Genomic DNA, 72,089 nt, shown 5'->3' with positions numbered 1-72,089 from the left:
TAGAGGACAATATGCACACCAAAGTGTTTAAGTATGGTAATTCACGAATCCGTACCAAAAATAGCTAGACAAATCAATAAATAAACAGGAGAGAAGGAGGGCTCTTGCTTAAATAAAATGCTGATTACTGACTAGTAGATAAGGCTGATGAGCTGGAGTTGGAAAAATCATTATTTTTCAACCATTATAGCAAAGATTGGATCAGGCAAGAATCATCAAAGAATGCTAAATTAATGAAGAAATTTTGATGAGAAGATAGATAGTTGGAAGATCTTAAGTGTCTTTGACAGACTGTTTTATTAATTGAAAAGGAGACATCCTAACTATACTGTGCAGAAATTGAATAACCATTTGATGTGGAATAACTTGGACAACACTGACTGTATCATCAAAATCTATGTCACTAATGAGGGGCAGATAGACATTGTATGCCTCTGAATGTGATATCTTGACAAGGGCATTTTATCCCCCATGCAATATTCTAGATGAGAATGTACAACCTCAATCTAGTCCTGAGGGATTCTAAGGATTCCCTAAATGAGGCATATTTCATTATAAGGTGAGGGTTGTATTTAAAAATGTCAATGTTATAACTGAAAACAAAGGCTGAGGAATAGTTACAGATTAAAGAAAACTAAAGAGACACGGCAATTAAATGAAATGGTGTAATCCTAGACTGAATCATATACTGGAAGGAAAGTCGTTTTATAAATGTCCTGATATCTATAAGTGATTATGGTTATGTAAGAAAATATTCTTGGCCAGGCGTGGTGGCTCACACCTGTAATCCCAGCACTTTGGGAGGCCAAGGCGGGTGGATCACAAGGTCAGGAGGTCGAGACCATCCTGGCTAACTCGGTGAAACCCAGTCTCTACTAAAAACACAAAAAATTGGCCAGGCGTGGTGGCAGGCACCTGTAGTCCCGGCTATTCAGGAGGCTGAGGCAGGAGAATGGCGTGAACCCGGGAGGCGGAGCTTGAAGTGAGCCGAGATCACGCCACTGCACTTCAGCCTGGGCAACAGAGCAAGACTCTGTCTCAAAAAAGAGAAAATATTCTTTTCCTTAGGAAATACACACTTAAGAATCTAAAAGTAAAGAGCCATGATGTATGCAACCCACTCCCTAATGGTTTACAAAAGTTATATTTAGTGTACATGTTTATAAACAAATAGATCAGAATGCTAGCAATAGATAAATCTGGGTGTTCATTGTGCTCTTTCTATAGCATTTTTGTATATTTTCATATTAAAAGTTATTTACACCAGTGAAAGAAAAGCCCAGGACCAGATGACTTCATTGGTGAATTCTACCAAACACTTAAAGATGAATTAATGCCAATTATTTTCAAATTCTTCAAAAAATTGAAAAAGAGAGAATACTTTCAAACTCATTTTATGAGGCCACCGTCTCCTTTTACCAAAGCCAGAAAAAAATGCTATAATAAAATAAAACTAAAGGCCATAACTCTGTTGAATATGGACACAAAAATTCTCAACAAAATATTAGCAAACCAAATCCAACAGCACGTTAAAAAGATCATACCCCACAGCCAAATGAGACTTATCCTTGTAATGCAAAGATGTTTCAACAGATGAAAATCAGTTAATGAGATACACCACATTACAGAATAAAGGATTAAAAACACAGGATCATCTCAATAAACGTAAGAAAGCATTTGATGAAATATAACACAATTTCATGATAAAAATTCTCAACAAACTAGAAATAGAAGAGAAATATCTTAATATCATAATAACCAAAAATGAAAAGCCCACAATTCATGTCATATTAAATGGTGAAAAATTCAAAGATCAGGAGTAAGACAAGAATGCCCATGCTTATCACTTCTACTCAACAAAATACTAAAAATACTAGCCAGAGCAATTTGGCAAGAAAAAAAAAGATATCTAAATTTAAAAAGGAGTAAAGTTATCTCTGTTCATAGAAGACATTATCCTATATGTAGAAATCCCTACAAATCACACACACACACACACACACACACACACACCCCTATCAGAACTAATTTAAAAATTTAGTAAGGTCAGAGAATACAAAATCAGCAGATTTTAGATTATACATTTCTTTAGGGCAGTGGCCATGTTTATATTCATCTGAATTTCTTACAGGATACCTAGCAGAGTTCTATTGGCTTCTGTGCTCTAAATTTTGGTTAAACAATAATGATATTAATAATAGCTGTGGCTTACTGAGAACTTACTGAGTTCCTGACCCCATTCTAAGTACTTATGCATATTAAAACATTTAATCCTCACAATGATTGTATGAGGTAGATTCTATTACAAGCCCCATTTTCTAGATAAGAAAACTAAGACATGACAAGGCTAAATAATTTGCCAAGGTCAAGAAGTCAGTAAAGTGGCAGAGCCAAGATTAAAACCCAGACAGCTGGGCTCCAGAGCTTATTCTCTTAACCACTACACTATATTACTTATCTTTACATCATATTACAATCTTGAGGTCTGAAAGGCAGCACAATTTACCAGTGTGGCAGAAAAGAGAATTTCTGCAAATGGGGAAGATTGTCACCAGAAGTTTCAGTGCCAAAAGGGCAGCCACCCCACCTGGTCATCTGCCCAAAGCCATGTTCTTTTATTGTATGATGTCTTTCCAGTAAGAACACACTGGTTTCTTCCAGTGTTTTCCCTGCTTCCTCCCCCAAACCAGCAACTACTCTTTTATGATCAGTTTGTCTTTGAGGCCTCCCTATCCTGGATGTCGCACCACCGAACCTATTTTTTTGTAAGATTTTTACTGTGATAATTTTGTGTAACAATTTCCTTATCCCCAAATCTCAGTGTTTTTTCTCAAATGCTTATTTTTCTTACTCTATTCTAAAAATTAGTCATGGTTTGGCTAATATTGACTGGGCTTACCTGGGTCAGGTGGGCTATGATGGATTCTTAGCTGCTGATCACAGTCAAGTCTGCTCCACATGTTTTCATCATTTTGAGGCCAAATAAACACCAAAGGTAGATCCTTCTTAAGAGAATTGAGCAAAAGAGGCCAAACTATAAGCATAAGGCCCTTGCATAGGATACATGTGCTAATGCTCCATTGGCCAAAGGAAGTTACATGAGCCCAAAATGGACAGGATGAGGGTATGTACATATTCTGCCTGCTCTACTGTGAGGGAAAATCATATGGTAAAGGAGCACAGAAACATATAACCATATTTTAGGAATGAGTAAAGAATTAAGAATGATAATCCTATCTACAGATCTCTCCAAAGTTCCAGAGACAGCAATACAATGGGTTCTCAATACCATCAGGGACAGGAACAGCACAATGTATGGCTTACCCCTTGGCTCCAATAGGGACTCAGCCCAAGCAGTCATTTGGAAGTGGATAGATGAGACCACATCATCAGGGATGGCCAAAAAGCATATTGATATATACTCCACATGTCTCAGAAAAGTCACACTACCCCAGTTTGAATAAGTGGGGTACCATCAACCAACAAATAGCTACTGAGATCCCAGTCTGCAACATCAACTTGGTGTTATTGAGTTCAATAGAGAAAAGGTATGTCAAGGGCTACTTGACCTCTCTGGGAGGACATGACTGACATAATTCCAACATTTGTTGCATAAACCAGCATGTGATTAAGTTCTCAACCACATAGAGGAGCTCCTGGAGAAAAGGACAGTATTTTATAAAGTGATAATTGCACAACATAAAGCACATGCACAGAAAGTCTTGGGGAGCTGAGAGTTTTGAAAGAGGACCTTGAATGTCCTATAGATAGGAAGAACAGATAGAAAATGTTAGATATGCATTTCCAGAGAGGATAACTGCATGCGTCAGGAGAGGTGGGGGACAATAATAGAGTAAGATATTACAGGATTGCCATTCAATAGAGTTTTAGAAACTTAAATTCCAAGAGCAAGAGGGAATAAAGGAAAATAGCCTGGGCTGACAAATACCTTGGCTGCCCCGGTCTGAAATTTCTGAAATGTCTTTTTGAGTTAAAGTTCATTATTTTTTCCTATCTCAAAGCCATTTAGTTGCTGACTAAACTATGTGGAGGGAAAAAATTTTAAATGATTCAACATATGTCACATAGAACTCCTGAGCCCTGCCGTTCTTTTTAAAAGACAATCCCCATGAGAGTTCTATTTTTGGTTCGAGCAGATTTTCATTTCAGCCAAAGCTAGCTGGGATGATACTTTTCCCTTCTTTTCTATTCAGCGTGGGAGCCAGTTGGGATTCTTTAAAAGGCCTGCTGTGTTGCTGAGTGTCCTAGAAGAATGCAGCATTGCAGTGGTTCCGGCTGAACCAATAAATCATGACCTGAAAACACCAGCCATTGTGCCCTCCTGTTTATCACAAACAAAAGGAAATGCAGTTCTTTTTCTTTCCTCTTTTGTGGCAATGTAGCATCAAGGGATTATAATAAGAGAACGCAGAATTAAAAGCTGAAAACTAGATATTTTTCTAGCTTGAGTTACAATGTTACTTTGAGATTATAAACGTCATTACAGTCACGCCTAGTACTCACCCAAATCTGATTGCAGAAGCTTAAGGAGACTAAACACCCTTGCCCTTTTGCTGTGGTGGAGACTTTTGACTAGTTCTAGCCAAGGGACGGAGATGTGTACAACGTCAAGCTTAGCTGTGAAAAGCCCACACACATTTCTCCAGTTTTTCTTCCCTCACTTGATTGAATAGGAGCCCTCTTATTTCCAATAGTCCAGGTAATAGTTATAGCATCCTATTGACCTGGAATAACAAGTTGCTGTACAGAGGACAGTTGCCTTGTGGGGTGGGGGTGGACTTGACAATCAGTGGACATCACATAAGCAAGAAGTATACCTTTGCTATGTTCACACATTAAAATCTCAGGATAGTTTGCTTTCACAATTTAATCTACCTACCTTGACTAATAAATGCTAAGCAAGATTTACAAGGTCTTAAAATACAGTAACAAATTTAGGCTGCAATAATAATGACTAGATAAAGTAGAGTCTAAAAGAAAAAAGTGCTTGAGTGGCGTGCATTGATCCCCCAAGCTCCACTGTGAACTTTACTCATAGGTGAATCCCTGATATCGTTTGGCTGTGTCCCCACCCACATCTCATCCTAAATTGTGGTTCTTATAATCCCCACATGTTGTGGGAGGGACCCAGTGGGAGGTAGTTGAATCATGGAGGCTCATGCTGTTCTCGTCATAGTGAGTGAGTTGTCATGAGATCTGACGGCTTTATAAGGGGTTTTCACCCCTTTGCTCAGCACTTCTCCTTCCGCCACCATGAGAAGAAGGACATGTTTGTTTCCCCTTCCACCATGATTGTACGTTTCCTGAGATTTCCCCAGCTCTGTGGAACTGTTAATAGTTTAAACCTCTTTCCTTTATAAATTACCCAGTCTTGGGCAGTGTGAGAATGGACTAATAGTGGGCACTGCTGTAATAAAGATACACAGAAATGTGGAAGCAACTTTGGAACTAGGTAACAGGCAGAGGTTGGAACAGTTTGGAGTCCTCAGAAGAAGACAGGAAGATGTGGGAAAATTTGGAGCTTCCTAGAGACTTGTTGAATGGCTTTGACCAAAATGCTGATAGTCACATGAACAATGAAGTCCAGACTGAGGTGGTCTCAGATGGAGATGAGGAACTTGTTGGAAACTGGAATAAAGGTGATTCTTGCTATGCTTACCAAAGGGACTGGCAGCATTTTGTCCCCGCCCTAGAGATCTGTAGAACTTTGAAGTTGAGAGAGATGATTTAGGATATCTGGAGGAAGAAATTTCTAAGTGGCAAAGCATTCAAGAGGAAGCAGAGCATAAAAGTTTGGAAAGTTTGCAGCCTGACAATGCAATAGAAAATAAAAGCCCATTTTCTGAGGAGAAATTCAAGCCTGCTGCAGAAATTTATGTAAGTAACAAGGAGCCGAACGTTAATCAGAGACCTTTGCAGCAGCCCCTCAGGTTCAGAGGCCTAGGAGGAAAAAATGATTTCCTAGGCCAAACCCAGGGCTTGCTGCTTTGTGCAGCCTTGGGACTTGGTGCACTTCATCCCAGCCATGGCTCAGAGGGGCCAACGTAGAGCTCAGGCTATTGTTTCAGGCAGTGCAAGCTCCAAGCCTTGGTGGCTTATACATGGTGTTGAGCCTGTGGGTGCACAGAAGTTAAGAAATGGGGTTTGGGAACCTCCACCTAGATTTCAAAGGATGTCTAGACAGAAGTTTGCTGCAGAGGCAGAGCCCTCCTGGTGAACCTCTGCTAGGACAGTGCAGAAGGGAAATGTGGGGTGTGAGCCCAGACACAGAGTCTCCACTAGGGCACTCCCTAGTGGAGCTGCGAGAAGAGTGCCACTGTCCTCCAGACCCCATAATGGTAGATCCACCAACAGCTTGCACCATGCACCTGCAAAAGTCACAGACACTCAATGCCAGCCCATGAAAGCATCCGGGAGGGAAAATGTACCCTGCAAAGCCACAGGCTCAGAGCTGCCCAAGGCCATGGGAGCCTACCTCTTGCATCAGCATGACCTGGATGTGAGACATGAAGTCAAAGGAGATTATTTTGGAACTTTAAGTTTTAATAACTGCCCTATTGGATTCTGAACTTGCATGGGGCCTGTAGCCCCTTTGTTTTGGCCACTTTCCCCCATTTGAAATGGGTGTGTTTACTCAATGCCTTCACCCTCATTGTATCTAGGAAATAACTACTTGCTTTTGATTTTACAGGCTCATAGGTGGAAGGGACCTGCCTTGTCTCAGATGAGACTTTGGACTTGGACTTTTGGGTTAATACTGGAATGAATTAAGACTTTTGGGGACTGTTGGAAAGGCATGATTATACTTTGAAATGTAAGGACATGAAATTTGGGAAGGGCTGGGGTGGAATTATATGGTTTGGCTGTTTCCCCACCCAAATCTCATCTTGTATTGTAGTTCCCATAATCACTACATGTTGTGGGAGGGACCCAGTGGGAGGTAATTGAATCATGGGAGTGGTTACCCCCAGGCTGTTCTCATAATAGTGAGTTCTCACAACATCTGATGGTTTTATAAGGGGCTTTTTCCCCATCGTGTGGCACTTCTTCTTGTCACCATGTGAAGAGGGACTTGTTTGCTTCCCCGTCTGCCATGACTGTAAGTTTTCTGAGGCCTCCCCAACCCTGTGGAACATTGGGTCACTTAAACCTCTTTCCTTTTTAAATTACCTGGTCTTGGGCAGTTCTTTATAGCAGCATGAGAATGGACTAATATAACCCCTCAGAATATAATTTAGAACCTAATAGTCTCTACTTTAGATACAATTCAAATATAGTTTCTTCTAACTAGATCAAAGCAGAAAGTTAGAAAGGAGGGTATTCAGTGGCACAACTGCAGCAATAAACAAAGACAGATGACAATTCATCAGCTTAGATGTTTCTGCTGCAGTCTTGGTCCTGAATCAGTTGAATTTACAATTTTCCATTTTTAATGTCTGATTTTCTGAAATGTCATTTAGTTTGTATGTTGAAGATGCTTATTCAGTGTCTTCTCTGTGATCCAGACCACTTTGTAATACCAACCATTTACTATAGGTAATACCATGGGAAAAATATCAGAAGTGTGGCATTTTGACATGGGGCCAGCGTAAGTGCAATAGCTTGAACATACATGTCTTCCTTTTTGTTGTTTTGTTGTTGTTGTTGTTTTGAGACAAAGTCTTACTCTGTTGCCCTGGCTGGAGTGCAGTGGCACAATCTCAGCTCACTGCAAGCTCCGCCTCCCAGGTTCACACCATTCTCCTGCCTCAGCCTCCCGAGTAGCTGGGACTACAGGCGCCCACCACCATGCCCAGCTAATTTTTTGTATTTTTAGTAGGGACTGTGTCTCACTGGAACATACACATCTTCTTACCACTGGCTCACAGCACTGGATCTGAGCATAGTCACAAAATGCGTAAGAAGATGTAAGCCATCAAACCATCAGCTTTTTATTATCCAGAAACGGTGTGATTTACAGTAGGTACTTCATTATATACACAACTATACCCCTGTTTAGTATAACACACTTCAATCATATTTGCCACAATCTCTTTGGAGACTTTTATCTATGGCTAAGTCTCTTTGTAATTGGTAACATCAGGTTTATAGTATTACAGACCTTTGATTAGCATCTTCTCCTGCACTCTCGACTACTATTTATGAAAAGTAAAATTGAAAGGTGGTGCCTGAAGGAGATTTGATGAAGGCTAGCAGATCACTTTCTGTTATAACCATCAGATGTTTATAACCCACCTCTAAATACTCATAATCCATATCTCCCTACTAATCAAATCCTCTGGCTTACTATGCATCATCTGTCATTTTTTCACATCTGAAGCCAAGGAAGGAGAGAGTGACCAATAAGATCAGCTACAGTGAATGTAATTATCTAACCATATTTTCTTAATTTTCTTTCTTATGAAAAGTGCCTTGAAATTTAAGAAAATGAGTACCTTGTTTTCTTAGCTAGCCTATCTTCCAGAATTGCATCTGGGAATTCCTTGCCTATGAGCATTGGATAACGTTATGTTTAGCAACCAGGAGTTTGGAGTGATGCTGAAAAGAGGATAAATGAGGATGATCCATGCCAGGTAACTAAGTGTAACCTACAGGAGGTCCCTGTTTCTCCATGAGTTGTGATTAAGTGTCCTTGGTAAAGAGTTCATATTGAATGGGGAAACTTTTACAGAGAAATAATTCAATACCTTCACAAATTAGATAGAGTCAAGGACCCCTCATTTCACTTCTCACAGCCACAGGAACAATCAGCTCTGCAGCAGTCATTTACAAAGTGGACTGTCAGACACAGCCATTTGTAAACACAGTTAAGAATATGAATTTGTGGACAGGGTTCTTATCTCACTTGTACCCCTCTCTATCATTTCAAGCAAATGGTCAGGCTGAAATGATGGGACTCGCTGTAAGAGAGCTTTAAAATGGACCTGTGGGTATCACTGGAAACAATGCTTTAATGTTCCAGAGGAAGACTCATCTGGTTTAAGTACAAATAAAACTGTAGTTCAGGATTTGCCTTAACTACCTCCATTCAACTTCAAATAATGACTTGTAAAATAAAAAATAAATAAATAAAGCAAGTAAGATGCAATTCTGTATTACTTACTCATGTTTACCAAGGGAATTTTATGTTTTCTTTAGAAAATAGGGAGCTAAAACAAGACAAGCTTATCCTTCAGTAATTGAGGGCATAGTCATCTGTGTCTTGCAAGCTCAAGGATGCATATATTTGATTGAGGATTCAGCATTTGTTTACATTGGAAGAACTTTCTCCCAATATGCAACAGTTAACAGTTATTAAAAGTAATCACTATACCCCATATGAAAAAGTTATCCTTTTTCTTTCTGAACCCCATGAAATTCAATGTTTGCTTTTTTGTCTTTCAAAAGCTTTAAAAATAGTTATCTGCTCTTCCTGCCCCATAGGTATAATACTGAGCGTGTTATTTGCTGGTAAAAAAAAAATATATTAGGAACAAGAATGATAGATATTCTGGAAGAGGGCACTATTCCAACATGGTAGGCTTTTGTTAGGAAACCACAGCAATTAAGAGGCAGGTAAACAAAGAGAAGTAGTTGGTGTCTCAGTGATGGAATGCTGCTAAGGATCTATTAATTCTTTCCTGCTTAAGTGATTCCAATATGGAAGAAGTCTGACAGGGAGAGAGAAAGCGCGCAATAAAGGGGTAGGACAGAAGGCTTGAATAATTTGCAAAATCATTCTGTGCACATGACTATACAGGCCTACCAATTTAAAATTAATTCTTTCCCACACCTAGTTATTTACGTAACACTTTCAACACATACCACTGCAACCTGTATCAGCAAATTTTAGTATTTCCATGAGCCTCAAGAATATCCATTCAGAAAGGGGCTTCAAGATGCCTGAGTAGAGGCAAGTGGCACTTGCTTCCTCCACAAAGTAAAACCAAATTAGCAAATAGGTAATCACACTTTGAATAGATTATCTAAGAAAGAACACTGGAATTCAACTGAGAAATGACAGGAAACACCTGAGGCCAAGAAGGAGAGGGAAGCAAGGCAGCCTGCTCATCTGGAGCTGGCTTGGAGCCCAGGGAGGCTTCCCAATGCAGAAAACAGATAAGGGGGAGACCCCCAGTGACCCATGTTCTCAACAGGTATTCTGCAATCTTAGCCACTGCAGAGCCAGTTGACCTCCACTTGCCCTGAGACTAACATAGGGAGCTTCCTGGAGACTGTGAGACAGCATTGCTCACGGAGGGAGCTCACAGTAGGTCCCACACACTTCCCAAGTCCTAAGTAGCTACAGCACAGCACTATTTTGGAAGCCTGGCCTGCCTCAGATGGCATCTTACCCTGGGGCCAAACAGCACCTGCATCTCCATATGCCTGGGGTCCCATTAACATTCCCCACTCACAGCCACCACCACTGCTGGCTGCTGCCACAAAGGCTGAAGCATGAACTATTAGCAATGATCCTATACTCTCAGCAGAGGGGCTGCTGAGCATTTAGAAGCATCCTGAGGACAGGCTCCTATACCTACATCTACCACCCAGAGCCAAAGTGCGTGGTACCCAGCCCCCAACACACAGCTGCTGCCACTGAAAGCAGCCCTGCCCTCCCCAGTAGCAAGGCCATAGCACAGTCACTGCCATCCCCACTGAGCACTCTGCTGAGGTGGCTGGGATCACCCTACTCCTGCCTACCACAGCCAGTGCCCACATGCACAGCTTTGGTTGTGGGGGATGCTGAGACATTCTGATTTTATCTCTCCAGCACCCAAGCATACTATTGGCATCCTAGAGATTGCATTGCTCCATCCACCACTGGTTGGTCCTTAAGCACTCTTCTCAGGAGCCAGAGGATGAGTCCACTTAACCTGTTACTACTCCCACAGCTGGCATCCACCTCAAATCAAGTATATTTGTTTGAGGAATCAGTATTTGCTAACATTTAAAGAACCCCCTCTTACCTGAGGCACACAGCACCTGAAGCCTGGGAACTGGCCTGCCCAGCCCATTGCAGATACAACCAACATTCACATAAATTGCTTGGGAGCCAGAGGATTGTCCCACCACTGCCATTGTTTCCCAGGGGCCGAGGATCCACCCAAACCCCAGCCCTCTACTGCTACTGCCAACACCCAAGCAGGATGCCTGAATGCCTGAGATTTGGCCTTTCTGGACCCACTAACACTGGTGTCAGCATATGCTGCTCTGGGGCCCAAGGACAGGCATGCTTCGCCCACTGCTTCCACCACTGGGGCCCACGAACTGGCCCATATGGTATCCCCATCCCCGACAAAACTTCACTACAGCCTTTACTAGCAACCATACTCAAAGCCACTAAGGAAATCACAGATACCACTAATACTGTTTAGACTACAGTACTACAAGTACCCAGATTCAAAGCCGAAGTGACCTAACCAAACAACACCATAGAGAGATCTTCAGGGAAAAAAAATTATATGAAAGCAAATACAAAAATTTGGAAGAAGTGTCTGTTATACCAGAGGTACACATATCAAAGTAAGGGCACAAAAAACATGAAGAGGCAGGGAATTATGGCACCTCCCCCAAAACACAATAATTCTTCAACAACTGATGTTAATAAAACTTATGAAATGCCAGAAAAAAATCAAAACAACGACATTAAAGAAGCTTATTGAGATATAAGAGAACACAAATAAACAATACAAAGAAATCAGAAAAGCAATTCAAGATATGAATGAGAAATTCACCAAAGAGATATGTATGTAAAAGAACGAAACAGAAAAACTGGAATTGAAGAATTTATTGAATAAAATGAAAAGCACATGTGAGAACTTCAACAATAGACTAGATCAAGCAGAAGAAAGAATTTCAGAACTTGAAAATTTTGAAAAACACAGACAAAAATAAATAAAAAATAATTTAAAAAAAGAACAAAGCCTACATTATATATGGGACACCATAAAGAGACCAAATATTCACTATTTGGTGTCCTAGAAAGTGCAGAGAAAACCAAAGGGGGTAAAAATAAACCTGTATAACAAAATAATAGCTGAAAACTTCCCAAGTCTATCAAGAAATTTAGACATCCAGATATAGGAAAGCTCAGAGATCCCTAAATAGATAAAATTCAAAAAATCTCTATGATCCATTAAAGTCAACCTGTCAAAAGTCAAAGGCTAACACAGAATTCTAAAAACAGCAAGAGAAGAGCATCTAGTCATTACTGAGTGAACCCCCATCAGACTAACAGCTGATTTCTCAGAAGGAACTTTACAGGTCAGGAGACAATAAGATGATATATTTACAGTGCTGAAAGAAAAACAAAAAATGTCAATGAGGGATAGTATACCCAGCAAGGTTATTCTCTATAAATGAAGGAGAAATTAAGCCTTTCCCAAACAAGTAAAACCTGAGGAAATTCATGACAACTTGACTGGTCCTACAAGAAATGCTTAAGAAAGTTCTACACATGGAAGTGAAAGGAATAATATCTACCATAATATAAACACACAGAAGTATAAAACTCATTGGTAGAGTAAGTGCATAAATGAGGAAGAGAAATAACTTGAATATAACCACTGTACAGAAAACCACAAAACCACAATGATAAACCGTAAGAGAGAAAAAAGAAACAAGAATATAGAAAACAACTAGAAATCAATTAATAAAATGATGGAAATAAATGCTCAGATATCAATAATAACCTTGAATGTAAATTGATTAAACTTTCCATTTACAATATATAAACTGGCTGAATAAATTTAAACACAAAACAAGACACAACTATATGTTGCCTATAACAAACTCACCTTACCTATGAAGAGATACATAGACTGAAAGTAAAGAAATGGAAAAAGATATTTCATGCAAATGGAAACCAACAGCAAGCAGGACATAGCTACACTTATATAAGACAAAACAGACTTTACATTTAAAAAAATAAACAAAGAAGGTCATTATGTAATGATAGTAATATTGATTCAGCAAGAGGATATAACAATTCTAAACATATATGCACCCAACACTGGAGCACTCAGATATACAAAGCAAATATTATTAGATTAAAGGGAGAGATAGACTCCAATATGATAGCAGTTGTGGACTTTAATACTCTACACTCAGCAATAGACAGATCATCTAGACAGAAAATTAATAACAACAAAAAAATGGATTTAAATTGCGCTTGAGATTAAATGGCCCTAACAGACATTTACAGAACATCTCATGAAACGGCTACAGAACACACATTCTTCTCATATGGAACATTCTTCAGGATAGACCATATGTTAGCACACAAAAAAATCCCAACAATTTTTTTAAAAATTGAAATTATATCAGATATCTTATCAGAGTGCAATGGAATAAACGTAGACATCAATAACAAGAGGAACTTTAGAAACAATATAAATACACGGAAACTAATCACCATGTTCCTGAATGACATTGGGTCAAGGAAGAAATTAAGGAGAGAATCAAAAAGTTTCTTGAAACCAATGAAGATTGAAATACAACATACTACAACCAATGAGATACAGCAAAGGCAGTGTTAAGAAGGAAGTTTATAGCAAAAAATGCTCACATTTAAAAAGCAGAAAGATTTCAGATAAAAAATGTAACAATGTATCTCAAGGAACTAGAAAACTAAAAACACAAACAAATGAAATCATGTCATTTGCAACTACATGGATGGAATTGCAGGTCATTATGTTAAGTGAAAGAAGCCAGGTACAGAGAGACAAATATTGTATATTCTCATTCATATGTAGGAGCTAAAAAAGTTGATCTTATGGAGGTAGAGAACAGAATAGTAGATACTAGAGGCTGGGAAGGTTCAGGTAGCGGGGTGTGGGAATGAAGAGGGATTGGTTAATGAGCATATACATACAGTTAGATAAAAGGAATATGCTTTAATATTTAGTAGCAGAGTAGGGTGGCTATAACTAACAACAATGTATTGTATATTTCAAAATAGTTAGAAGAGAGGATTTGAAATGTTCCCAACACATAGAAATGATAAATACACAAGGTGATAGATACCCTAATACTGTAACTTGATCATTACACGTTTTACATATGTAACAAAACATGACATGTAGCCCATAAATATGTATAAATATTATGTATCAGTAAAAGCACAAAAATCTTCAATAAATGTCCACTTTTACCAAAAACTTCATACTCCCTATGAGATTGTTAGAAATGAGAGACCCAAGACCATTGTTCTTTGTAATGTAAAATCCCTGGCCATCCTAGTTCTGACCTTTAACTCTTCTACATGTTAGGCTGTTTCTCTGAAGTGGGAGTCTGTGAATGGACATCAAGGGACATGTGAACATCCCAAATTCCCTGAAACCATGTATGCACGTGTGTGTGTGTGTGTGTGTGTACGCACTTTTTTTTACAAGAAGGTCTGTAGCTTTCATCAGGATATCAGAGTAGATCTGTAACACTCATCCTTAAAAAGGTAAAGAAGACTGTGTATAGGAAGCATACTTCCTATAGTGTGCACCCAACTCCATGATACATTTACTCTTTTCATCCTCTCAAAGTCTGTAAAGACATTGTAGGCAAAGCTCATCTTGATTTCTTTCCATCTTCTATTTCTTTTCTTCACTTTCTCCTTCCCCTTGAAGCATCCTTGTCCTCTGAATTATGTCCAGGTACTCTCTGGTGAAATTATTGTCTCAAAGGTATTAATAGCAGGATGTAATGATATTTTATTTCTCACAACAATTCTTTTGTTCTACATTTAAAACACACACACAAAAAATAAGGCTTCAGCCAAAAACTAATTCTGTAAGAGTTTTGGACACTGTGGTCCCTGGATTTAAATCACTTAGGGGTCCCTCCCAGCACCTCTCTAATCCCACCAACAAGTGATGATCTGAGGCTGCCTACGGGTGTGGCTGATCCAGACAATCCTCTTCTTTAAACTACAGAAGTTTGCTAAAAGGACACAATTCTAATTCAATAGGAGAAAAACCAGCCAAACTTGTTGAGAGGTCAAATAAATTTTGGCTTATTCTCATGTCCATTTGTATTCTGCTCACATAGCCTTATCTCTAAGTTGCATAATTTTATCTCTTTAATAACTTCAGACCATACAAGAACCTGCATCAGTTACCCTCCCTACAAAGTGAAGGGGTAGGGTAAGGCCAGCATTGCTTATCTTGCATGTCCTATAAGTTAAAACAGCATCTTTTAAAAGAAAATGCAGGCAGAGGAATAATGGCCAGTTTACTAGCTCACACTGCACTTCTCCAGCACAGAGCAGCCTGCAGAGATTGTGTCTGTTCTTCCCACTGCCTGGAGAAGCCCGCTAAAAGAAGCCTCCACACTCTCTGCTTCTCCTCCTTCCTCTGGGCTGACCTACCTCTGTGTTCTCTCCTGGAAAAATCTGGAGTTCTTCTAGAACCCTCTCCACTCTCTTTTTTTTATAAATACACCCAGCATCCCAAAGGATATTAGGGTGTTCTCAAACATATATTGACTCAGCTTCTTCCTCCTGGAGAGCGGAATGTGGCCAATTATCTGTTGATGATTCTGAGGAAAAAAAAATTGGCTCTGTATAATGAAACTGCTTAAATAAGCTTGGAAAGATGAATCATTTTAGACAATCCCTGCAGCTTCCGTGAATCTCTTATGGCACTCCTAAAACCTAATCATCTCCTATATTTTGCCCACTTTTCTGAGCATCAGTGGGTGTATGTATCCTTGTTCCATTAGTATTAATGGGAATTTAGAGCACTTAAGAGGAGACAAGCCTTTCCCTAGAGATGTAATTTTGTGCATTAAGATATCAGAACATGAGAGGATACACATTGATATGTGGTGGATTCATATGATTGGCTCCATTAACACTAATGGGAATGAGGGCTATCTCTCCCTATCACACTGATGGGGCAGACGTATAAATGCTGGCGCCTCAGGAAGTCCAGGCTTTCTGACTGGCCTCACCCTTACATGTAGTTTGCTTTGGTTTTCAAATCCCGCTGGATAAATAGGGCAGAGAACCCCTGACTGAATATAGATACCAGGTCTTCACTCTGGCAGCAGTAGTTTATAGGGTATGGCTGTAAATGAATGCATGAAACTGATTCCATAAGCCACTTCTGTACAACTCATCTATGATTACATCTTTCAAAAAACAGACAAAGTAAATCAGAGATTCAATTTTTCTAGAAATAAGTTATAAAATCCTGAGGCCAAGGTAGGCGGATCATGAGGTCAGGAGATCTAGACCATCCTGGCTAACACAGTGAAACCCCATCTCTACTAAAAATACAAAAAAATTAGCCAGGCATCGTGGTGGGTGCCTGTAGTCCCAGCTACTTGGGAGGCTGAGGGGCGACAGAGCGAGACTCTGTCTCAAAAAAAAAAAAAAAAAAAAAAAAAATCCTGAACCACAAAGATCTATGGATGCATCATGCTCAAGCTACCTAGGAAACCAGCAATCCCCTTATGAGTTCACTGTGCACGTCACTCCACCCAAGCCTCACCTGTCTTCTCTCCCTTACGGTAAAAATATGTACTTAACTGTCTTTCCTTTAGTGTATTTTATCTGTCGCTCTTTCTGATATTTTCTCTCTACTTTATGTTCCATATCCTTAATATTTACTTAATTACAAAACTCCAGGCTCTGAAAACATAAAATTTAAACAAGATATAGCACTTTAAGGAGGAAGACAACATGATCAAATTATCCACTCAATGTCACTAGTCAATAAATAATAAATATCAAGGATCTAAGGAAAATTAAGCTGTAAATTTTAGCAATTAAAACCACGGAATTAGGTATCCCTGGGTTCCAATCAAATGTGTAATGTGATACGTTGGCCAAATCATTTAACCTTTCTGCTTCCATATTGGTTGACATTTAAACAAAAAAAGTCATGTCTACCCTGTAGGATTGTTGTTAAGATTTTGATTGGTAATCTATGGCCACAATAATACTGCTTAAAAACGTACAAAATCTTTGTGCCTTACAGTAATAAACATGCATTCTTATTTATGAATCTGTGGATTGGCTGGGAGGTCCTACACATCTGGCCTGGTCTTGGCTGACTCTGGCTAGCTTGCTTATGTATCTTATGTGAGTTCGTTGGTAAATCAGATCCGGCTGATTATCTTATTTATGCTACTATAACAAAATACCATTAACTGGGTGGCTTAAAACCATGGAAATTTATTTCTCATAGTTCTGCAGGCTAGGCCTGAGATCAGCATGCCAGTATGGTCAGTTTATGTTAAGGGATCATTTCCCATTTGCAGGCAGCCAGTTTCCTACTGTGTCCTCACATGGTGGAAGGGACAGGGAGTTTTGGGGGTCTCTTATGTGAGGGCACTAATCTCATTTATGAGGGTCCCACCTTCATGGCCTAATCACTTCCCGAAGGCCTCATCTCCTAAAACCATCACATTGAATGTTAGGATTTCAACATGTGAATTTGAGGGAGACACAAACTTTCAAATCATAGCATTGGTCAAGGATGGCCTCAGCTGGGATGGTTCATCTGTGCTCCATGTCATCTCTCAACCTTCAGCGGGCTTCTTCTTGCTTGTTCTCCTGGTGGCAGAAGGTCCAAGAAAGAGTGATGCCAACCTCTCCAGATTCTCAGTCCCATGCTCTTAGGTGCTGGGCAATGACCAACAGTGACTGGACCTGTGCAACTGGGCCACCAGTTGCTTCCTGTGGGAATGACAGGCTTACCACACAGCTTGAGTTTCTGGTTCATCCTACGAGATCTGACTAACGTAAATGCCATGCTTAGGAACCCAGTGTCTGTCTTTATAAGAGAAGCTGCTAAATACTAGATGATACAAAACTGGAATTGCTAGGAGTCAATCCACTAGGAGATCACCTTTGAGCAGTAGAAAATAGGACACAGGAGGGATCAGGCAAGTAAATAAATAAATGTCCTCATCATATTTCCTTTCATGGACTGCTCTATGGGCAATGTCTTTGCAACACCTGTCCAGAAATATCACATGGGGCTAAGCTCCTGCCAGACAACCTACAATTATCTATGCACAGATCATCATGAAACAATGACTAGTACAATATCCTGTGACCTTGTTTTCCACCATTCTCTGCCTCTCTTTCCTTTGTCTTCACCCTCTCTCGTACCTCTTGCAATCTTGGTCTCTGACTTTTTCTAGGCAACTCTAGCTGAAACAAATACTTTTATTGTTTATCTTGTGCATATATTGTGTATCTGTAAATTGTATAATGAATCAATGTAAGATAAACAATAATATATCACATTTGTCTAATGATTAAAGCTTATAGGAGCTACCTCCATACAAATAACATGTGTGTGTAGTCCACTCATAAAGAAAACTTGGATACTTTTATGATTAAATGGTAAAAAGTGATAAGACTGCTTCCTGCACAGTTTGGAAATAAAGCATTTAGGCAGGTATTGGGGAAAAAAAAAATTGCTTTGGTGCCACAGTTAGGTCAAGTTTTAGGTCATGCAACTGGAGATATTTTACAGAACAGATTGAGTCAGTGGAATGAATGCAACTGGCCTGCAAAGCTGTGCACCCCCTACAAACAAAGTCCAGAGTTCAGAGAACAAAGGGCTTTATTTCATAGTCTACATTTTCCAATAGCATCTAGTTGTCCTTTTATATCTGCCTTTAATCCATATCCCCCCCTTCTCAAATTGTGACTGTGTCTAAAGCATTTTCTCAAATTAAGAGATAAAAACTGATGAAAACAAAACTTCTCAGGCTACATCAATGTACTAGAAGGGGAGGGAAGTTTGCTTCCTGTCCTCTATATCTCAATATTGGAGAACCTCATATCTTCAACATCTGTGAAGAGATAGTTGTTCTTGAGTTAGAGGAGGCTGAGGGTGATGAGGTGGGCATGATCAGGGTCATGACACTATCAAGTTATCTATTGAATTATACCTTAGGTGCTGTGTCCTCTTCAGTCTAAGAAAGAAAGTATAAGGTGAGGTTTACAATATGACTTTGAGAAGGAGCCAGACCTGAGTTCAAATGTGGGCTCCCATCTTTACTAACCTTGTGATTTGGAACAAGTTGTATCATCGACCTTTCTTTAGTCCTATAATAAATAAGAACATCCTTCTGGACTAGTGTCTTAAGTAAGCTACCCCTGAGATGAAGATTCATGAGCAAATGATTTATTAAGGAATTGCTCTCAGGAATAGTGAGGGAAGCTAATAGAAAGAACCAAAGCAAGGAAGGAGAATGAATGTGAATTCCAATCTCAGCTTGATCCCAAAGGAAGCTCTAGAGTATAAATTATACCCACAGTTGGTCCTACCTCAAGGCAAATAAGCTGATCTTTCTTACTTCAGTACCGATCAGTTATTAGTTAAGGCTCGCATCTGCACTTGTAAATTAAGAATGATATCAATATTGCCGAGCTATTTGAATTATAAATTTTGTTTTTAAAACACTTAGCAAAATGTGCCTAGTGCAAAGTAAGAACGTAGCCTGTGCCAGGTTGTTTATAACAATGATTGTCACTACTATTGAAGAAACTGAGCAAGTTGCTTCACATATTTAGCCAAAGCAGACCCTTGAAACAGGAGACATGTGCTTGATTATTTTCCTTTAAAATTTCTGTCACAGAAGTGGCATGCTTATACTCCAGGTCATTTGGTACCTAAGTTCTTCTGGGTGACTCAAATTCTAAAATGAATTAGAAATAGAGTGAAGAAGCACACTACCCTTGAACCCTTGAACTTGAAACCAAGAAAGTATGAAAGGAGATCCTTTAGTATTTATTTCAAGAGGCATCCATTTCAACCTCTAGGTTAAAACAGTCCCAGGAAATTCTGTCTTTGTTTTCAGATTCTCTCCTAGGTCAACTCTGTAAATGTTTCTGGGTTTTACATTACATTCCATAGAGAAAAGCTTGAGCTGACTCTTTTGCATTTTTATGCTTGTGTGGCTTAGACCCTCTTATAGTTCCTGTTGATAGCTGCCCGTCATTCTCCCTTAGGGAGCGAGATTTAAAATATCATCAAGAATAAAGGCGCATCCACCAGAAATGTAATATCTCTAAAACTTGACCTTCTTGAAGTTCAAAAAACAGAATCACTAAATTGAAAGGAAATCCTTCTGTGTAGGGTTGACCTTATTGACTAAAATGAGGACCAGAGGTTCAATCTGCCTCCCAAGTGTGTTGTAAAGAGGAAGAACAGAAAGAAACACAAGGAAGTGGAGATGAGGCTCATTTGGTGGAATTTGGTACCACAAATGTATTGAAGGACTTCTGTGTTTACTCACTTTGTTGCCGTGAGGAAGTACCCCTGCCACCTCCCGTGTGAACCGCACTGTAACTCCTACAACCACATCCACAGGAACAATCCTCAGCAATGACTCTGAGGATAACACTCTCCTGGTATTTTTCCATATTTGTAAAATATATTTGGAACTAAAAAGTGAAGGGTCATAAAAAAGTCCAACAGTTTCATATTTAAAGAGCTAAGATCCAGGTACTTAGAAGCTTTCATCATGTTCTGATTCTTCCCCTCCTGCCATGTGTTAACTCAGAGAACGGTAGGCAAAGACAAAGTCACCTACTTTAGTGGGTGGGTTGTCACACATCTTGAGCCATGTCACAGATACCATACTAGGTGCAGGCATATTTCCTTCAAGAAGCTTGTAGTCCAGATGGGAGATAAGGCTTTCAAACTGGTTGATATAGTGCCAAATAAGTGAATTTTGTTATGGTTATATGGGTTTAGTGACTGAATAAATTATTGAGAACCAGGCTGGTCTTAATAATAATATTTGCAAGGCAAACATTATGGGGGAGGTTTATTTTGGAGAGCAGCTTTCTGTAGGCAGGCTGAGAGGAGCAGAGAAGGCATCCCATGCTTAGGAGCTGCATAAGCAATGGCACAGAAGAAGTGAGTTTATGAGACATATCTGATGCACAGTGGGCCTACCTGCAACAAAGAGTTTACAATAAAAACTTGAGATATTTTAACCAGGGCTAAATAATCTTTCAAATATTTTTGAAATGTCAATGTTTTCCCTTATTAAGCAATCACTGGTTGTTGCTTAAGTTACTATATTAATTATTTATTTCTGCGTAACCAACCACCACAGACTCAGTGATTGAAGACGATAACCATTTTATGTACTCATGATTCAGTGGAAAAACAATTTGAACTGTGTTTAACTAAGCGATTCTTCTGTTGGTCTAGTCTGGGGTCACTTATGCAGCTTGGGTCATCTGGCAGCTCAAATGGGGTGGGTGGCTTCAAATATATGCTTCTGTTTTAGAGACAATCTAAAGCAAGCTTGTCTATCCCGCAGTCCATGGGCCACATGCAGCCCAGGACAGCTTTGAATGTGGTCAATATAAATTCGTAAACTTTCCTAAAACATTATGAGATTTATACATGGACCTTATTTTAAAAAAATTAGCTCACCATGGATTATTGGTGTTAGTATATTTTATGTGTGGCCCGAGACAATTCTTCTTCCAACGAGACCCAGGGGAGCCAAACAATTGGACTCCCCTGGTCTAAACCCATAGATTCATTCATATTGGGGCACATCCTCCCCCACCCCGATTGCACTATCTCCATTTCTGAGTCTATACTCCTGCATTTCTTTTACTCTGCACTAGTGTTACTGAAAAGGGGTCCCAATTCAGATCCCAAGGGAAGGTTCTCGGATCTTGAGCAAGAAAGAATCCAAGGTGAATCCAGAATAAAGTGAAAACAAGTTTATTAAGAAAGTAAAGGAACACAAGAATGGTTACTCCATAGACAGAGAACAATGTTCCTGAAAGCAAGAGGAGGAACACATCCACCTTAGGTACAATGCTTGTTTACATATAAGATTACAAAGCAAAAAATCATGCGGAGATGTGCTCTACTACAAAGGCTCATGACAAAGGATTGTTAATCTTTGTGTAACTACTGTCTACTGCAAGAATCTATATTATTACTGTTAACATGAAACTTATTCTTAAACTAAGAATGCTTTTGTTCCTAAGATATAGGAACATCAATCAGGGCATTTCCTGGGTCTGTTAAGTCCTGGATCTAGAAAGTCCTGGGTCTGTTCAGTAAACATTATTAACCTGTTCCCTTAACCCAAACTTCTTGTGACTAAGAATGCCTAACTTTCTGGGAATGCAGCCCAGCAGGTCTCAGCTTCATTTTACTCAGCCCCTATTCAAAATGAAGTGGCTCTGGTTTGAAACTTTCTGACACTAGGTGGGATCTGGTTCACTGATTTTGCTTTTCCATGAGTGCCATGGGGAAGTCTCTGATGCCCTCAAATGGTATCAAGAGAGATAAGAGTAGTGGGTCTGAAGAAAAAACATATATCTTTTGCCACAATGAAGAAATTCTAAGTGAGATATTAAAATTAGAGATAAGTCTATCCCACTTACCCAACCTTAAAATAGATTATCCCAGCCGAGTGTGGTGGTTAGTACCTATAGTCCAACTACTTGGGAAACTGAGTTGGGAGGATCACTTGAACCTAGGAGGTCAAGGCCAGCCTGGGCAACATAGTAATACCCTGCCTCTTAAAAAATCCCTTAGCATCAGGAATGTTCTGGAATGTTTAGGTCAAGAAGAGATCAACACAGCTTGTTCAGTATGTTACAGTAAGACACAGAAAGAGTCCATAGTCTTAGGAGAACATCGCCATGATGAGCCTGAACAACAGTGGTGACATTTTTTATTCATTAGGGAGAAAACAAATCTACATGGTCCTGTTACACATCTGCAGGCTCTGGCACAGGTATGAAAAGGACAATTATCAGTATTTTGTCCACTTTTCTCCTTTTGGGCTTAAGCAGGAGATTCACAGCATACCAGCAGCACCTTTTCTTCTTTACACCTGCAATATAATTTGTCAATATCTGAAAGTAATATTTATTTTCATTTACTTTCAGTATGAAAATCTAATTCCTTAACCTCCCAATATTTGAAAAAGTTGCCACTTAGTGGTCTGAAACAGAATCTAAATAAAGGGTGCCCAAATAAGCTGAAATTGTTTATGTGCTGTCTAAAGGAATCCTAAAAAACCTTTTAAACAGAGAGAATACGTTTATCTCAGTACTCTGCCTACAGTCACTTACTCAAAGGTGCTGTGGAAGGGTCCTCAATGTGTTTCAGAAATGCTAATTCATTTACTTCTCAAATATCTTTATTAAATCTATAAGGAGAAAGAATGTACTGCCATTTTTTAAAAAGAACTGCATTGGCATCTGCTTATATCCCCTTTGGCCTCAACCCTGTGGTGCACTTTGGCCTGACATCTGAATGTCAACATTTGCATCTCATTGCCTGAGGGCTTCTCTTGCTACCATACTTCTCTGCCCTTGTGCACAGCAGGCAGAAAGGGCTGGAGAATTAAGTTTCCCAGGAGTAGTCATCAACCAATGACTGACAAAAATCAAAAATCAGTTTCCCACCTCCAGCTCCTTCTTGCCCCTGGCGGGATGACTCTGAGGCCCATATTCTCTACTGGCCCCCAGAGTTACCCAAAGCATTAAATTCCAGTGGCACACAGTGGCACCAATCTTGACGATCCACCCTATATCACCTGCTTTGATGTCCTGGTGCTTCTTGGGATTATCTCCTAAATAAACCACCTGCAAATCCTTGCCTATGATTCTTCTTCTGGGGGAAGCAAAACTAAGCCAAACCGTTTGTCTTTAAATCAGATCTATTCTGATATTGGAGTCCAGAACTGCTTCCATAAGAACATGATCTTTTTTCTATATTTAGAATTGTGGAGTTTATAAATTAGAAGAGAACGTAGAGAATTTTTTTCTAAACACTTCATTCTACAGATGAGAAAACAGGATCAGAGAGGTGTAGAATTTGCAGACATGAAGCTTCTTGGTAAAGTGAAGCATTATTTTGTTCCCAGAACAGCTCTGTCTATACACACTAAGCCATACCATATTGATTGTTTTGAGAGCATCTATACATTTTTTCTTATTGAATATGACATAATTAAAATAAAATATACTTTATACTTATTGGAGTATAAAATAATGTACTCCAATAAGGAGTATATTGGAGTATAAAATAATATACTCCAATAAGGGAGAGAGACAAACTTACACATAACAGGAAAAATGGGCCAGAAGAGAAGATAGGGAAGGAGTAGAAGAAGAGAAAAGCAGGTTAGGTAAGCAGAGGAAGGTTAAACTGAATGAAGTGGCCCTCAGTTTCAGACAACCACTGGAATCACTTCAGTACCTTTTAAAAATACTGAATTCTGGATCCATTCCACAGGGATCCTGATTTAATTAATTTGGTGTGCAGCCTTGACATAGGAACTTAATAAAAAAGTTGACTCTAATGGGTAGCCAAGATTGAGAACCACTGGTTTGGTGTAACAAACAATTCTTCCATTATTGAGATAAGAAATCATGTTGCTTCAAGGAAGACCTCTCAGAAGGCAAAAGAGCCTCCAAAAATATTTAAAAATTTGAAAAAGAACAAAAATTATAAAAATGTTTGAATTTTTTAAAGTTTACATTTAACCAGTGAACACTTATAAACGGCACCATGCAATATATTACAATTAACTTACAGTGCTTCTTGTAGGCCAAAAAATGGCTCCAAAGGAGTTCCATGTCCTAATTGCTGGGACCTGTGAGTACAGTACCTTACATGATAGGTGGGACTTTGCAGGCGTAATTAAATTAAGGATCCTGAGAGGAGGGGATATTATGCTGGATTATCTGAGTGAGCCCAGTGCAATCACAAAGATCCTTATAAAAAGGAGTCCCGAGTTTCAGAGTCAGAAAAGGAGATGTGAAGATAGGAGCAGAGGTTAGAGAAATGCCACTGTTGGAAGAGAGACGCATGCCTTTATAAGCTGGAAAAGGCAAGGAAGGGATTTTCCTCTAGAGCCTCCAAAAGGGATGCAGCCCTGTCAACACCTTGATTTAGCCCTCTAAGAAACATTTTCAAACTACTGACGGTCAGACTTGTAAGATAATACACTTGTGGTGTTTTAAGCCACAGAGTTTGTGGTAAATTGCTAGAGTGGCAGTAGTAAACTAATGCAAGGCTGGTGGTGTGGTCTATTAATCAGTTAATTTTAAAGTTGTTTGATAGACATTTCCTTTCATTTCTATATCCCAATGCCATCCCCATAAGTAATGTAAAAGGCAAAAGATTTATACGATTATGAAGAGAAACTAGAGCATAAGTAATGTAATCTACAGATAATTTTGAAAAATCTAAAATAAAAACCCTTTGAGACAGTATAGCCCAGGCCAAATGACCCTCTTGGCCCTCAGTCATAAGCTCTGATTCCAAGGGCAGAAGATGATGTTGCGGATGATATAAAAATAGGACATATGCTGACATCTGCCTAAATATTGTGCCCAAAAAAGAGACTTAGAGATTGTAAGCAAACATTTGTTTATTTATTTATCTATTCATCCATTCATTTATCCATTCAACCAATACTATTGGATCCTGCTATTGTGTTGTGTAGGGGGCATGATCTAGTACAGTTAGGGTTGCCAGGTAAAATACCAGATACCCAGTTAAACAAATTTTAGAAAAACAACAAACAATTTTTTGCATAAATGTGTTCCAAATATTGCATTATGTTTATGTTGAAATATTATTCGGCGTTTATCTAAAATTCAAGTATAACTAGGCATGTGGTATTTGTATTTGCTATATTTGGCAACCCCAGGCATAGTAGTTCTGAGCCACAGGATACACTGCTGTGCTCCTGGTAATTTCTTACTATTTTTTGTGAATAACCTATTTCAATAGAAATTAGGCTGGATTTTCTCTCATGCATTTTATTCTGATGTGTAGTTTTGCTCCAAAGAAAGACTAGACTGTAACAGGTCATTGAGTCAATCAACTAATATATTTTATGCCCACTATGGGCCAAGCATCATTCTAGCTGCTAGAAGTAAAATGTTGATTGAGCCAGGTAAAGTCCTTGTTCTCAAGGAGCATGTTTCTTTCTTATTATGATGGTTGAATAAATTATCATAGTGCTAGACGACACAGTAGGTGTTCAGTAAATGTTATAGAATGACTACTTTGAGTACTGGTGACTTAACGCTCTATCTTCAAGAGGCTCAACATCAAGTAAGCAGGTTAGTCCTACCTGCATTGTTCTGTCATACGCCCAGGAAGAGAGACCTCACTAGGTTCTATTCTTCTTCAGTGAGATAAGTTTCTAAGTGGCAGTTCAGGGAGTGAAGTATGGTGGACTCTGTGATGTTTGTTTGTAAGCCAAAAGCCCCTGATGAGACATTGCATTTTTTTTTTTTTTTTTTTTTTTACCTTTTTAACCCTTTATAGAGATGACCATAATTCCTTACAGGTGGGAGTCCTAGTCATTCAAATGTTGCCATTCACAAGTTCACTTATTGAAATACAATTTATTGAAGTACTTACCATGCATGAAGGAGATAAACTTGTTTTCACAGTTGATTGATTTTTATTTGTTGATCTTATATCCTGAATTCTTGCTGAATTTTATTTGCTTTGATACATCTTTGTAGATTCGTTTTTTTATTTTAATTTTTAATTTTTATGGGCATATTTTATGGTAAATTCTAACACATTTTAATTTATAATAGGTATATATATTTATGGGGTACATGAGATATTTTGATATAGGCATACAATGTGTAATAATCACGCCAGGATAAATGGGGTATCCATCAACCCAAGTGTTCATCATCTCACTGTGTTATGAACTTTCAAGTTGTACTCCCTTGGTTGTTTTAAAATGTACAACAAATTACTGCTGACTGTAGTCACTCTGTTTACTATCAAATACTATATATTATTCATTGTATCTAACTATATTTTTGTACTCATTAATCATCCCTACTCTTCTCCTTACCCGACTACCCTTCCTAACCTCTGTTAACCATGATTTTACTCTCTTTCTCCATGAGTTCAATTCTTTCAACTTTTAGTTCCCACAAATGAGTGACAACATGCAATGTTTGTCTTTCTGTGCCTGGCTTACTTCACTTAACATAATGTCTTCCAGTTCTTTCCATGTTGCAAATGACAGGATCTCTCTTTTTTTTTTTTTTTTGAATGGAGTCTTGCCCTGTCTTCCAGGCTGGAGTGCAGTGGCGCAATCTCAGCTCACTGCAACCTCCGTCTCCCGGGTTCAAGCAATTATCCTGCCTCAACCTCCCAAGTGGCGGGATTACAGGAACCCACCATCAGGCCCAGCTAATTTTTGCATTTTTAGTAGAGACAGGGCTTCACCATGATGGCCAGGCTGGTCTCCAACTCCTGACTTCAGGCGATCCACCTGCCTTGGCCTCCCAAAGTGCTGGGATTACAGGTGTGAGCCACGATGCCTGGCCTCATTTTTTTTTTTTTTTATGACAGAATTAGTACTCCATTGTGTATATTTACCACATTTTTTTATCCATTTCTCTGTTGATGGATACTTAGGTTGACTCCAAATCTCGACTATTGTGAATAGTGCTACAATAAGTGTGGGAGTGCAGATATCTCTTTCATATACTGATTTCCTTTCTTTTGAGTATATACCTAGAAGTGCAATTTCTGCATCACATAATAGCTCTATTTTTAGTGTTTTGAGGGACCTCCATACTATTCTCCATAGTGGCTGTAGTAATTTATATTTCCACCAACCGTGTACAAGGGTTTCTATTTCTTCACATCCTCACCAGTATTCGTTATTGCCTGTCTTTTGGATAAAAGCCATTTTAACTGCGACGACAGGATATCTCATTGTAGTTTTGATTTGCATTTCTCTGATCAGTGATGTTGAGCACTTTTCATATACCTTTTTGCAATTTGTCTGTCTTCTTTTGAGAAATGCCTATTTATATCTTTTGCCCATTTTAAATTGAATTATTAGATCTTTTTTCCTGTTGAGTTGTGTGAGCTCCTTACATATTCTGGTTTTTAATCCCTTATCAGATGGATAGTTTGCAAATCGTTGTCTCTCATTCTGTGAGTTGTCTCTTCATTTTGTTGACTGTTTTATGGTTTTCTTTTGTGTTTTTTGGATTTTTGGTGGGTTTTTTGTTTTGTTTTGTTTTTTACTGTGCAGAAGCTTTTTAACTTGATATGATTAATTTCATTTGTCCATTTTTTATTTGGTTGACTTTTTTGGGGGGCATTACTCAAGGAATTTTTCCCTAGACCAATGCCCTGGAGAGTTTCCCCAATGTTTTCTTTTAATAGTTTCATAGTTTGAAGTCTAAGATTTAAGTCTTTAATCCATTTTGATTTGATTTTTGTGTATGGTGGCAGATAGGGGTCTAGTTTCATTCTTCTGCATATGAATGTTCAGTTTTCCCAGCACCACTTATCGAAGAGACTGTCTTTTCCCCAATGCATGTTCTTGGCAACTTTGACACAAATGAGTTAACTGTAGATGTATGGATCTATTTCTGCATTCTCCACTTTGTTCTATTAGTCTGTGTGTCTGTTTATTTGCCAGTACATATGCTGCTTTGGTTACTATAGTGCTGTAGCATAATTTGATGTCAGGTAACATGATTCTTCTGGTTTTGTTCCTTTTCCTCAGGATGATTTTGGCTAGTCTAGGTCTTTTGTGGTTTCATGTACATTCTAGGATTATTTTTTCTATTTCTGTGAATAATGTAATTGGTATTTTGATAGGAATTGCATTGAATGTGTAGACTGCTTTGAGCAGTATGGACATTTACACAATATTGATTCTTCTAACCGATTAACATGAAATATTTTTCAAATTTGTGTTTTCTTCAATTGCTTGCATCAGTGTTTTATAATTTTCATTGTAGAGCTCTTCAACTTCTTTAAATAAGTTTGTACCTTGGTATCTTGTTTTATTTGTAGCTATTGTAAATGAAATCACTTGCTTAATTTCTTTTTCAGATTGTTTGCTGTTGGCATATAGAAATGCTACTGACTTTTGTATGTTGACTTTGTATCCTGCAACTTTATTAAATTTGTTTATCCATTCTAATAGTTTTTTCAGGTTTCTAAATATAAGATCATATTATCTGCAAAGCAGGAAAATTTGACTTCTTCCTTTTTAATTTGGATGCCCCTTATTTCTTTTTCTTGACTGATTACTTTAGTTAGAACATCTGGGACTATGTGGGATAACAATGGTGAAAGTGGACATCCTTGTCTTGTTTCTTAATCTTAGAGGAAAGGTTTCCATTATTTTTTCGCATTTAGTATGATGCTAGCTGTGGGTCTGTCATATACGGCTGTTGCTGTGTTGAGGTATGTTCCTTCTATATTCAGTTGTTTGAGGGTTTTTATAATGAAAGGATGTTAAATTTTATCAAATGCTTTTTCAGTATCAATTAAAATGATCACATGGTTTTTACCTTTTATTATGTTAATGTGACTTATCATGTTGATTGATTTGCATATATTGAATCATGCTTTTATCCCTGAAATAAATCCCACTTGGTCACGATAAATTATCATTTTAATGCACTATTGAATTCAGGTTGCTAGTATTTTGTTGAGGATTTTCGCATCAGGGTTCATCAGAGACATGGTCTTATTTTCTTTTTTCGATTTTGTCTTTGTCTCATTTTGACATCAGGGTAATATTGGCCTCATAGAAGTAGTTTGGAAGTATTTCTTCCTCCTCTATTTTTTGGAATAGCTGGAGTAGGGTTGAAATTACCTCTTTAAATATTTGGTAGAATTCAGCAGTGAAGATATAGGGTCCCGTGCTTTGCTTTGCTTGGATTCATTTGATTATGGCTTCAATCTCATCATTTGTTATTTGTCTATTCAGGCTTAGGATTTCTTCATGATTCAAGCTTGATAGATTGTATGTGTCTAGGAAATTATTCACTTCTTCTAGCTTTTCCAATTCATTGGCATACAGTTGCTCACAGTAGTCTCTAATTATCCTTTGAATTTCTGTGGTATCAGTTCTAATATCTCCTTTTCATGTCTGGTTTCATTTCTTTGGTCTTCTCTCTTTCTCTAGAGTGGCTAAAGGTTTGTCAATTTTGTTTATCCCTTCAAGAAACCAACTTTTCGTTTCATTGATCTTTTATATTTTTTAGTTTCAATTTCACTTATTTCTGCTCATATATTTATTATTCTCTTTCAATCAATAATTTCGAATTTGGTTTGCTCTTGCTTTTCTAGTTATTTAATATTTATTGTTATGTTGTTTAATTGAAGATTTTCTACATTTTTGATGTTGCTTATTGCTATAAACTTTCTACTTAGTCCTGTTTCTACTATAGCCTATAGATTTTGGTATGTTGTGTTTCCATTATCATTTGTTTCAAATAATTTTTAAATTTTCTGCTTAATTCTTCATTGACCCACTGGTAATTCAGGAGCATATTGTCTAATTTCCATGTATAGTTTCCAAAGTTCCTCTTGTTACTGATTTCTAGTTTTATTCCATTGTTGTCAGAGAAGATACTTGATATAATTTCTTTTAATTTTTAAAGACTTGTTTTGTGACCTAATGTATGGCCTATTCTTGAAGATGATCCATAAGTTGAAGAGAAGAATGTGTATTCTGCAACCAGGGGATGTAGTGTTCTGTGAATATCTATTAGGTCCATTTGGTCTATAGCCCAGATTAATTATGATGTTTCTTTGATTATTTTTTGTCTGGATGATCTGTCCAATGCTGAAAGTGGAGTGTTAAAGCCTCAAGCTATTTTTGTATTGGAGTCTACCTCTCTACTTCTCTTTAGCTTAATAATATTTGCTTTATATATCTGGGTGCTCCAGTGTTGGAAATATATATATATTATATACACACACACACACACACACACACACATATATAATTGTTACATCCTCTTGCTGAATTGATTCCTTTATCACTGTATAATGACCTTCCTTGTCTTTTTTTGTAGTTTTTTACAGAAATCTATTTTATCTGATCTCAGTATAGCTACTCCTGCTCTCTTTTGGTTTCCCTTTGCATGGAATATCTTTTTCCAGCCCTTTATTTTCAGTCTATGTGTGTCTTTATAGATGAAGCATGTTTATTGTAGGCAACAGACCAATGAATCTTCTAGGGTTTTTCTACCCATTCAACCACTATGTCTTTTGTTTAAATTGGTAAGTAAGAACTTACTCCTGCCATTTTGTTGTTTTCTGGTTGTTTTGTTTTCTTCCTCTCTCCCTTCCTTTCTTTCACCTTATCTTCCTTTTTGTAAAAGTTATTTTCTCTGGCATTATATTTTAATTTCTTGCTTTATATTTATCGTGTAGCAGTTTTAAGATATTTGACTTGAGGTTACCATGAGGCTTGTGAATAGCAAGTGAGTTTTTGCATATTCAGATGATATCTTATTGCTTGTTAATATCTTTTTCTTTCAGATTGAAGAACTCTCTTTAGCATTTCTTGAATGACAAGTCTGGTGTTGACAAAATCCCTCAGCTTTTGTTTGTCTAGGAAAGTCTTTGTATTTCCTTCATGTTTGAAGAATATTTTCACTAGAAACATTATTCTAGTATAAAAGTTTTTTTTCCCCCTTCAGCACTTTAAATATATCATGCCACTTTTTCCTGGCCTGTAAAGATCCACTAAGAAATCTGCTGCCAGGTGTATTGGCACTCCTTTATATGTTACATTATTTCTTTTGCTGCTTTTAGGATCCCTTCTTAATTCTTAACCTTTAAGAGTTTGACTATTAAATGTTTTGTGGCAGTCTTATTTGGGTTAAATCTGCTTGGTGTTATATAACCTTCTGTAACTGAATACTGATATCTTTCTCTAGGTTTGGAAAGTTCTTCGTTATTATACCTTGGAATAAACTTCCTACCCCTACCTCCAATAATTCTTAGATGTGCCCTTTTGAGGCTATTTTTTAGATCCTGTAGGTATGCTTCATTATTTTTTATTCTTTTTTCTGTTAACTCCTTTGTGTATTTTCAAATAGCCTGTCTTCAAGCTTACTAATCTTTTATTCTTCTTCATCAATTCTACTGTTGAGAGACTCTCATGCACCTTTCAGTTTGTGAATTAAATTTTTCACCCCCAGAATTTCTGCCTGATTCTTTTTAATTATTTCAGTCTCCATGTTAAATGTATTCAATAGGATTCCGAACTTCTTCTCTGTGTTATCTTGGATTTCATTAAGCTTCCTCAAAGCAACTATTTTGAATGATCTGAAATGTCACATATTTCTGTCACTCTAGAACTGGTCACTGGTATCTTATTTAGTTTGTATGGTGAGGTCATGTGTTTCTGGATAATGTTGATGATTGTGGATTTTTATCAATGTCTGGGCATTGAAGAGCTAGGTACTTACTCTGATATTCACTGTCTGACTTGCTTGTTCCTGTCCTTCTTAAGAAGACTTTCCAAGTATTCAAAGGGAATTTAGTGTTGAGATCTGTCTTTGTTCACTGAAGCTGCATGTGCACTTGAAGGCATGTCAAACACTGTGACTCTTGCAGTCTCACAGAGGTATTGCCTTGGTGGCCTTGGGTAAGATGTGAGAAATTTCCCTGGATTACCACCACAAATGGTGTCTGTCTCTGTGCTGAGCAGCCTGGAGGTGGGTGATGCAAACACTCCCATGGCCGCCACTGCTGGAACTGTAATGGGTCACACCTGAAGCCAGCATAGTACTGAATCTCACCTAAGGCCCACAGCAAGTACTGCCTGGATATTGCTGATTTTTATTCAAGGCCCAGGGGCTCTTTAGTCAGCAGTTGGTGAATCCTGTCATGAATGGGTCTTTCCCTTCAGTGCTGCAGGTTTTCTTCTGGTATATGGGGGGCCTAGAACTGCCACCCGGTAGCTAGGGCATAGGATTGAAGGCTTTATATATCTACTTGGTGCTTTGTTTTCCTAGGGGTGAGCTAATACTCAGGTTGCAAAACAAAGTATTGTTTACTTGTTCCTCTCCTTTCCTCAAGAAGAGGGAGTTTTTCCCCATGGCCACCACTGCCCCAGGCCCATGGTGACTACTGTCTGGCTACTGTTGATGATTATTCAAGGATCAAGGACTCTTTAGTCAACAGGTAGTGAGTCCTACCAGGCTTGGGCCTCCTTCCTTCATAGCAGTGGGTTTCCTTCTTTGAAACTCACTCAGGACTCAAGGCAGGTCTAGAAATGCCCTCTAGAACCTAAGGCCTGGAATGGGGACCTTTAGGAATCTGCTTCATGCATTTTTTACTGTGGATGAGCTGGCACCCAAATTGCAAGACAAAGTTCTTTTTACTCTTTTCTCCTCACTTCAAGCAGGAGTCTCTTCCCATGGCCACCACAGCTGGAAATGTGCTGGGTCACACCTGAAGCCAGCACAGTAGTGGGCCTTGCCTAAGGCCTGTGGCAACTGCTGCCTGGCTCCTGCTGATGATTACTCAAGGCCCAAGGGCTCCTTAGTCAGCAGGTGGTAAATTCTTCCAGGACTAGGTCCTTTCCTTCAGGGCAGTTGATTTCCTTCTGGCCCAGGACGGGCCTAGAAATGCCCTCTAGGAGTTATAACCTAGAACAGGGACATCAGGACCCTGCTTGGTGCTTTATTTCACTGTGGCTGAGCTGGTATCCAGGTTGCAGGACAAAGTCCTCTTCACTTTTTCCTTTCCTCTTAGAGCTGTGAGTTGTGCTACCTGAAGTTGGGGGGAGGGGCAAAAAAACCACTTCCTTGGTAGCCCCAGCTGTTGTCTCACTGGGTTGCATGCACCCCAAGTCCACTGGCTCTGAGCTCATCGCAGCACCAGGACTTGCCCAGGAATTGCAGTCCTTGTGGCCTTTCCTGCCTTTCTAGTTTAATTAGGACCCCAGAGCCTTTTAGCCCATGGTAGTGGGGCTAGCCAGAACTCAGGCTCTGACCTCTGGGGATGGGCAATTTTTCTCTGACTAGGGATGGTCTAAATGCTCCCTCCGAGGACACTAGCTGAATTCTGCCCTGTGTTGCTTTATGCTGGGACAGGGCAGCACTGAGTTCCAAAGCAAAGTCCTACAATAATTCTACTCTTCTTGCCCCAAACACACAGATTTTCTCTCCCACCACACAGTGCTGCTTGGGGATGTGGGAGGAATAATATAGGCAATTCAAGACAGTTTTTCCTATCCTCTTCAATGCTCCTTTTATTAATATAATTTTAAAAGAAGATACTGTGATCATTCACCTGGGTTTTTGTTCTTATGAAGGTGCTTTCTTGTGTGGAGAACTTTCTTTTATGCTTTTTTGTCTGTTTCAATTTTGTGTTCCTGAGTGGGGGAAGATCTCTTGAGGGTTCTGTTTGGTTATCTTGATCTGCCTCCTCTCCTTGATATTTTCTATGTAAAACATCATGCCATTTCTATGTAAAAGATCATGTAAAATAAAAATACAGACAGTTTTATTTGTTCTTTATACTCTATATGCCTTTTATTATTTCTTGTTCTTGCCTAATTGCTCAGCCTAGAATCTCCATTACTATGTTGAGTAGAAATGCCAAAACACATGCCTTTGTCATGTTCCTTATCTTAGAAGAAAAAGTTTCAGAATTTTATCATTAAATGTAAGGTTATCTGTGGGAATTTTTGTAAATACCTTTTATTAAAGTATTTTACATTCTTTATATGTTGAGTATTTTTTGTTATTATTTTTCTTTTTTATGAATATTTGCTTCTGTACATGTTGAATATTTTCATCATGACAGTGTGTTAGATTATGTCAAATGATTTTTCTGTGTGTATTGAGATGAGCATGTATTTTTGTTTTTTATTCTATGAATATGGTATGTTACATTGATTGATTTTTGTATGTTGAGCCAGTCTTACATTCTGGGACAAATCCTACTTGATTACAATGTGTAATTCTTTTTATATGTTGCTAGATTTGCTTTCTTAGTGTTTTGTTGAGAATTTTTGCATCTATATTCATAAAATATATTAATTGTAGGTATTTGTTCTTGTAATGGCTTTGTTTGGGGTTGGCATAAGGATAATACTAGCCTGAGCTAATGAGTTGGAAAGTTTTTCCTCTTCTACATTTTAGAAGAGTTTGTGAGAAATTATTGTTAATTCTACTTTAAACTTGGAAAGAATTCACCAGGGAAGCCATCTGATCTTCAGCATTTTTTTAAAAAAAAGGTTTTAAAAATCTTTTTTAAAAAGTTAAAAAAAGTTTTTTAAAAAAATTTTTAAAAGTTAAAAAAAGTTTTTAAAAATTTTTTTTAAAAGTTAAAAAAAGTTTTCTAAAATTTGTTTTAAAAAGTTAAAAAAAGCTTTAAGAAAAGCTTTTTTTAATTACTTATTCTTTTTACTTGTTATAGGTCTATTCAAAATTTCTATTAATTCTTAAATAAGTTTTCTACTTTATGCCTTTCTAGAAAGTTGTCAATTTTCTCCAGGTTGATAATTTATTGGCATAAAATCATTCATTTTGTTCCCTTTTGACCCTTTTTATTTTGGTTAGGTAAGTAGTAATATCATCTCTTTCATTTATAATTTTAATAATTTGAGCCTTCTCACTTTTTTCTTGGTTAGTCTTTCTAAAAGTATATCTATTTTATTGATTATTGTAAAGAACCAACATTTGGTGTCTTTAATTTTCTGTACCATTTTTCCATTTACTATTTCATTAATATATTTTGTAATGCTTATTATTTCTTTCTCTTCTACTTGCATTAGGTTTTGTTTTATCTTCTTTTTCTAGAAACTAGAAAGTTTCTTAAAGCTAAAGACTAGGTTACTGATATGGTTTGGCTGTGCCCCCACCCAAATCTCAACTTGAATTGTATCTTCCAGAATTCCCACATGTTGTGGGAGGGACCCAGGGGGAGGTAATTGAATCATGGGGGCTGGTCTTTCCAGTGCTATTCTCATGATAGGGATTAAGTCTCATGAGATCTAATGGGTTTATTAGAGGTTTCCGCTTTTGCTTCTTCCTCATTCTCTCTTGCTGCCTTCATGTAACAAGTGCCTTTCACCCTCAACCAAGATTATGAGACATCCCCAGCCATGTGGAACTGTAAGTCAAATTAAACCCTCCTTTTCTTCCCAGTCTCATGCATGTCTTCAGCAGCAGTGTAAAAATTGAGTAATACAGTAAATTAGTACAAGTAGAGTGGGGTGTTGCTGAAAAGATACCCAAAAATATGGAAGCGACTTTGGAACTGGGTAACAGGCAGAGGTTAGAACAGTTTGGAGGGCTCAGAAGAAGATAGGAAGATGTGGGAAAGTTTGAAACTTCCTAGAGGCTTGTTGAGTGGCTTTGACCAAAAGCCTGATAGCAATATGGACAATAAGGTCCAGGCTGAGGTGGTCTCAAATGGAGATGAGGAGTTTGTTGGGAACAGGTGCAAAGGTGACTTTTGTTATGTTTTAGCAGAGACTGGTGGCATCTTGCCTCTGCCCTAGACATTTGTGGAACTTTGAACCTGAGAGAGATGATTCAGGGTATCTGGCAGAAGAAATTTCTAAGCAGCAAAGCATTCAAAAGGTGACTTGGGTGCTGTTAAAAGCATTCTGTTTTAAAAGGGAAAAGAGCATAAAAGCTCAGAAAATTTGTAGCCTGATGAGGCAGTAGAAAAGAAAAACCCATTTTCTGGGGAGAAATTCAAGCTGGCTGCAGAAATTTGCATAAGTAGCAAGAAGCCTAATGTTAATCTCCAAGGCCATAGGGAAAATCTCTCCAGGCCATGTCAGAGACCTTCATAGCAGCCTCTCCCATCACAAGCCCAGAGGCCAAGAAGGAAAAGTGGTTTCATGGGCTGGGGACTCTGCCCTGCTGTGATGGGAACCTCCTCTGCCTCTAAAAGCCACAGGCTGGAATGGCTGAGTTGTCCAAACAACCAAGGTGACAGCCTGCCCCTCCTGTCAGACACTCCATCCCAGGGAAAGATCAGAGCTGTCTCCATAGAATATGGGTGAGTGAGGGTGGCTGGAGGCTCTGGCTGGGAGGTCCTACTTAGCGAGGAGGAATGTATTGAGGTCCCACTTAAATCAGTCTGGCCATGCCTTTGACAAAACAGCCATGCTATGCTGGGGAGCTGCCTCTGCCCCAGTCAGCTTGGACTCTCCAAAGCCTGCAGGCTGAAACGGCTGATCCCCCAAATGGGATCTAATTAAACAAAAGAGCTTCTGTACAGCAAAAACAACTATCAACAGAGTAACAGACAATCTACAGAATGAGAGAAAATGTTTTCAATCTATCTATCTGATAAAGGTCTATTATCCAGCATCTATAAGAAACTTAAACAAATTTTCAAGAAAAAAAACCTGCTAAAAAGTGGGCAAAAGACGCAAACAGACATATCTCAAAAGAAGACATACATGTAGCCAACAATCATATGAAAAAATGCTCAACATCATTGATCATTAGAGAAATGCAAATCAAAACCACAATGAGATACCATCTCACACCAGGCAGAATGGCTATTATTAAAAAGTCAAAAAACAAATGCTGGCAAGGTTATGGAGAAAAAGCAATGCTTTTACACTGTTGGTCAGAGTGTAAATTAGTTCAACTATTGTGGAAGACACTGTGATGATTCCTTAAAGGCCTACAGGCAGAAATACCATTTGACCTAGCAATCCTATTACTGGATATATAACTAAAGAAATACAAATTGTTCTATCATAAAGACACATGCACACATATATTCATTCCACCACTATTCACAATAGCAAAGACATGGGATCAACCTAAATGCCCATCAGTGATAATCTGGATAAAGAAAATGTGGTACATATACACCATGGAATACTATGCAACCATTAAAAGAAATGAGATCATGTCCTTTGCAGGGACTTGGGTGGAACTGGAGGCCATTATCCTTAGCAAACTGACACAGGAACAGAAAACCAAATACCACATATTCTCTCTTATTAAGTGGGAGCTAAATGATGAGAACACACGGAAACACTGGGGGAACAACACACTGGGGCCTGTCAGAGAGTGGAGGGTGGGAGGAGGGAGAGGATCAAGAAGGATAGCTAATAAATGTTGGGCTTAATACCTGGGTGATGGAATAATCTGTGCAGCAAAACACCATCATACACATTTGCCTATGTAACATACCTGCACATCCTGCACATGTACCCCTGAACCTAAAAGTTGGAAGTAAAAAAGTAAAAAAAAAAAAAAAAAAATTTGAATTACAGTAAAAATAGGCCTTAATTTAAATGGTTCATGTTGAAGATAAAGACTGGACCTTTGTGAGGCATTGAAAAACTAAGTAAAATTTCCAGTTATGAAGTGGTAGCTCCAAAGAACAAGAAAGGTAGAATACTATCAGAACTTTATTGTTATAAACCAGATTTCTCATGGTCTTGGTATGGACTGTGTTTATTTTTCTTTTGTTATCACTTAAGGTGATCGCCATTTCCAAAATCTAGGTGAAGATGTGTATTTAGGGGAAATCTAATCTCAGCCCAGTTCTTTCTAGAAAATTAATTGACCAAAAACCAGCCTGTGTTTTATTCTATACCACGTACAAGACCATTATATGTTCCTGGAGTAAGAGCTTATCATCATGGTCAAGGAGGTCAATTTGGCACAGTCAGAAAGGGCCTCAATGTTAGACTTTTGGTATGGTTTGCATATGGCTTGTCTGTCCCCAGCAAATCTCATGTTAAAATTTGATCCCCACTGTGTTGGTGTTAGAAGGTGGAGCCTAGTGGGAGTGGATCCCTCAGGAACAGATTAATGCCATCCCTTAGGGATAAGTGAGTTCTCACTCTATTAGTTTGGGTGAGACCTGGTTGTTAAAATGAGCCTAGCAACTCTCCACTCTCTTGCACCCTCTCTTACCAAAGGAAAGGGAGCACACACTGGCTCCCCTTCACCTTCCACCATTAGTGCAAGCAGCCTGAGGTTCTCACCAGATGCAGATACCCAATCGTGAACTTTCCAGCCATCAGAATCATGAAACAAATAATCTTTTTTTATTACAAATTACCCAGCCTCAGGTATTCTTTATAGTAATGGAAAACAAAAAAAGAAAACTTTAAATCTTATCTTTAGATTGCATTACCCATATAGTAACAGAAGAACAAAAAAAATACAAAAATATAAGACCTTGCTACTTAGAGTGAAATCTGTCTTGGGATCATCATCTTATAGGAGATTTTTCAGATAGGTACACTCTCAGCCACTACCCTAGTGACTGAATCAGAGTATATGCATTTAAGCAAGATCCCAGGGTGACTCCCCTGCACATTAAAGTCTGAGAAACACTGTCATAGATAATCTAGCCATGAATTGTTGAAATTTGACTGTATACACTCCATTAAACAAGGCCTTAGGGAATTTAAAAGGGTTGTTTTTGGTCTTTCTAGCTGTTCTGGTCCCTTCAATTGCAAAAGCAATAGGGCGGTTAAAATATTCTAACCTCAGAGTGGCCTCTTGTAAATTATTAGCTGAGCTATACTAAATATCATTGTACATGATGTGTCAGTAAAATTTCTATGGCCAGAAACAGAAAAAGCATGTTTTTTCTTCAAAGAAAGTTAATTTACGCTTTGCAAAGAAATTTTATGGCTTTCTTATTCCATGTGCTGAATGGAGTCTGTACCTTCTTTGGCTGCTTCTACAAAGAGATGCCAAATAGTATTCTTAGCCTTTCCGTAGGGAGAGATGGAAATGGTAATAAGTAGCAGCAGGTCTTACCTTTTTGCATGGGTGAAATTTCTGCAATATATTTGAATAAATGAATTGCCACATTATATGAGAAGTATAATAGTAGGTGGTCAAAGGGTCTTAACCTGGAGGTTAAGATCAATGCATAGCAGGAGGTGTCTTAAATCAGGTTCTCTACAATCAAACCCTGAGATAGGAATTCAGATCCATGTGATATATTGAGAGAGGGCTCTCAGGGAAAGGGGAGTGAGGAAAACATGAAAAGGGAGGGAAAGGAGTTGAGCAACATGAGATGAACTGATGTGATATCAGCTAGATTCTAGCTTCAGCCTGATCCCACAGGAGCTCTGTATCATGAATTTTACTGCAGAACCCCCTTCAGGTGAAGGGAATCGCCTTTAATGACCCCATACCAGTCAGTCTTTGGCTGCCTCCGGAGGGTGGATGTGACCTCCTGAATGAAGTCACTCTGCTTGGCTTAGGGCAATTCTCTAACAGCCAACTCAGCAGCTGGGGAATGGGTGCACTAGCCAGGAAGGAAGAGGTTGCCAGGGCAAAAAGAGGTCTATAATAGGAGCATGATAGGAGTAAACAGAAGCTCTGATGCATCCATATTACTAATCATGAATTCGGAACTTCGTACAATCTGACAGCTTCAGAGGAGACCAAAAAAAAAAAAAAAAACACCAAACATATTTTGATATAGGGCATATTTTTTACTTAGTTTCCATTCATCCACTTATTTAATCTGTATAATTTTAGCTTATATAACGTGCATTGCTCTACACTAGGCACTTTGTGGTTTTCTAAGTCTTTTAATATATGGTGTCTTACTTTGAGTTTCTTTAAATGCAAGCCTTGAAACAAAGACTAAGGTGCAAGTAGTATATCTATGAGGTGGCCCCAGGAAGCGCAAATGAGGGTGTAGGGAAAGTGAGATGGGGAGGGAGAAAAAGGTTCACTCAAAATAAATTGTGAACTGTATGTAGTAAAACCCCTTGTACAGCAGGTCACCACTTTGGGCAAATGGGACTCAATGCCATCGGTGACTTTTTGAAGAATGAACCCAGAACTGCGCCACTGGTTCCCATTACCTTACTGTATGAGGATGACTCCTGAAGGTGTTAATTTCACAGCACATTCTGGCTGTCCTGATTGTGGGCTGTACATAATGTGCTTTCAGAGAAAGATGAGATAAATTTAGGCTAATCAAAGAAGGTTTCACACAAGAGGCAAGATTTTCATATACAGCTAGGAAGATTGTCTTAATTGAGATAGATAAGATGCTAAGGAATATAATATTATTCCAAGCAGAATAATGGGAGTTTGAACTTGACCCCGTAAAGAATGAGGTATTGTGAAGATTAATATGGTCATAGTATATAATAAGAGCACTGATTTATTAAGATCATTATTATAGAAGAGTATGGCAAGATGGGCAAGCGTGCAGCCATTTAAAACATATTTATTAAATGCCAACTGTATACTCAGCACCCTGTTAGGCACTCACAGCAACAGACCCAGAGAGGACATTCCAGAACTCATCAAGTGTGGTCCCCTAGCCTAAGTCAGAACTGAGCGGCATTCCCTCAATAGCAAGGGTTAGCCCTCATGCGTGGTCCCACCTTGCCTACTCTACTGGTCAGGGAGGCCACTCCAGCTGATCCAGGTTGAACTTGGGAGGGTCCTGGCACATACTGAATTTGTAGGGGAGTTCCTCTACATCAGGTGGGCTGAGGTAACTGAGCCAAGTTTCAGGAAGCTAAGGTTCTAGTTGGTAATCTTCCACTAGAGCATTTCCTGAACATTTCTCCTCTCTAAGCCTCAGTTTTGTCTTCTCTAAAAGTAAGGAGACTGAGCTTGAGAATATTTACAAGCTTCTCATACAATCTCTGATCAGAAAAAAAAAAATCCCAAGCTTTGTTTTATGAACCAAGAATCTGTCTGATATGCCACCTTCTGTCTTTAAACTAGCGTGGCTGAAGTTTATTCCTCCTATTAAAGGTCATTTGCCCACTTGCAAGGCCCATAAAATGACAACATTGTTTTTTATTTGCTTGACATTAGGCACTATGTAGCTCTTTTAAATACACATCTAGTGGAAATTCTTCACCTCATGAATTTTCATAACATGAAAATTCAGACATGCTGTCCCTTTGTGCAGAAAGTTCTTCTGTGTCATGTCTTGGCTTTCTACCTACATGAATAAATACCCTTAAATCAATGTTATACAACATTTATTATTTTCCATTGTATAATATTTTTAAATAAAAAGTCATACTTGTGAGAAAATGTACTGATTGATAACAGAATAAACCATGCCTAAGGAAAAACTTTGTACTCAGAATACAGAGCTGCTACAAAGCTTCAGAGGTAGCAGCTTACGCAAACCTTAGCCATTGTATCCAGAAATAAATAAAACACAATCTCAGATACATAAAAATGACAGTAAACATCAGTGCCTATAAGTGTTCCCAGATCTGTGTAGTCGATAGCAGAATCTAGACACAGCAGGTGTTCAAACCGCCAGTTGGCACAGAGAGCTGAGCTATGCTTCTCTAAATAAACCCATTCAAGAGGATCAATAGCGCATGTTGTCTTCAAGGTTGAATTAAGGTGGCAAATGCAAGTTCAATACAAGAAAATAGTGTAATAAGTGTCCCAAGTGTAATAATAATACATTTCAACAGTCAAATTAATAGCATATGCAAGACCTGAATCCTTGGTAGAAGTCAAAGATGCTCTTTTAAGTGGGGAAAAGTCAAATTCTGTAAAATCAAGGGTGACATTGGTCACATATGCTTTCTTAGAAAGGTCTAGATTTGTAAGGACAAGGGCCCTTTTTCTTAAATTCCACTAAAAAATAAGTATTCATGAGCAAATGTTGCAGCACTGAGTTGCCCTAAGTGAAAAAAATGTCATTTGGTTGCTAATTTGGATAAAGAAACTACTTCTGAATGTTTAATGAGGGTTGGACTCCAGAGGAATTAGATCATAAATGTCATGCACTTCTACAAATTTGAGCGAAAGAGCAAGGTATATGCCGGCCTTGGACATGCAGTAATGATAGCTCACATTTTATGCATATAATGACTTCAGAAAAAATTTTAGTTTTCTCTTTGGGATTTGAAAGCATAGCTGCAAGAAAACAGTCACAAGGGGTTCGTTTTACGTATTTGCATTATCCCATCATCTGCAGTATTCAAAATCCAAAGTTTCATCTAAAAATGGAGAAGGGCCTTTAAAAATCTTGCAGGAACCCACTCATACAGGAATCCCTCATAAGCATTTATTCTTGGCTTGAATACTTCTGGGGGAAAGTGTAGATAGGGTCATTTGTCAAAATCTCTTTCCCCTACAGGACCAGTACTGCTTTTTTTCCTTTCTTATTTTCTTCCTTTCCCTCTTCCTTTTTTTTCCTTCCTCCTAACTTCACTCCCTTTCCTCATTCTCTCCCTGCTCTCTATTCTTCCCCTTCCCTCCTTGCCTTCCTTCAACATCTACCTTTCTTTTTTGTCTCCTTTTTTCCTTCATTCCTCTTTATACCTCCCTTCTTTCCTTCCTCCTTTCTTCTTTTTTTAATCCTTGCTATTAAAAAGTTTTATTAATGTTGTGCAAAACTCTATTCCCTTTGAGTCTCCATGCAGTTATCTGCTCAGATACTATCAGAATGAGCGTACTTGGCTTTTGGGACTCTTTCCTAATTGCATTGAAGTCTCCATTTCTCTCCTTCCACAGTTTTCAAACGTCTCCAAAAACTCCAGGGTTGCAAATTAGATCTGGAACATTATTTTTAGGGCTTATATATTAGCTGTATTTTTATTATTTAGGGAATTTATCTTCACAAGGAAGAGGAGCTGGCCTGGCAATAATGATACAGTCAAATCTTTTCATATTTACCATGAGCCAGATAACGTACAAAGTACTTCCAGGGACAATCTCATTGAAGTCTTGCCACCTAAATGAAAGTGACAATTAGCCTTTTTGCAAAGGGAGTTTGAGAAACATGCCCAAGGCCAACCAGCTAAGAAATGACAGCATTAGGTGTTGTGTTTCTATTTATCTCCCGACTTAGTGCTTTCAACCGCTACACAGACCTGTCTTCTTATGTATGCCATGTTTCATTTCTAAAATGGCATTCTAGGTAACATTTAATTCTCTCCAGGTTTTATAGTTAGCATTCCCTGTAGGCCCAGAAGCCTTGTTCCCATTTATGAGCTCTTCACTCCTGCAGGAGAGGTACTCAGCATTCACAAAACCTTCAGGGAACTCTCTTACCAGCCCATCTTTTCTGGGCCTCTCTTCCCTCCTGTACCATGCTCCTCGCTCCCCTCCTCGTGCAATGCCTGCACCCGCCCTTTCAGACCTGCATGTGTGCACCTGACCCTCTTGCATTCCTTTCTGAGAAATCATACCTGCCGTCACCCCTGCCTTCACTCGGCACCCTGCCTCAGCCCTGGAAAGCATCCTGGCCTTTGTTAGAAGTTCTCCTGTAGGAGCCTTTTCACCTCCACCGGATTATGACAGCTCCGAGGGCAGAACCCAAGCTCATGTAGTGCTTTGCACATAACAGGCCCTCAATGCATGGATGCTGGATGCACTGGGTTTTTTTTGAGACAGAGTTTTGCTCTTTTGCCCAGGCTGGAGTGCAGTGGCACGACTATGGCTCACTGCAACCTCTGCCTCTCGGGTTCAAGCAATTCTTCTGCCTCAGCCTCCCTAGTAGCTGAGACTACAGGTGTGCACCACCATACCTGGCTAATTTTTGTATTTTTAGTAGAGATGGGGTTTCACCTCGTTGGCCAGGCTGGTCTCAAACTCCTGACCTCCGGTGATCTGCCCGCCTCGGCCTCCCAAAGTGCTGGGATTACAGGCATGAGCCACCACACCTGGCCACTGGATACATTTTTTAATACATCTCCCTTCTTAGCATCTCTGCTAAAGGCTCAAGTGCTCCTTCTTTCCAGATCTGCACACACAGCTCAGACTTCTGAAAGGAGTGTGAGTGTACTTCAATTCCCAAATTTCTTTTTAAGCTTGTCCCATCAGTGTACAGGATCACCCACACAACTTTGAACTTCTCTCAGCATCCTGTAGAGAAAGGGGGTATTTAGTAAGCAGCCAACAGTATATTTTGTCCTTAAACTCCTCATTCACACGGGATCAAAAAAGAAAAACGATGCTAATCCCTGGAGAGTTTCAGCTTCCAAAGGAGACGTTAGAAGAAGATTGCTTTTGACGGAGGCTCTCAGGAGGAGTTTGAACTTCCCATGGCACATGTAATCATGAGCAAAAAGACCCTGAAGCATTTGGGCATAATTTCCTCTCTTAATAAAAGATTAATTCCCTTGTAAAAGGCTATGTGGGAACCGCTCATTACTTGTTAGTGCGGTCATTCCATTTCCTTGTGCCTTCTCTCACCTGCTCTTGAAAGCTTTATAATGTGCTGTCAGAGGGGGTTATTCTGGGGCTGGAGGGATGCAAATGAAACCAAAGAGGAGGCTGCAGGGACCCAGATGAAGATGCCACAGTCTCCTTTCACTTCTGACATTCCTATTTCCGCTTATGCAGGTTTCCATTTCCATTTACCAGATAATCTTAAAGCAGCTTTCTCATTCTTGAATTCTCTAGCATAATCAGCATGTTCTAAACACACCTACATGCATTCTTCCTTCTGCCTGGGAGGTCATCCCCCTATTTGAGGATCTAGCCAATTTCTGATGGTGGTAGTAGCTGCTTCACCTTTTTTTTTTTTTTTTTTTTTTTTTTTTTTGAGACCAGGTCTGACTCTGTTGCCCAGGCTGGAGTGCAGTGGTGCAACAAGGGCTCACTGAAGCCTCAGCCTCCCAGGCTCAAGTGATCCTCCTACCTCAGCCTGCTGAGTAGCTTGGACTACAGATGTGCACCAACACACCCAGATATATTTTTAATTATATATTTATTGTAGAAATAGGGTCTCACTACCTTACTTAGATTGGTCTCAAATTCCTGGGCTCAAGTAATCTTCCCACCTTGGCATCCCGAAGTTCTGGGATTATAGGCATGAGCCACTATGGCTGGCCTGCTGCCATTTTTTGAATACCTCCTAATAGACAGGCACTATGCTTGGCATATTCACTGAGTTAGACTGTATAATAATCATAAATCCGGAGAGAGATAACTGCATTATTATTATACATCTATAATCAATAATACTATGTTATCTGATTATGTTTAAGTTAATATAAAATGAAAGATACAATAAAATGTGATTAAATAATAATTCTTATTTCACAACTTAGCTTGGAAAGATTATCCCAGGTCCCTCAACTAATAAGAACTGAACATTGGCTGGATGTGGTGGCTCACACCTCTAATCCCAGCACTTTGAGAGGCCAAGACAGGAGGACTGCTGCCGTCTAGGAGTTTGAGACCAGCGTGGGCAACATATTGAGATGTTGTCTCTTAAAAATATTTTTTTTTTAATTAATGGGCATGGTGGTGTGCACCTGTGATCCCAGCTACTTGGCAGGCTGAGACAAGAGGATTGCTTGAACCCAGGAATTTGAGGCTGTATAGTGAGCTAGGATCTTGGGATCTTGCCACAGCATTCCAGCCTGAGTAACAGATTGAGACCCTGTCTGAAGAAGAAGAAGAAGAAAGAAGAAGAAGAAGAAGAAGGAGAAGGAAAAGAAGAAGGAGGAGGAGGAGGAGGACTGAGCATTGAATTTGAATCTAGGCTTTTCTAACTCTTAAGTTCTTGCATGTAAATATTGTGCTATACTACCTCTCTGTTTATCCTTCAAGGCCAAGTTGAAATGTTAACCCTAGCATAAATAGCCTTTTTTTTCTGGTGATAGCAAAGCTAGTCGATTGTATTCTCCTTTCCCATAACACGTTTACATATGTACCTGCATAATCCAGAGCCCCCCTCAAGGTCTATCTCAACGTTTTGTTAAAATCAGAAGAAACATCAGTGAGTTTTATATTCAGAAATTATAGAAAAGTAGCTAAAACCTTTTAGCAGGCTCTTTAAAAAAGGCCAAAGGTGAAATACATTTATTAAACTTTATACAAAATATGGTAAAATCATAAAATATTATTTTTTATCTTTTTCTCTCCTTTTCCTCTCTCTGCCTCTCTTTCTACATAAATATGTGTATATGCAAACAAATAGTAAACACTGAAGGACTCCTGATGGATAGTAAACGAGGCAGGACTCCTGGTGGGAGTGGGTTAATCCTACAACTAACTTTACTTTTTAAAATTTTTATCTGTTTATTTTTTGAGACATGGTCTCTCCCAGTTATGCAGCTGGACTGCAGTGGCATCACCATGGCTCATTGCAGCCTTGACCTCCTGGGCTCAAGCGATCCTCCCACATCAGTCTCCAAGTAGCTGGGACGACAAGCACATCCCACCACACTTGGCTAATGAATTTTTATGTTTTGTAGCGAGAAGATCTCCCTATATTGCCCAGGCTGGTCTCAAACTCCTGGGCTCAAGTGATCCTCTCACCTTGGCCTCTCAAAGTGCTGAGATTACAGGTGTGAGCCACCTCACACGGACTATTTTTTTTTTTTTTAATCTTTTTAAATCTGCTCCGTGGTTGTTTTTTCTCTGCCCTGAAAAAAGCTTAGCAGGCCCCATGACTTATCTCATGACAAGTATGTGATAAAAACTCTCCATGAGTTTGAATCAGAAAAGTTATTAAAATGTCTAGTTCTTGTAAATGTCAAAGCTCCAACATGATTCAGTTTTGGTCAGCCTTCCTACCTGGGCTGCAGCCTGCTGCCAGCATAAGGCTTCCATGGAGGAAAGAGGGGAACATGAGAAAATTTATTTTCTGTTTCAATTTCTTCTTCTATGGCTTTCTACATTTGTTTTCTGATTCCTTTAGGATTTTCTGATTCTTCTAGGCTTTGTTTTCTGATTCTTCTAGGGAAAGGATACAGTTTATACTTTGCTGACACTCTCATAAGCTGCCTCTTTCCTTCTGGATAATAAATATAATATATACTATATAGCAATATCTAATATTCAATGTAGCAAATATTTTCAAAAGTTCAAAACAACACAAAGAAAGAAAAAGCCACCAAAAATCCCACCATCCCACATATCCACTGCTAACATTTTGATGTATGCCATTGACATTTCATTTTCATGTATAGATGTACAGATTGCACTTGCATATTTAAGGGAGGTACTTTCCCTAGACTGTCTTTTTGAAACCTTAGCAGTGACTCTCTCTGTTATATCATTCTCGAGTACATTAAATAAAGAGAAACCATATGTTACCTGTTCATAATAACAATAACTTATTTTCCTTTTACGAATATGCCAGAAAATGGTAACATATAGAGATTAAGAATCTAGACCTCAGAATTAGATTTCTGGGGTCATCAGAGTATTTCCCATTTATCAATTGAGTGTACATTAGAAAATGAAATCAATTAATGTTTCTATGCTTCAGTTTTCTAATATGTAAAATAGGGATATTGTAACTTTTCATAGAGATGTTGTGAAGCATAAAATATGTAAATTAGTTTATATACTTAATGTCCTTAGAAGGGTATTCAGCCAATGGTAAGTTCTATACAACTGTTAGCTATGAAGATGAGAAGGATACGATGATTATGATGATGATGGTATAATCATGCAGTGACAAATATAGTTCTTAAGAATCTTGCAATTTATTTTGTGAGGTGAAATAAATGTAAACCAAACAATTAGAGAAGATTTAAGTGTTGGTCACTTAAGCAAGGTTGAGAGATCTTTAAAAAATTAGACACATACGGTGGGTTTTTGTTTTCTGTTTTTTGGTTTGTATTTTTGCTGTTGTTTTTGTTTTTCTGAGACAGGGTGTCATTCTGTCACTCAGGCTGGAGTGTAGTGGTATGATCACAGCTCACTGCATCCTTGAACTCCTCCTGGACTCAAGTGATCCCACGTTGGCCTCCCAAGTAGCTAGGACTATAAATGCACAATACCACACCTGCCTCGTTTATACATTTTTTTTTAAGAGACGGGGTCTCATTGTGTTGCCCAGGCTGGGTCTCAAACTCCTGGATTCAAGTGATCCACCTGGCTCAGCCTCCCCAAGTGCTGGGATTACAGGTGTGAGTCACCATACTCAGCCCACAATAGGTTTTAATAAACAATGTAGAACTTGGGAGAATTTTACCCATAGTCCAATAGCCTTGCTTGAGATATATCTCAAGCATGTTAAGAGTTGTTATTTTCCCTATAGTGTTTTCCATTTTCAACATTTTTCTCATCTTTTTCATGCCCCCTCAAATCCAACTAATTGTGTAGGATAAAGTGATGACAGTAAACTGTGCTAAGCTGAATGAGTAAACACATTTTACCCTCCCGTGAGAGAAAGCCACATGTGACTCTCACTGATTCTATGAGCTCAACAGCCCTGCAGCCCACTGTGCATCCTCGCAAGACTTTTCTCTAATCAGAAGAGATTTGAAAAAGGTAAAACTGGAGTACTGGCATCACTTCCTCCTCCCCAGCTAGCTCCCAGTTGATTCACAGAACCAGGAGTGATTGGGGCATCTCTTCCAAAAGTGAGAGGACTAAAAAGAGCTGGGGCAGATGGTGGAGTCTAAGAATTAAGAAGCAGAAATTCTTTAGGTAGAATCAGTCAGGATGTTGAGGGAATGTGCTAAGAAACTTTGGGAGGTAGTGATCATTAACGTGGATATTTTTATAATGTTGGTCTGAATGTTTGCACACTTTTTGGTTCCCGTTTATTATTTCCTTTTTGTTCACTGGGTCTGGGTTTTGAAGCATGATTAGGAGTTTCTCAAGGAAAAACAAAGTAAGAGCATTCCATATAGGAGCATTACATGCAATGGGCCAGGCGTGGTGGCTCAGGCCTGTAATCCCAGCACTTTGGGAGGCCGAGGAGGGAGGATCTTGAGGTCAGGAGATCGAGACCATCGTGGCTAACACGGTGAAACCCATCTCTACTAAAAATACAAAAAATTAGCCTGGCGTTGTGGCATGTGCCTATAGTCCCAGCTACTCGGGAGGCTGAGGCAGGAGAATCGCTTGAACCCGGGAGGCAGAGGTTGCAGGGAGCCAAGATTGTGCCACTGCACTCCAGCCAGGGAGACAGAGTGAGACTGCCTCAAAATAAATAAATAAATAAATAAAGACAAATAAATAAAAGAAGTATTACATTATTACATGCAATGACATGAAACAGGGGATGCTGGCAAGTAGCTCATTACATCTTGGAGGCACTTAAATGTGGTTCCTGTATGTCAGTGCTTCTCAGCCCTGGCTGCATGAAAAAACTCCAATGCCTATGCTGCACCAGGACTAATTTCAATCAGGGATTCAAAAAGTGGAACCCAGGCATCAGGATTTTTTAAATGCTCCTAGGATTATTTCAATGTGCAGCTAAAGTTGAGAACCCACCCACGCTGTTGGCAATAGCCAGAGTCAAGCCCTATCCTGACAGGTATATTCCTTTTCCATATGCCAAAGCCTCACACCTTAGCTTATGACCTTAAACACAAGAGGAATGGGGCGAGGTATGGGAGGACTAAAACAAGGTAGAGAGAAAGACAACTGGTTTTGTGGCCAGAAAAGTCCAGATTCACATTTCAGCTCTGGTACTCTCTTCTTAGCTGCATGGAATTGGATCACTTACTAAGTTTCCATTTCCTTCTTTGTTCATTCAATGGGAATAATACTAGCACCAACTTTGAAGAGGTTTTGAAAGTATCTAGGGGGAGATATGAGAAGCACCTAGCACAGTGACTGGCATATAATAAGGATTCTATATATGATAGCTGTTATAGTTGTTACTTGAAAAATACTTACAATTTTAGAAATAAAATAGTGTGTGCTATTCACAAGGAATGGTGATATCACGGTCACATATACAGGACAGTACATTTCAAATGAATATATGTTCACAGTACTGACTTCCTTAATGTTAACACCTGCCTCTAAATTCATAAGTGCTCATAATTACGGATATTAACTTTCTAAATAGCAGAGGTATTTCCCATGCAGGATGTGATGCAGAAAATGAATTGAAAATCAATGGATGTATTCAATGTTGCTGTTGAGGTCTTCTAAGCAGTGTGGAGACATTGCATCCATTTGGAAAGTATCCAGTAGAGTAGATAAGAGTATGTGTTATCATCCAAGGACAGATCAACTAAGTGGCCCGAGAACTCCTTGAGTCATAAAATCATAAAATGTTTAACTTAAAAGAAATCATATAGTTCAATGATTCTAAAATATATATACTCTTAGCAGTGGAACACTTTCCTCAATAGAAATCTGCACTGCTAATGCCTAATACTTGTAAGCAAAATTCTTACTGTTGAATTGAGGCTTATCTACTTCACTCTGAAGTGTTGTTTGGAATTCCAGGGATGTGAAAGAACACAGTTATGGTTTAAATATTTGTTCCCCTCCCAAACTCATATTGAAACTTAATTCCCAGTGTGAAAGTATTGAGAGGTGGGGCTTTTAAGAAGCAATTGGGTCATGAGGACTCTGCCCTCATGAATGGATTAATCCACTTATGGATTAGAAGGTTAATGGGCTAATGGATTGATGGATTATCATAGGAGTGGGACCAGTGGTTTTATAAGATGAGGAAAAGAAATCTGAGTTAGCATGCTCAGCCCCCTGACTATGTGATGCCCTGAACCACTTCAGGACTCTGCAGAGAATCCTCACCAGCAAGAAGGGTCTTACTGGATGTGTCCCTCAACCGTGTACTTCTCAACTTCCATTACTGCAAGAAATAAATTCTTTTTTTATAAATTACCCAGTTTCATGTATTCTGCTGTAAGCAACAGAAAACAAATTAAGATATACACTTTGAAAATCACAGGTTTAGTTAGAACCACTTGTAGTAGGCTATTACTTTGATAGTACCCAGTGAAACTCACAGTTGTGCATTCCCCTGCAGCACTGGGTAGAGACTTGGTCATGTGAATGGCCAATGGGGCATTATCTTCTTGGGGTACTCACACTTTGAACCAATTGCCATGCTATAACAAAGCTTGGACTAGGTGACTGTATGATCAGTCTATGTGAAAAAGAGAGACCATGAAGAGGAACATTAAGGTGCCAGATTTGTGAGTGAAGCCCTCCTGGATCTGCCAGGACCAGATTATCATCAAAATTACTACAGCCCCATGGAGACTTCAAGCGACACCACCAGAAGAACAAGATAGCCAAGTCCAGTGCAGATTACAGAATCAGGAGAAAATGATTATTACTTTAGGCCAATAAGTTTTGAGGTGAATGGTTCTATAGCAACAGATAACTGAAAAGCTATTTACTATAACCCTTATTATATCTGTAGTATCTATAACTGAGCCTGTAATTTAAAAAGTGCCTTAATAATGAAGATTGAACTAACTTGATTAACCAGTAAGTGGAAGACTCAGAAATATAATCAAAGGCTTACCATTCTGAAGTTGTAGCACATGCCACAATTGCCTGCTCTCTCATTAGTGGAAAAAATGAAAAACAAAAAAACCCTCTAAACTCTAGATATCCAATCCAGATTCCTTAACAGAGCTATCTTTTGAGGTAGAATGGACTATTTTTCTTCTTGAGACAAAAAGTCACAAATCAGAAATCAGCAGAGAACAAAAATCTTCTAAGCACTAAAATAAGATGTCTCAATATCTGTGAACTTTTCTTAGAGGAGACAGTCTCTCTCAAAACTACATATTCTCATTTAGACAAAGTTCTATCTCAACATAAATGTCTAGAATCTTGGTCCATGGTAGAATGGGTGGAAGGGACACTTAAAGAATATTAAAACTTCAATAATGGACAACAGGAAAACAGAAAAACTTCAGAATAATACAGATGCAAGTATTTAACAATGCTTAAGAGTCTAGGGCAATTTGCTGATACTAACAACTTTACCTATCATATGAATTATCACAATAGTGTAATATACCACAAGGACTAATTAGTTACCTATGGTCTTGAGAGCAACAAACATTTGATATTATCTGTTTAATAATTATTATACCTTGCAATGTGTACAACACTGGACATATGGTTATTGATCTAGTATCTATTTTGGGGGGGAAAATCATCACTTCTTCACTCCACAGCCTTCCTGTTTATTCCATATGGCATAGTGGATTTAGATCCCATGACCGTAGAATAGGTCAGTAAGCCAAGTTTGAGCCAATTCGTCTATTACCATCCCTGGCCACAGTGATTGGTTCAGGGATAGGCATGTGATACAATCCTGTCCCATGAGAGTTTTTCCCATGACTTTTGCCAGAGTTACTCAGAAAATTGTTCTCTTTTCCCCTGAGTCATAAGTTCTAAGGATATTCTTAGGCCTGAGTGGTGGTGGGGGGGGGATGGAGATGTGCTAACTGAAGCCATTTACTTCCCTGTGCCTGAGAATAAAACTAAAAAGAAGTAAGAATTACCCAAAGATAAAAGTAAAGAAAAATTCCATTGATGACAGCTCCTAAATCTGATCTCAGTTTCAATCTGTGAACTTCTTAGACAGATGAGCTTTTATAGTCACTTTTTTTCCCTCAAGTCAGTTGCAATTATACTATATTCTCTTACAAACAAGAGCACTTTATCCTAACAAACATACTTGGAAGTTCTCAAAATACTTTTATATTCACCATCCATTCATATCAGCCACTCACAGTAATCTGCAAAGTGACCTGGACAGCTGGACAATTCCCATTTCATCAATGGTGAAAATGAGCCACCAGTGTAGGGTCCTGCGGCATCCACATGGCAAGTCTGCCATAGAGCTTGGCTGAGAAACAAAGTCCACTGCTTTCATGTCCAAATAATTTCCCACTTCGCTGATGTAATAAAATTAGTTTCCAAAAATGTCTATGGATAAGACAGTGTCAGGGATTAAAGAGGTAGAAATGTGGTTATATGGAAGATACTATTACCCTCTTAAATACAGGAAGTATCACTACTAGGAAAGGAACTGCACTTCCTTTGATACACTGTCAACATTCTGGGATTACTTGCAGTAGGAAAATCAGCTCAGAAGATTTTCGTCTCAGAAGGTTTTATGCTGCATTCCCCAAATGCAGAGCCTGAGATGGGGATTCTTGTGCAAGTGACCGTTGGGTGGGGCACTCTGAGGAGAAGGAGGATGAGTGATGTGGGATAGGACAGTGAAGGAGCCAAGTAAGGATGTGATGTCAGCTAAAATCCAGTCTCGGTCTGGCCCACAGAAAGCTCCAGAGTGGCACCAAGTGACCACCCTATGAATCAAATGGGGCCAGCTCTGCACCTTGATATCAGTCAATCATTGGGTCCAGGCTGCCCCAACTCTGAGGGTTAAAGGCAATAATCTCCAAGTATTTCTGGGAAAGACAGCTTCTGTTGATTAAGATGATTCTGTCAGGGAGACGAACGGAGGACAGCTATATGCCTTTAAGAAGCAACATCCATGGTAGCTGAGCAATGCATGCATCAGCCCTATAAACGGGCTCTGGGTGGCACCACAAGGTCTACTCAGAAGTCCAAGTAGGGCTCAGCCTAAGACTCACTTCTTTCCTGAACTTCTGTGAAAACATGTTATGCAACACAGACCAAGCATTTGTGAAGTGGCATCCAACGCCAGGTTTGGGACCATATGCAGTGGTGGCATGTCTTATCCAAGCATTATGTTGTAAAGTAAACGTAAGAGATGAAAATAGCATGAAGTCAAAATTACCATAACACATGTATATGCACACGCATACACACACGTGTGTACACATGTATACAAAACGAATAAAATAAACTATACATAATGAAGGATATATATATATATTTATAAATAAATTTAACAGATTAAATTTTTATTTAATTGGATTACACTATATGTGCCAAGAATCAGGTCAAACCATGCTTGAAAAAAATGAAAGGATTTAGCTAGAAATCTGTCATATCAGCGAGCGCTCAGTCTGAGATATTTTCAGCAGAGCATTTCTGACAGAGGCTCTAACCTGCATGCTTTACCCTCACAATGAATCTTTGACTTGAGTCTCAATGTTTTGCCAGGGCTACAATCACTACCAGACCTGGTGGTTAAGTTTTATTGTCTTAAGCCTGCAGACCACAGATGAGGCTTTTATAAGTCTACAGGGAAAAAGTTATGTGGCGATTGGAGGATTTATTTCCTTCCTTCCTTCAAAAGAACATAGCAAATAACTTTATTTCCTCTTAGAATTTGAGAGGATTTTGCAGAGGATGAATTGTACCCCTACTCCATTAGGTTAAAAAGAAATAATTTTTCTTTATTTTTCAAAATCAAATAAACTGTATTCTCCTGCCTGGTTGATGGAGAATTCCTTCCCATTGTTAAAATATAATTTTCAAAAGGATAAAATAATAATTATCAGGTAAATATAAAATGAACATGGGTCAAAGATTTATTCAACTCATTAATTACTGAGAGAAACAGTATGGTGTTAAATCCAGCCCAGCAATCTTATCCTAACCTGCCTTTATTAACTCACCTATTATAGTGAGTTCATAAAGAAACCACCTGTAATGGTTCCTGCGGGTCAAGGAGTCCATTATGGCTCAGTTGGGTGCTCTGCTGAGGGCCTCACAGGCTGCAATCCAGGTGTCAGCTGGGCTGTGTTCTGCTCTGGATCGTGGAGTTTTCTTCCAAGATCACATGGTATTTGGCAAAATTCAGTTTCTAATAGTTTTCTTGTTGCTGTTTTGCAATTCAAGACTTGTAATTCAAGTCTCTATTACAGGAGAGGTAATAAAGGCAGGTTAGGATATTGCTGGGTTAGATACAAAATGTGTTAATGCCTACTAGGGTGATAAATCATACCCTTTGGAGTTATCTGTTCCACTGTAGAAATAATTTGCATCTGTACACTGAACAAAAATTTGCAAGATACAAAGTAGCTTCACTAAGTTTGGGACCTCTAATCCATAGGGAACAATTAGTTAAACAACATGTATTGCCTAATCCCTGGGTGGATTCTTTATTCCTGTATGACACTGAATAATCCAGCCTTTCACCTTTTACCTTATGTCCAAGTTTTGAATGATTTTTGTTAATGCTCATCATTACTGAGGCCCTCTCTCTCTGTTGCTGACCTCATGCAAGAATTGCGGGTCTTTCAGAAGCTAAGATGTAGGAAAAGGGCCAGGTCTTTGGCCCACTAGGTCATTGACTTTACCAATGCTCCCCTGTGACCTAATTCTAATGTCATTTCTGGCCTGTACCTTGCATTACCTCGGTGTGAGGGACAGACCCTAGGCTAACTCCCAATGACTACCACTTCCTGGTATCCCTGCATTCGTGTAATCTCCTCCTCTTAAGTGTGGCTGAGATCTGCAACTTGCGTCTAGCCATTACAATATTGCAAAGGTAAAGTGATTTTGGCAGAGGTAATTCAAATCCCAAGCAAGCTGATTTTGAGTAAAGAAAGATAATCCAGGGTGGGCCTATAATGATGAGGTGAAAGCCCATAAAAGGAGGACTAAGCTATCTCTGAGACAAGAGATCATTCTGCTGCCTTGAATAAGTCAGTTGTCACATTTTAAAAGGATCATGTGGCAAAGAACTGCAGGTGGCACATAGGAGATAAGAGTGGACCCGCCTGACAGCAGCAAGAAAACCAGGAGAAACTGCATTTTGCCAAACACCGTGTGATCTTGGAAGAAGACCCCAAGCTCCAGAATGGAACACAACACTGTATTTCCTAAAAGCTGTAGCTGTCCTTAGAACATTTCTCTTCTCTTTTTCCCTCCTCCTTCCAAAATTTGGTAAAAATAGGGCTTTCAGGTTTGGTGTTCAAGGAAAAAAAAACTTACTAGGAGTAATAGAATCCCTTAGGAGGCTGTCTTGGAAAAATGAGTTGTTTGGAAAGAAGAGTTGCCCCTATTATAACATCTTGCTTTGGCTGTGGTACATTTGTTACAAAAGAGCCAATTCTAATGCATTATTGTTAGCTGACATCTTGACTGCAGCCAGTGAGATCCTGGGTAGAGCACTCAACTGAGCCATAATGGACTCCCTACCCACGGAATCCACCATGAGATATTAACTGTGTGTTGTTTTATGCTGCTAAATTTATGGCAATTTGTTACAAGCAATAGGGAACTAACATACTCAGAGGCACTCCACACACGGTCTACCCCACTGACAGCGGAACTGCTGACAGAATTCCCCTCCAATGCTCTCAAGGCCATGATGCATGTTTTCAGCCACCTTTAGCCACCAGGGTCAATTCCTTTGTCTTCGGTATGCAAACCAGCCTGAGTCTTCGTCTTCCGTATGCGAGCCAGCCTGGGTCTTCATCTTCTGTATGCAAGCCAGCCTGGGTCTCTGCCAGACACAGAAAACCCTCAAAACTTCATTTTTTTATCTGACTCAGAGATCCATCCCCATCATGCCCCTTCTCCAAAACAACTCTTCTTTCCATGACAGCCTCCTATGAGATTATGGGTCCTATTCTTCTTCCCTGATCATCTTCATCTTTGGAATCCCTAGTAAAGTTTTTCTCCTTGAACACAAAACCCCAAAGCCCTATTCTTATCAATTTTTGGAAGGAGAAAAAAAGAGAAGAGAAATGTTATAAGAACAGTTCCAGCTTGTAGAAAATACAGTGTTGTTATACTGAATGGGCACAAGCTGGAAGCAATCCTCTTGAAAATCGGCACAAGACAAGGATGCCCTCTCTCACCACTCCTATTTAACATAGTATTGGAAGTTCTGGCCAGGGCAATCAGGCAAGATAAATAAATAAGTGGCATTAAAATAGGAAGAGAGAAAGTCAAACTATCCCTGTTTGCAGATGACATGATCCTATATCTAAATGACATAACCCCATCATCTCAGCTCAAAAGCTTTTTAAGTTGATAAACAACTTCAGCAAAGTCTCAGGATACAAAATCAATGTGCCATAATCACTAGCATTCCTATACACCAACAACAGTCAAGCAGAGAGCCAAATCAGGAATGAATTCCCATTCACAATTGCCACAAAAAGAATAAAGCACCTATGAATACAGCTAACTAGGGAGGTGAAAGATCTCTCCAGGGAGAACTACAAACCACTGCTCAAAAAAATCAGAGATGACACAAACAAATGGAAAAACATTCCATGATCATTGATAGGAAGAATAAACATTGTTAAAATGGCCCTACTGCCCAAAGCAATTTATAGATTCAATGCTATTCGCATTAAACTACCACTGACATTCTTCATAGGATTAGAAAAAAACTATTTTAAAATTTATAGGGAACCAAATAGGAGCCCAAATAGCCAAGGCCATCCTAAACAAAAAGAATAAAGCTGGAGGCATCATGCTACCTGACTTCAATGTATACTACAGGGCTACAGTAACCAAAACATCATGGTACTGTACAAGAAAGATACAAAGACCAAATGGAACAGAATAGAGAACCCAATAATAAGATTGCACACCTACAACTATCTGATATTCAACAAACCTGACAAAAACAAGCAACCAGGAAAGAATTTCCTATTCAATAAATGGTGCTAGGATAACTGGCTAGCCATATGCAGAAGACTGAAACTGGATCTCTTCCTTACACCATATACAAAAAATAACTCAAAATGGGTTAAAGATTTAAGTGTAAAATCCAAAACTATAAAAACCCTGGATGACAACCTAGGCAAAACCATTCAGGACATAGACACGGGCAAAGATTTCATGACGAAGATGCCAAAAGCAATTGCAACAAAAGCAAGAATTGACAAATGGGATCTAACTAAACTAAAGAGCTTCTGCACAGTGAAAACAACTATCAACAGAGTAAACGACAGCCTACAAAATGGGAGAAAATTTTTGTAATCTATGCATCTAACAAAGGTCTAATATCCAGCATGTATAAGGAACTTAAATTTACAAGAAAAAAGCAAACAACTCCATAAAAAAGTAAGCAAAGGACATGAACAGACACTTTACAAAAGAGGACATACATGTGGCCAACAATTATGTGGGAAAAAAAGCTCAACGTCACTAATCATTAGAGAAATGCAAATCAAAACCACAATGAGATACCATCTCACACCAGGCAGAATGGCTACTAATAAAAAGTCAAATAACAGATGCTGGCGAGGTTGTGAAGAAAAATGAACACTTATACACTGTTGGTTGGAATGTAAATTAGTTCAGCCATTGTGGAAGACAGTGTGGCAATTCCTCAAAGACCTGGAGGCAGAAATACCAGTCGATCCAGTAATCCCATTACTGAGTATATACCCAAAGGAATATAAATTGCTCTATTATAAAGACACATGCATGCAAATGTTCACTGAAGCACTACTCACAATAGCAAAGACATGGAATCAACCTAAATGCCCATCAATGATAGACTGGATAAAGAAAATGTGGTATATATACAACATGGAATAATATGCAGCCATGAGTCAACCTAAATGCCCATCAATGATAGATTGGATAAAGAAAATGTGGTATATATACAACATGGAATAATATGCAGCCATGAGTCAACCTAAATGCCCATCAATGATAGACTGGATAAAGAAAATGTGGTATATATACAACATGGAATAATATGCAGCCATGAAAAAGAATGAGATCATGTCCTTTGCAGGGATATGGATGGAGCTGGAGGTCATTATCCTTAGCAAATTAACACAGGAACAGAAAACCAAACACCCCATGTTCTCATTTATAAGTGAGAGGTAAACAATGAGAACACATGGACACATAGAGGGGAACAACACACACTGGGGCCTTTTGGAGGATGGAAGGTGGGAGGAGGGAGAATCCCAAGAAAACGAACTGATGTGTACTAAGCTTAATACCTGGGTGATGAAATAATCTACCCAAAAACCCTCATGGCACAAGTAAAAAACTTGCACCTGTACCCCTGAACTTAAAATAAAAGTTTGCAAAAGAAAATATTCTAGCACCATTTAAATGTTTTTTATTAGCATTACTGCATATTACAGTAACTCTCTTTAAAGAGCTTAAATTCACCTCCCTTTAAAGGGTGAGTTCTTGTAATGTGCACTATATAACTGGGCTGCAGGAAAGTCTTTTGGGGCAGAATCACAAAATAAATGGGCATTATTAACACTTTCCTGATGATGCACTTTGCATTTCCTAAGACCATGAAAGAGAAAAAGAACCAGAGGCAAAAATGTGGTATTAGTAATAATGAATTGGAGAGCATGGAGGCAAGGGAAGATGAAAATATTCCAGGTTGGGAGAAGTTTCCTGAGAGGGTTTCAAGGAAGTGAGTTTTGGAGATCAACCTGTTGGTGACAGCAGGCCCGGAATTTGCTGGTTATTGTCTTTGCACCAGTTTTTCTCAGATTGCCTACGCATTAGACTCACTTGGGGAGTTTTTGAAAATCCCAGTGCCCAAAACATACTGCAGACCAATTAAATCACAATTTGGGGAAGTGGAACCAAAGTGTCAATATTTTTTAAACATCACTATATGTTTAACATTGCTGTTTTTTTTATTTTATTTTTTATTTTTATTATTTTATTTTATTTTATTATTATTATTATTATTATTATACTTTAGGTTTTATGGTACATGTGCTCAATGTGCGGGTAAGTTACATATGTATACATGTGCCATGCTGGTGCGCTGCACCCACCAACTCGTCATCTAGCATTAGGTATATCTCCCAATGCTATCCCTCCCCCCTCCCCCCACCCCACAACAGTCCCCAGAGTGTGATGTTCCCCTTCCTGTGTCCATGTGTTCTCATTGCTGTTTTTTTTAAATCTTCCCAGGTCATTTTATTGTACAGCCAGGTTTTAGAACCACTGCTTTACACTTTCGTCCTCTGTTCAAAACAGCAACTTTCACGAATTGGCACTTAAGTTTCACTTGGAAAGGCTGACAACACCCAGATTCCTGGGCCTCATCCCCTGAGTTTCTGATTCCACAGAACGAGGGGGAACCCAGGAAAGAGCATTGCTAACAAGCTCCCAGGTGATACTGATTGGAGGAGCACTCTGGAACAGCAAAGGCTACATTTTTTACCTTAATTAAATTACAGGCATATATTTTAATAAGTGGTTAAACTATTAATGATTCATAACTGTATGTGACATGTTTTGCATGTATGGACTCCTTAGAATTAAAAATTGCAGATTCTACACTAATTTTTAAATTCTCTTGTTCCCTAAATAGCATGCTACTGAGACCAACTGCCTCCAAAGGAAAGACCTTTGCACAGACAACCAGGAGAGATTCAACTCTTCTGTACACTTACCCCAGTGCAACTGAACTCTCCCTGCACATTAGGGTTTCCCAGGGCTCATGCAAAAGATACTAGTGTTTGGTTTTCACCCCTGGAAATTTTAATTTATGGAGTATGTTCTATATAAAATTAGACTTTATCTCTTAGGGCAGTTTTTGATTTCCAGAAAAATTAAACAGAAAGCACAGAGTTTTCATATACTCTCTCCCCACCTTCACACAGTTGCCCCTATTATTTTCATTTTGTTTTGGCATGGTACATTTGTTACAAGTGAGCCAAAACTGATACATTATTGTTAGCTAAAATGCATAGTTTACAATAAGATTTACTGTTTGTGTTATACAGTTCTATGGGTTTTGCCAAATCCATAATGTCATACATCCACCATTTCATTGCCCTAATAATCCCCATGTGTTCCACCTGTTCATCTCTCCACTCTTTCCTCCAAATTCCTAGAAATCCCTGATCTTTTTGATGCCTGTAGCTTTTTACCCTTTAGAGAATGTCATATAGTAGGCTTTTCTGAGTTTTTCTTTTCCACTTAGCAGTATGCACTTACATTTCTTCCATACCTTTCTATGGCTTGATAGCTCATTCTTTTTATTGCTGAATATTTCATTGCATATATGCATATAGATGCACATTTGTATGTTTGTTCATCTATTCAACTATGGAAGGACATTTTCCATTGAAGCCTCCACGTTTGGCAATTATGGATAAAGCTGCTATAAACATTTATGTGGAGGGGTTTTTGTGTGGACATATGTTTTTAACTCATTTGGGTAAATACCAAGAAGCACTATTGCTGGATCATATGGTGAGACTATGTTTAGTTTGTAAGAAACTGCCAGGCTCTCTTCCAAGGTGGCTGTACCATTTTGCTTTCCCGCCAGCAATGAATGAGTGTTCCTGCTATTCCACATCTTCACCAGCATTTGTTATGGTCAGTGTTTTGAACTTCAGCCATTCTAATAGGAATGTAGTGATAGTCTATTGTTTTAATTTGCAATTCCTTGATAGCATATGATGTTGAATACTGTTTTATATGCTTATTTGTCGCTTGTATTAGTTTTCTGGTGAGGTGTCTGGGCAATAGTATTTTTTAGAAGTTTCCTAGGTGGTTTTATTCTGAAGCCAGAATTGATGATTACTAAAACCTTGAACTCCCAGAGACCACTAGACATAGAGCTCCTCTTTGCTCTCTTGACTTAAGGGAGGTAAACTTGATAGCATTCTTGTATTCCACCAATATCCTATCAGCTTTACTGTCATAGAGAACAATGGCTTGATTTCCAGATGCCCTGGGACTCTTTCCGGCTTCCCAAACCTCTCTGCCTACACACAGTGCAGGCTGGAGGTGACAGAGAATTAATCCCACCTGTCCCAAGGAGCAGCTCTCAACCAATACAACTGATAGGAGTTGGTGTGTAAATACCCCAGCCCCCTTGCCCTTCTAGTGGGATAATTCCAAATTGTGTTCTACATTGTTTCCTGAAGTTTCCCCAGCAGGATTGGGTTCCACATTGACATATCTTTTATTCCCTGCTTTTCTCTCCCCCTCACCTCCCTACTCCTCTACCTTGGATCACTGAATCCAAGTGTCTCCTTGGATCACTTCCAGAACAAACTAATTGCACATACATCCTAATCTCAGGATCTGTTTCTGAGGGAATCCAAACCAAAACAAACTCTGTATAGAGAGTAAGTGATGGAGGAAATTGCTCCAGGATGTAAAGAAGAAAGTTGAATGGAACTAGGAAGGCATATAACAGATATGTGACTGGTCATGGATATTCAAACAACACAAAATTCGGAGCCATAGAGTAGTTTTCCTTCTATTGCTTTAGAGTCCTGCGTCAGGAACTGGTCACTAGATCTCTTCAACTATTTGCTAAGGTATTCAAAAATATGCAAATACGTCAAAACCTGTTCTCATTTTACCATTTTCACAAGTTTAATTTGTCTTCTCTGGGTTCGTTACAAAGCTGAGGGTGAAATTGAGGGCTTTCCTTATTTTATTTTATTGGGGTATAGATTTCCAGGGAGGAAGAATGAAAAACAGGAAGAGTCAAGAAAGGAAGTTGAAAAGAGCCTGCGTTATAGAGGCAGCTGCTGCTGGGGAGACTGATTACTTAATCATGGACTGAAGCCTTTGGAAGCCATATAAGCTACAACCCAGGACTGATGAGGCTGGGTGTAGCAAGAAAAAGGACTACTCCCATCACCAATGGCCCAACTACTCCCATAACCATCTACTCCCATCACGCAACTACTCCCATCACCAATGGCCCAAAGGCCAGATTCCAGAGGATGGTTATTGGGAAAGGTGGACAGAGTTGATCTTCTCATGGTTGTCTGATCTCTCACACCCAATAATGAAGAAAATGGAGGGAAATGGATGGTGACCTCAGACTCAATCTTTCCTTCTCACTTCTTCAACAGGTGGAGTGTCCTGACTTTCCAGAGGCCCATGTGAGGTATTTTATATACTTTGTAAGAATTTAGCAGCTTTCTTAAGAAAGGAAAAAAAAACCTGGGAGGTGGAGGGCAGAAATTAGAAAGTCAGGGCTTCTTTGAGCTGAGCTTCTCTGGCCCTGATATCACAAGGCATGCTATCTCCATGAAACTCTATTCTAGAATTGCTTAGGTCAGAACCATTGCCTGTGAACTCATGCAGCTACCCTATCATAGTGTGAAGAAAGGCACAATCTTCCTTCCAGAAAGGAGTTCTATACTGACAAGGAATACAAGGCAGTTCAATTATGTTATAATTGATTCTAATTGGTCCTCCCATGGGCTGTCAAATTCTTCATTTGCAGCCTAGTAGCACATTAGGGAACTTAACACCTCTAACTTGCCCTGGAAAACAAGAGAAGGTGTTTAAAAAGACAATAAAACAACAATGGCAACATCAAAAACCCCACCAGGTAGTTGAGCCTGGAAAAAGAGAACACCCGTGAATAAGTAGAATGACAGCAATTTCAGGATCAGTGTGGAGGAGCTCTCAGGGGGAATATGCGAAACTTCAGGCTGCCTTCTAACTGCAGAGAAGAAAAAAGTTATTGAGGGATTATTGTTGATAATCATGGAGCTTTTCTTAAATTGACAAAACTTCCAAGAAACTTTTTACTTTCCTTCATTTCCCCAGTATTTATGGACTCCATCTAGTTGTCAGATGCTGGGTCAGAGCTGAAGATGCAGAGTGAAGGTGGACATACATAGAGTCTGGCACGGGAGAGCAGACTCTAAATGACACCAGGACCTGAACTGTCCAGAAGAGCAAGAGCATGTAATGAAGAGGAGAAGTGGCGAACTGGGCAGGAGTGCTTCAGGCAGAGGGGAGAGTAAATGTAAAGGGCCACAGGTGAGAGGGGACACAGCAGGTGCAAGAGACCGACACTGCTACATTTTACCTGAACCCTCTGCTCCTGTGCAACAGCGAAGGTTCAGTAATCCCTTAGTCTTCTGTGTTCAGAACAGTCTGCTACAAGTAACTTCCCTTCTCCATAGGACATAGAGAAGACTCAAGGATGACCCGTGACAAGGCTAGGCATAGACACAGGCCCTCCAAATTCTTATGTTTTGCCTTATAAATGATTAGCTGAACTGTTTGTCCTCACTCACCAGTTGTAACAAAATGTCCGTTAATAAAACCTGAAGATTTTCTCTCCTTTCCCCAGGTCCCTGTACTTTGGTCCTTCCTCAGCCCAAGCCAGCATGCAGACTTTCTTCAACAGCAGCTCCTGAGAAGAGGCCACTTCTGAAACCACTGTCACATCATCCCACACTCTTCCATCCTACTTCTGAGTCACACTAGGCTCTTTCTAACCTTGCTCACCCTCCATAAAAGAAAAACGATCTTTGCCTAACTCTTGAGAAGCTTGCAGATCTTGTGGTCGGAGCATTCCTCTTATTCTAATAGTCTTTCCCCGTACCCTTATAATGCTCCTTTCCAGTGAAGTCCCTCCCTTCCTGAGTCCTGATGTGTTTTTTACTTGACATGGCTGAGCATGGGCACTGGTAGTTTGTTTGTTTGTTTTTGTTTGTTTGTTTGTTTGAGACTGAGTTTCGCTCTTGTTGCCTGGGCTGGAATGCAATGGCACAATCTTGGCTCGCTGCAACCTCCGCCTCCCAGGTTCAAGTGATTTTCCAGCCTCAGCCTCCCGAGTAGCTGGGATTACAGGCACCCACCATCATGCCAGGCTAATGTGTTTTTTTTGTTTTGTTTTGTTTTGTTTTGTATTTTTGTAAAAATGGGGTTTCACCATGTTGGCCAGAGTTCTTAAACTTGACCATGTACCAGAATCCCCTGGAGGCCTTGTTAAAAAACACAGATGTTGACCATTGCCCCAAAGGTTCAGATTAACTAAGTCATGGCGGACCCTGGCATTTGCCTTTATAACAACTTTCCAGGAGAGTCAGGCTGCTCACTTGGCACCTCACCTTCAGATTCACTGTAGAACCCAACAGAGAGAGGAAAGTGATGGGGCAGCTGCTGGAACATGCAGGAATATGAAGACTTTAATCTCAGGCAAATGAGGAACCACAGAAGAATGAAAACCAGGAAGCACTTAATCGCATCTGCCTCTTTTGGAAATCCCTCCATCTAAAGCTTGGAGGACAAACTGGAAGGAACAGAATCATGGAAAGTAGCTTCCCATGAGGAAGCTGCCGCATGGTCCAGGTGAGAAATGACAGTGGCTTGGCCTGACGTGGGCAGTGCAGTGCCAGTGATTGAAGAGAAGCAGAGATTCAAGTGGTTTTTAAGCAGCAGCAGGCATGAGGCTCAGGGGCTGACTGGAGGTGGAGAATGAGGAGGAGAAAGGAGTCATGTGTGATCCTTAGCGTTCAGGCAATAAATGGTGTGCATTATGCCAGGAGGAAAGCCAAGAAGAGGAGAAGCTAGGGAGGAAAAGCTGAGGCTGTTGCTACCTGGAGTTTGGTCTGCTGGAGAAACCGGGAGTGAGGATGGACAGTAGGCAAAAAGAAGGTTCTGGAGGTTCAGAGTTTGGTCCAGGCTGGAGAGTGGCTTAGAGACCATCAGTGAAATACATATGGCAAGTGAAGCCATGGGAATGGATGATGTCACACCAAAGAGAGGACAGAGTCATAAGGAAAAAGATGAAAAGCAGACGGATAGAGGAGGGCCCTCCTGAGCCCAGACTAATGCCAGCCTCAGTGCCTTTCTCAACACAGCCTCATACTTTTCATGCCCCCATTTTCCTCATAATTTTACAGGACTCCGTTTTATCTCCCCTACTAGAATCTACCTGGAGAACTCTCCCATTTATTAGTAGTTTGTGCCAGCTTTTCTAGGCAGTGCTTATTTTTCCTGGAAAAGGTATTTGGCAAGATAAACCATATTTATTTGTGGATGCTTATTTTTTAAGCTATAAAAAGAAAGTTGACCAATATGAGAAATGTCTTCTCCCTCTGCTCTTTTCCTCTGGTGCCATGCAACAGATAGAAGAGTCAGAGTTGAAGGGCCAACCCAAGGATGAAGGCACTGCCCACCCGCGGTAGGCATGTGAATGAGGAATCCGTGCCTGCACATAGCACTCAAGATCCACCACACTGATTTCTTTTAGGGAAATAAAATGGAGCTCTGTGCCCCAGAAATTGTTCATCATATGGTTGTGCATATTTATATAGAGACTGTTGTATTTTTAGTTGGAAAGAGGTGGGCTTTTTCTCAGTTTCTATGGTAAATTGCTTGTAAAGTTTGCATTTGTATAATGAAAGTAATAACACTGAATCTGTCAATTTGCCCAAGCAGGAAATGCACCCTATTGTCAGGTTTCAAAATATATGAACCTTTAAAAACAGAAGCCATATGAATGGAAAAACATGGAATGCTTTTTTAAAAAATGTAGTATCCTCAGACATGAAGTTAAAGTCCCCAGATGCTCCCAACTGTACAGTACCCTGGGGCAGTGGATGTGCACTTATTCTTCTTGGGGGAGTGGGGAGCAGGGCCCTCCCTGCATGACTCAGCTCATCTTAGACTTGTGCTGTCCAATGGGGAACAAGCCGCACATGGTTACTGAGCACTTGAGATGTGGTGAGTCCAAATTGAGATGTGCTGTAAAAGTCAAACCCACACTGGATTTGGAAGAATGTAAACTATTTTTATGTTGATTTCATGTGGAATAATAAAATTTTGATATATTAAATATTATCAAATGGGTTAAATAAAACATATTATTACAATATCTTGTCACTGTGTTAGGGTTTGTGCTGTAAGTTTGTTAGAGTTACCATTAACCAAGTGCCAGAAACTAGGTGGCTTAAACAACTGATTATTTATTGTCTGACTATTCTGGAGGCTAGAAGTCAAAAATCGAGGTGTCAGCAGGGTGGGTTCCCTTGGAGGGCTGTGAGGGAAAGATCTGTCCAGGCTTCTCTCCTTGGCTTGCAGAAGGCTGTCTTCTCTCTGTGTCTATTCCCCTTACCTGCCCTCTATGCATTTTGGTTTCAGTGTACAAATTTTCCCTTTTCATAAGAACATCAGTCATATTGGATTAAGGCCCACCCTAATGTCCTCACTTTAATTTCATAACTTTTGTAAAGACTGTAAAGACTGTATTTCCAAATAAGATCACATTCTGAGGTATCAGGGATTGGAACTCCAACATAACTTTTTGCTGGGACTCAACACATAAAACACTGTCTACTTTTCCTTTTCTTTAAAAATGACTACTAGAAGATGTAAAATTATATATGTAGCTTACAGTAATTTTCTATTGGATAGCATTGCTCTAGAATGACTTCTCTCCCCACAGTCTGGTAGTATAAGGGGTGGGGGCAGAGGAACTATGGAGAAAAGGGAGTTCTGAGCTTTCCTGAGATGCCAATAATCTGAAAATGCACCTATTTAATGACATGATTGTGGTTCCCATAATTCTGGGAGAAGTCTCAACCTTAATTGACCTTGGAACACCATTGTACTGAAGGTGAATGAAAGTTTATTCTATTATTTCTGTTCTGTTGGGGTTGGCTGAAGAGAGAGTGGAACCCATTTTATTTATTCATTTATTCATCCATTTATTGATTCACCCATGCATCCATTCATTCACTTATTTAGATTATTTTGCTCTTTTGGAGGCCTAAGGTTTGCACCTCCAGAATATCCTAAAAATCTTCTTGACTTAAGTACAGAGTTGGAAGATAAGAGGTGAGGAAGATAGGTTTTAAATAGGAAGGTAGATGGTATTCTGAGCTACTGAGAGAAAATAGAAAAGAGGTCCATGAAAGGAGAGAGGAGAGTTATGAAAGCAGGAGACAAGGACCAATATTCAGGTTGTATCTGAGTTTCCTCCTCCTCTTTTCTTATGCATATGGAAGAGTGTGGCTTTTTTAGGAAAGTTTGCCCAGAAGTTAGGTATGAACTCCTCTCACTATGCATGGTTCCTGTCAGCAGTATGGCACCTTATTAGTATTCAAGGCCTTGAAAATTTCTCCTTTGCCATCAAAAAAATGATATAATGATTAGAAGGACATTATTACCAATTCCTGCTCTTTTTTCCTGAGCCATGGAGCAAAATTATTCTAATTTAGCAAAGGCATGGAAGATGAGCATAATAGATTCTTGAGAAGTATAGAAATCTTATTTTTGTCTTTGTTGAATTAGGTCTGAGTTGACTCCTGTGTAAAAATCAGATGTGGGCCCTCACCCTGGGTGCATAGAATGCAATCTTTTTATCAAGGTTCTGTTGAGTTATTTGTGTTTCTCAAAGAAAGCCCTTAGAGACTGAGTTACTTGGAAATAAAATTAAATGTAGCCTCTCACTTCCTAGATCCATAATAATCCTGGGTAGCACAGGGAGCATGGGTTGGCATCCTCATCTCCCTGGATTGACCTCTTTACCATTCTCCTTATCACTATGGCAAAGCACATTTCCTTTTCAGAGAAGAGGCACAAAACTATTCCAAGTTGGCAGAATTACCCAAAGGCGATAAGGCTGCACTACATTAACCTTCCCACCCAACATGCTCCTGTCCCCAATAGGAGGGAAAACAAGACTCAAATTAATTTGGGTTATTCCTGATATACTTAGGATAGTTCACAGATTTCAGTCTGAGTTTTCCTCCCAGGTTTGGACACCTCCAGCAAAGCTTTTTCTGAGATAAAGGGGTATGTCAGTCACATAGCTTATTTCTGACTATTTAAGATTCAGGAGATAAACATTTCTTGCAGTAATTGCCAGCCACATGGCTTTATTAAATGCTTACATAAAAGAACTTTAAAGGCAGTGCCTGACAAGAGGGCCTAAGTAGACCATGGAAGAAGTACTTGGCAGAGATGATTGGTCACACGTAAATATCACATTAGTACCGTGTAAAGTTGAATTAGTCATAAATCAGTTGGGCAGCAGTACACCATGCCTTTGTTTAGAGAGTTAATACGCAAGACAGGGTATGGTATCTCCCAAACTAGAAACAGGAAAAAATAGAATCCTTGCCACAGGCCTTTCCTCATGTCATTTTAATCTAGCTGGTTGATTGAAAAGTCATCAATCTCTTCACTTTGTACCTGTGCCTATTTCTTATTGTAATGCAACAAACCCCATCTGTCTGAGGTAGCCATGTTCTGAGAATTTATTTATTATCATACTTTAAGTTCTGGGATACATGTGCAGAATGTGCAGGTTTGTTACATAGGTATACAAGTGCCATGGTGATTTGCTGCACCCATCCACCCATCATCTACATTAGATATTTCTCCTCATGCTATCTCTCCCCTTACCCCCCACCCCCTGATAGGCCCTGGTGTGTGATGTTCCCCTCCCTGTGTCCATGTGGTCTCATTGTTCAACTCTCACTTATGACTGAGAACACATGGTGTTTGGTTTTCTGTTCCTGTGTTAGTTTGCTGAGAATGATGGTTTCCAGCTTCATCCATGTCCCTGCAAAGGGCATGAACTTAGACTTTATTCTTAAGTCACTCAACTTTTTAGCATTTCTTAAGCTGGTTTCCTGCCAATTCCTGTTTTAAGATCATATGTGTCAGCTTGATATTCAATTTAATTGATTTAAATCCAATCAAGTTTGTTTAATGAATGCCCTTCACGTATTCACACCTTTTACCCTGAGGCTTTCTACCCTGGAGGTGCCCATGGGACTTCTTCAAGTCAATGGGAAGTTAGCAAATGGGAGGACAGTAAAGGCTTAAAAAGCATCCTTGCATTTCTGCTTTCTCTCTTGCTTTTCTGCAATTTCTTGTGATAACAGGTACAGGTTACCATAGTAGAGAGATGTGGATGATTCGGGGAGGAGACCTGAGTTATCTCAGTGGAGCCTATGGCAAACCAGCCAGCCCCAGTCATTCTGCCAGCACATTTCAGACTCAAGACGCAAGCCCAGCCCTGATCAGCCAAGCCTGGCCCAGGCCAGCCAGTCTCTCAGTCAACCTGCAGATTTGTGAGAAAAACAGAACAAAACAAAATACTTCATGCTTTAAGACATTATGTTGGGGGTAATTATGCAGAATTGTTGTGGTGATAGCTGCGAGAAAGGGAAGATTATAGAAGGTGGACATATGAACATTTTTTGGCCAAACAGAAATTAATAATGCATTTTGTCAAATGAATATAAATAAATCTTGCCATTGCAGAAATAATATGCCATTTGACCATTCTATGCTTTATGCCAAAAATCTGACATTCCTTAAACTTGGCTCAGGGGCTAGAAATATTGGGAAAGCTGTCTTGCCCCTACTCTGAGCTCTGTGAGCATCCAGGTATGGGGTTTCTCCTGCGCCTTGGTGGTAGTATAGGACCAGTTTCTTCCCTCCTGCAGAAATCAAGGTAACCTTTCCTGAATTTCCAACAGCCCTGCGACAATCTAATCCCACACGAGCTCCAACAAAACAAGTCTGTATGCTTAGTATTGTATTAATTATTTTCCTCTGAAGCTATAATAAATTTGCCTTCCTTCCTCTTGCCTTTGAAAGTGTATTTGTGAAGCTTTTGGTCTGAAATAATGTTGATGATACCTTAGCCAAAGAATTTTCTTATTTACAGAAGGACCTGTCTTTCCCGAAAGGAAATATATGAGCACTGCTAATCTATTAAAAAGAAAAGAAAGACAAAAAAGAGGTTTGCCTGTTTGAAGCAGTTTGGACAGAGTACAGTGAAGAAAGATCCTCTTCCAACACCCTGCTTTTTCCCTCTTCCACATCCCCTGGCTTTCTCATGAGGGGCTCTCTAGCATCATAGACTCATGCAGAATCAGTGCTGCTCAAACCTTAACAAGTATAGGAATCACTGGGTCTTGTTAAAAACTCAGGTTCAGATTCAATAGCTCTAAAGTGGGGCCTGAAATCTGGATTTCTCACTAGCTCTCAAGTGATATGATGCCGCTGGTGCAGGAGTACACTTGGAGTGGCAAGGACTTAGGATATTACAGAACAACTTGAAGAAGATGGACTTGTCTGAGTTCTTCCATTGGCAAAGAGGGAACGTGACTCCAGGGAGGTCACATTTAATGTCAGAGCTGGGAATCCTCATACACAGATCAATGTTCTCTCTTCACCATCTCTCTATATTACCCAAATCCCCGCAGGTTCATACTAGACAATAAAACAACTAGTTAATAAAGAATACTGATCTGACCTTCATGCATGCTTTTCCTTTCTGCTGTTAAAAGATATTTTCACTTGCCAAAAGACTGGTTTTAAAATCAACTAGTTCCAGGAACTTTCACAGAGCAAAAACACATACAAAGACTTCTATTTTACTTGTTTAACTTTTATTTTAAGTTCATGGGTACATGTGCAGGTTTGTTACATAGGTAAATGTGTGTCACGGGGGTTTGTTGTACAGATTATTTCATCACCCAGGTATTAAACCTAGTACCCAATAGTCATTTTTTCTGATCCTCTCTCTCCTCCCACCTTCCGCCCTCTGATAGGTTCCAGTTTGTGTCGTTCCCCTCTATGTGTCCATGTAGTCTTATCATTTAGCTGACCAGCAATCCCATTACTTTGGTTGTATACCCAAAGGGGTATGAATTGTTCTATTATAAAGACACGTGGACGTCTATGTTCATTGCAGCACTGTTCACAAGAGCAAAGACATGGAGTCAACCTAAATGTCCATCAGTGATAGACTGGATAAAGAAAATGTGGTACATATACACCATACTATGCAGCCATATAAAAGAATGAGATCATGTACTTTGCAGGGACATGAGTGGAGCTGGAGGCGATTAGTCTTAGCAAACTAATGTAGGAACAGAAAGCCAAATACCACATGTTCTCAGTTATAAGACTTCTAGTTTAAAATAGCATCTTGTTACAACTTCTTACATACCACTAAAACACATGTAAATGAACAGACGATAAAACAACTAAAATAAAA

At 39.3% G+C, this 72,089-nt stretch overlaps 1 long non-coding RNA gene across 1 annotated transcript; it reads left to right on the top strand.

Moving 5' to 3' along the window:
* The first annotated feature begins 16,471 nt into the window (after positions 1-16,471).
* LOC129052069 (uncharacterized) lies at positions 16,472-64,655 on the top strand. Its single transcript, XR_008516806.2, has 4 exons — positions 16,472-16,512; positions 63,172-63,206; positions 63,878-64,093; positions 64,410-64,655. It is a non-coding gene; the product is annotated as an uncharacterized LOC129052069 (long non-coding RNA).
* Positions 64,656-72,089: the final 7,434 nt, after the last annotated feature.

This window comes from Pongo abelii, chromosome 21 (genome assembly GCF_028885655.2).
Source record: "Pongo abelii isolate AG06213 chromosome 21, NHGRI_mPonAbe1-v2.0_pri, whole genome shotgun sequence".
In the NCBI taxonomy this organism is placed as follows: domain Eukaryota; kingdom Metazoa; phylum Chordata; class Mammalia; order Primates; family Hominidae; genus Pongo; species Pongo abelii.
This window is presented reverse-complemented; position numbering and strand designations above follow the sequence as displayed.